The following is a 69,496-nucleotide window of genomic DNA, read 5'->3' as shown; positions in this document are numbered from 1 at the left end:
CTGAGTCGAGCGATGCAGCGACACGGGAGCAGGCTCGCCGCAGCAATCCTTCAGCAACATTTCGGCAGAATGACCAACACAAGAGCTAAAGATACAGACCACGGATGCTGGACTAGGCGAAGAAGCGAGTCCTAGAGGGTTTCTGCTACAACCCTTTCTCGTTTACCCCAAATCGTCGACTTAGGGCTCGATTAAACTCTGCATGGCACTTGCTAAATCGTGCTTCCGGTTGTACAGGGATCATAGAGGGGGGGATGCCGTTTTTGGTAGACGAGGCTGGTAGCGGCTGGCTGGTTTGGGCAATGTTCCTACATACCACGCCCAAAAGGTTGTGCAAATCCCTGCTCAATCATCTCTCTATACATAACTACATCCGGGGTATACTGCTAGCTTCGAAGTTACGCTCGCAGGCTATCCATGTCCATCCAGAGGTCTCTGCATTGACCAGACCTGGAACAAGATCGGAAGTGCCGGGTAAAAGACAGATCCGCCTTGTGTCCGCGCATATGTAAGACTTGAAATTAAACCTTTCGTCACGAAAAGCTTGCTCTGGACATCCGGGAGAGTGGTCCTTCTCGAGCTCTATTAGGCATTCCGCGAAAGTTGACTTGTCCTCCAGCTCGTTATGTAAAGCTAGCTCTGCGCAGCCTTTGAGCCGACTCGTAGGAGATCCGCTTGAGTGTTGCGAACGGGATTAGCGAAAGCGCAGACCTCGTGCAAACGACTGTCGAATTTTGCTCACATGCAGGATATGCGGTCTCGACAACAATTAAGCGACAACTCGGCTCGAGAGCAGCATCGCGAAATAAACACTCTGTCTGGATCCGATCTCATACGCACCGCGGTATTTTCCCAGCAGCGCAACGACCATATAAGTGTACGGACCGCAGAGCTGAAGCAGCGCCGATCTCGATAGAAGTGGATTGACAAGTTAGAGCACAAAATGCGCAAACAGTATCGTCGTTGGAGATCAGAGCATTCCAGTCTTGTAGATAGGAAAATGTTAGTATTTCGAGATGCTGCGCTCATGTACAGGTTCAGCAGCCTCGAGAACGTGCTCCAATGGATTAGCTCGCCCGATGCATGACTCGCGGTGTGATGACATAGTCGCAGCTATACCCGATCTGATCGGGGCTCACCGGCCATTGCGGTGTAGGCAATCGTCCAGGCTTTGACGATATGTCTTGGCAGCAGCCGTGCTGACATGCTCACCCCTGAAATGCTCACCCCTGAAAGTGCAAAGTACCGTGGGCGAGTCCTACTGAGATAAAGTTCAGCCGACCAGCCTTGCTTAGCGCCACATCGCTGCGCACTTTGAGTGCGATGGAGATGATGGCCATTACCCTGGACTGCAAAACGGAAAATGCTCGTGTCAGGTCAAGCAGCGAAGAATAGACTTCTGCGCTGCAGCTACGGCGAACAGGAGAGCCAGAGATAATGAAAGTGAACGGGATGGGATTGCACGGCAATATTCTCGCCAATGCTACATTTGCAACACTATCGCACATAATCTGATCGAGGAATACCATCGAAGGATGTGTGTGCTCAAGTCTACATCCCGCCACATAGGGATTCCGTCAGGCGGGGACTGGGGCTACAGGATCCCTAGAGTATGCTGTACACCTTATAAGACTAGGAAACGCTGCTAATTTCGTGGTCTAATAGTAAGTAATAATCCAGAACGAGCCAGATGTCCGGTTTTGCCACGGAAGTCAAATAATTACCAATGCTTCAGAATTAACCACGTGTCCTTAGATGTCAACGCAATGGGTCGCGCCTGCTAACGATCTGACGAACTTTGATTTCAATTGAAGTGTTCATTCACGTTTCTTGCACCGATACAATCCCCTTTCAGGCGTATGTGAAATAGTCCATCTAGTGTACGAAGGGAAAACCGTGGCCTGCGACCGGGTGAAAAAGTCTCTTATCTGTATTGTTCGTCTCCCATAGCAGCGAACCACTCGAATCGTAAGCTCTTTCTCCTGCAGCCTGGGCAGCATCAGCCAGCGACGCCGCGCCCCTTGCGCCTCCCTGGCCTGCCTCTACGCTCGTAAGCTTCGTACCATTTATAGTATAAGCACGATCCGAGTCTATTCAGCCATGCTGCTCGTCCATCCCGGCGGACTCAGCGTCCTTATAAATTAAAACAAACATCTGCGTTGTGCTGTTCTCTATTGGGAAGTCTATGCGGTGTGGAAGAGCTCGATCCAGACGGCAATATTTGGGATGACGCCGATATAATGACGCGATACTCGTCTCAAATTGAGGAGCCGAGGCGCAGACGTGCCGTGGATTCTGCCGCCTGCCAGTCACTGCCTTGTTGGAAATATGAGAGGATCTTCATTGCGCGCTCCAGCTTAATCTGCCCGTCCACCAGATTATACTAGTTGCTAGCGCTTCGTAATGCCCGCTTTAACGTCGTCATCGCACGCCAATGCCCCTTCGTTACGGCGATTACACATCGGACGCTCACCTGAGCACTAGAATGGTGTGGCCGTATTACTCAACCGACAATTCTCACTAGGGATAATGAGTTTGCGAACCTTGACTTTTGTCCGTCTGCAAATGATACAGGCATTAGTGACTTGAGCTCAGCATTTGCGTGGTCCAGCCTTTATGCTTAATTTCATGTTGCGGCTATTGATAGCTTATGTTCGCGGACCGAATATCGGCCTCAAGAGTTGAATGACCCCTTCCCTGTTCACGAGTGACATGGCCTACGGAGTCGCTGCGGTTCCTCGACGTCTGCCATACTCTGCGACTGCCCTTGCCGCAGCTCTTCAATCTCCGCGCTCCGCTGTTCCACGATCTGGGACAGCGCTCGAGCTTCTACGGCGCCTCTTCGCAATCCTTCCAGAGGCGGGAGCTTACGGAGCTTGACCTCCGTCCTGGGCCTGCCCTTGGAGTCGTTGGATCTGCTATAAGGTGTATTGAACTCTATCCAGGCCACGTTTCCCCGCTTTACCTTACATGGTTACAATTGGACCAACTCATTGTACGTAGACCACTTCGATCTCGCAGGTTTCCTGGCTCGATATACTGGACAAAGGAGCTGTCGTTGTGTCATACCACCCTCCAATGAGATATAAGGTATGCGGCAGCTTCATCTGTCGAGTGTACACATCCTCCAACGACCCATAATCACAGAAGGGCTATCCTGTCTATCCCGCTCAAACGCCAAGTCTGTCGATCGACTATTTGTCCATCCAATGCATCTATCATCCTACCTCTCTGTTGCCCTAGTTGCCCTCAGCGCAGGAGCAGCTACAGGGAACGCCATCGAAGCGCGCCATAATGCATTTCAGAGGCTTATTTGCGGAGGGAAGAAGAATATAGGCAACTTCGGCTGCAACTTTATTGTGCGCCCAGGATACGCCCTGCCATGTCGCCTTCTGGTGGCAGCTGCGTATCAGGTCTGTTTACGCAGAGCGTCCGACGATATCCCTACTGGCATCCTAGAGGATCCTGAGCCGAAGTGTCCTGATCAATGTCAACCACAGCTCAACGCGTGTCTTAAGCCCTGCGTAAGTTTTGGATCCACTTGCTTGATACCACTCTTGATCTACGTCCTAACGCATACAATCAGTCCGAGCAGGCGGGCAGCCCAGATCTAGCAAAGCCTTGCTATCAGCAATGTGTAAGCTACACGCTATAACGTATCCTAATATGTCGACTAACCAAAATCTATAACTAGCTCGACGCTCTAGACAAATGTTGTCCCTCATGAGCCTCCTTCAGGGAGTGACAAGTAGACTCGGGACTTAGGAGTAAGGAGTTGGGGGTTTTATAAAACAAAACATCAAAAAAAATTTGCTTTTACTTACTTGTTCCTATCTCTTTCAGACGTAAGGTACTCTATATATAATAATAGATGCAAGAGTAATCCTCCTAGAATGTGGACAGCTAGGAACATGTAGTAGACGCCCGAGAAAGCAGTACGTCTCGCCCTTAGAGGAGATAGATTAGCAAGCAGCATCTCTAGTTTCTTAACTCTCCCCGGAGCAAAGCGCTACCCCGAAGAAAACTCGAAACGCAGTTCGATCTATGCTCTGGGAGTAGTACTAGCGGAACGAGATATAGAAGTAGGAGGAGTCTAGATAATAAGGTACTATCCTACTCGTATTTCGAATCGCGTAGGACACCGACACGAGAAATCTGTACTAGGGGTTAAGGAAGGCCCAAGTAGCTATCGTATTCTAGATACGGTTAGAAACTATCGGCCTCCCGCACTTTTTATATAAGGTCGGGTTCCTGTTACAAGCGGAGGTCGCTAGTAAGGTAGGTGATGTTACAATAGATACAGAGTGCTACGAACAGGCTATACAGACACTGCGCTACTATATAGGTAGCCCTCTTGACAGGACGTAGCTCGAAGAGGAGAAGGGAGAGACTTCTCTCCTCGATTTGATTTGATTTGATTGATTCCTACACGGTTGCAGCCGCCACGAAGGCAGCTATGTCCGGAAGCAAAGGTGCGGCGGTCTGTCGACGCCATCCCAAATAGAAATAGCCCCACTTCGCCAATGTCACCGCAGTAAACAAAGACCAGCCGACCCCTTCACCCTCACTCTGCTCCTCAACCACCACCTGTCTCTGCCGCCAAGCTGTTCCAGGTGGTGGTGATCTCTCTACTGATTACTACATATTAGACTCCTCGAGGCTGCGCCTCGTCTTTTGCCGTCCGCGTACCTACTGTCTCCGCCCAGTGCTCGACGTCGTCTATTCCTCCCCGATCCCATTCTGCCCCAGGATCTGCGCCTGTTCTATAAGATGGATGGTCTTTGTGGCTAGCTTGTGGCTATTCAGGATACTCCGGAGGTTGGTGCGGCCGGGAAGTCCGCCGAGGTGCTCCTTGCGCAGGTTGCGCAGTCGGCGACACGTTAGGACCACGTGTCGGACAGTCTGTCGTCCTTCGCGACAGTGGCACAGAGGGTCCCGGACCCTGGGGACGTTGCGGTTGAAGAGGAAGTCCTGGAGTCTGACTTTCTCGGTGCGGAGCTGAATAAGCAACGCGCTTTCCCGCTTGGACAAGCCGCTGTGGAGTTGGAGGATTCTCCTGCTCGGGATTGGAGTGTACCTGAATGAGGATCTCCCTGTCGTTCCCGTGCGCCACGTAACCTGCCACTTCTTCTCAGCTTCTTCTCGACTCTTTCGCTTTAGCGTAGATAGGACGGCATAGAGTTCCTCGGGCTGGGCGGCTCTGTCGGCCGCTTCGCTGCCATCTTGCCCTTCTCTCCAGCCTGTGGTTTCTTTAGCTGCAATACCAGCGGCCTCATTTCCTTCAATGCCCTCGTGGGAGGGGATCCACCGGACTGTGACGATATGACCTTTGTCCTGTAGCGTGTCTGTTCGGCAGGCGATTTGCTTCAGGATATACGCTCCGGTTCGTCCTTCGGCGCGGACGAGCGAGCGTATGGCTGTTTGGTTATCGGTCCAGATAGCGACCTGCCTCGGACTGGAGGTGTTCTCCAAGGTGTTTTGGGCGATCTGCAATGCGAGGTTGATGCCTTGCAGCTCTGCAGCTTACACGGTTGACGTTGCGTCCGTCCCCATATACGTCCTCTCTATCCTGTTCGCGGTTAGGCACACGGCTGCCGCTCCTATGTAGCCTCCAATGCCGCTGCCATCGGTATAAATACAGATATTCTCTGCCTTTTTGCTCTCGATATCATGCCTGCTGCGTGCTTCTTCCGTATTGTCGATGTAGATGGTCGGGCCTGTCCGCTAGGGCGCGCCGACGAATGGCGGTATGTGCTCCAATGTGCGTGGGTTGATTGCTGCATAGGCTGCGACGGAGCGTCGTACCCTTTCGAAAGGACTGGCGTGTCTGTTCTGCCGGGCACTGATCGCACGTGTCTGCACGGTACCCGGGTCCTTGCTCGCAAGCATTCGCACCACTGCGTCGGCGTTATGTTTTTCGATTTGTTGCTCGACTGGGAGGAGGAGGGTCTCGATGTTCAGCGCGGCCGCCAATGTCGCCCGGTACGCGCCACATATCGTTCTCGCAGCTCTAGCCTGAAGCATTTGGAGTGTCTGCAGCGTCTTTTTCGTGTATCCACAGCCGCTGGTCCGGCCCAGCGACCAGACTGAGCACGCGTACATCATTTGTGGGATGGCCACTCCTCGGTAAAGTTTCCGCATCTCAAGCATCTTGACCCCCCAGGTAGAGCTCCCCAGCGAGTGGAGGGCGCCAATAGTGTTGGAGACTTTCCGCTGTACCGCTTCAATATGTGGCTTCCAGTGTAGCTTGGTGTCCATGATGACGCGGAGGTACTTGCACGTTGCGTTCGGCGCGATCTCGCACCAAGGGGTCTCGATGCCTTTCTCGAGGTCAAACCGTGTGCGGGAGCGCGTGAAGTGGGGGAGCTGGAATTTCTCGGGAGCGAACTTCGACGGGTGCGTGCGTGCCCAGTGCTGGGCCTTTTCTAGCATTTGTTCGAGCTTGGAGCACGTGTCTTCTGTAGAGTCACCCCAAGCGAGAAGTGCGGCGTCATCGATATATCCCGTAACAGTTGTGGTGCTCTCCGGGTCGCTATCTGTGTTGCTTGGCTGAATAAGGCTAGAGTTATAGTAGATATACAGGATGGGCGACAACGGGGATCCTTGCGGGATACCTGTAGATACGGTGTATGGTGGGGATTGGAAGCCGTCAAGTACAACGTCTGTCGATCGATTGCTCAGGAAACTCGCTATCCATCGGACTAGTCTCTCGTCCACCCTGCGTGCCCTTAGGTCATGTGATAATCGCTCGTGCGAAACATTATCGAACGCTCCTGAGACATCGAGTAGCAGCAGGCTCGCGACTTGTCCCTGACCTGTGTTCCACGCTTGATATATCCTGTCTATTATGTTGTGGAGGGCATGTTCTGTCGATTTCTGTCTCCGACCGCCGATATGTGCGCGAGGGAGGAGGCTGTGAGTCTCGGCTATGTAGCTCAGCCTCCTTGCCAGGATGGCATCTATTGTCTTTCCGATAGTGTTTAAGAGGGCGATGGGTCGGTATGCCTTTGGCGTCGTGTAATTGTCCTTGCCTGGCTTCCGTAACACCACCGTCGTAGATCGGCGGAAGTGCGCTGCGCAGTATGCGAGGTCGATGCTGCTGTTGAAGATATTGCTCAAGTGGCTTACGAGGGCTGATTTGCCCGCTTGCAGCGCTTTGTTCGTGATCTGGTCGGGTCCAGGTGCTTTGAATGCCTTGCTAGATGTAATCGCCTCGATGACTTCCTTTTCTGTGATTCTGGGTAGCGGGATTGGCTCCGGGTACTGCGCTGACGCGATATCGTTAAGATCTGCATGGGGAGGCTCAGGGAAAAAGGTATTTCTGAAGAGTGCTGCTTTCCCGCTAGCCTCTGCGACTTCTGTCCCTGTCTCTAGGTCTACGATCGCAGGAGTGATGCTTGGCAGCTGGCTGTGGCGATTTCTCGCCCACTTTGCGAGTTTCCATAGCGCTTGAGGCGACTGTGATGCTTCTTCGACCCGGTCGCGATGGGCCTGTTTCAACGCCTTTCGAATAACTCTGGTCTTTTTGTTTCTTGCTTTTCGGTAGGCTTCACAGTCGTCCTCCGTACGCTCTCGACTGAATCTCCGTTTCAGACGTTTTGCCTCTGCGAGGACCTTAGAGCATTGCTCATTCCATCCTTGCCTCATTCTGCTCGACGGCGTCGTCTTGGGTAGAGCCCAATCGACAGCCTCGTTAATCGTCGTAATAATTTGCTCGACATATCTATCTAGAGCTACCTTTGTTCTCGGGTGTTGTAGCGAAGGGAGCGTCTTCTCGAGTGCCTCACGGTACTGCTTCTCGTTGAGCCTCTTCCAGTTCCTCCGTGCTGTTTCTGTGCGACGCGGGAGCTGTAGGTCGATAGTCGTAGCGATCGGAAGATGGTCTGAATCGTGGTCCAGTTCGTGGTCCACCTGGCTGCGCACCACCCTGTCCATGAGGCCTATTGTGGCGAGACATAAGTCGATCGTGGTTCGAGAGCTGCCTTCCTCATAAGTGATGGTTCCCGATGGAAATGTGTTCTGTAGTGTGTTCTGCTCCATGAGTTCAAACAGTTCTATAGCTTCAGCGTCTGGCCGCACGATATGCTCCCCGCCCCAGAGGGAATGGAGGAGGTTTAAGTTCCCAATCACCATTCGCTCGTTGGCGGTAGATCTCTCGAGCAGTCGCCTCAGGAAAGGCAGAACGCTCGTCCGATGTTCTGTGCTTCGGGGCGGGTTATAGGTGTTGAATATCTCGAGGCTCCTCGGTGTTTCCTCGTCTCCAAACTGGAACGTGAGCGAGCAGATGTCTTCGCTATGCCAATCAAACCGCCACTGGGCATGATCGAGTTGCTTGTGGACGAAGAAGCATACTCGTGTCGGCTTTCCCTCCGCGCTGATGGAAGCATAGCAGAGGTGGAAGAGGTTTTTCGCCGGGTGGTGTGTCGTGTCTGTGAAGGGGTTGTTCCACAGTTCTTGTATGGCGAGGACATCGAAGTCGCCTATCTTGGGATCGCGCAGTAGCGTGGCCATGACCGTGTCCCGTGACTTCCGGACGTTGTACTGTAATATGCTGAATGTAGGGTTCCTCCTCATGAGTCGCTCTCTACGTCAATGTCCATTTGCTGGCTACTGTTGCGTCCCATCCCATTGACGTGCGGAGACTCTAGCGCTTTCCTAGTGGGATGGTATGTTCGCTGCGGCCTCTGACTGCCAGGTCCAGTCGGAGGCTCGTTCTCCTTGTCCAACGAGCCAAGACCGCTGCCAGTACCGGCGTAGCACTGTCCCGTTGCTGCCAGGTGGGGTTACAGACATCGCGGATGCCGAGACTGGGTAGAATGGCGCTCTTGTGGCATATGCTGCCTTGGCGCGGGCCATTTCTTCTTGTCGTGTCGGGCACTGTTGGCTCCATGCCTCATGCTCCCCGTGGCACGCCGCGCACTTCCTGGGTCCGTCGCGCTCCCTCTTCGATGGACAGTCCCGGGATTGGTGCTCCTGAGCACAGTAGCCACATCTCATTGTTGTCTTGCACTGGGTTCCTATGTGGCCGTATTTCTGACAATTGAAGCACTGCTTGACCCGACACTGTCGGTCGTACCTCTCGCACTGGCAAAGCTCGCCGTGCCACACGAGGCCCTCGCTGATGATTTTGTTGGCATCTTCAGGTCGCGCGAACTCGATGATGACAGAGGTCGTCGACTTCTTCGCACCGCTTCGCGTAAGCCATTCTATGTATTTGATTTCCGCTCGAGGGATGAAAGGCCGGTTCTCGTGCAGGATCTCATCTCGATTTTCCGTGAATTTGTCCATGTCGATAGAGTGCGTGCGGATGCTGTGAACAATGACGCCGTATGTCGGGACGCGAACAGAGGCCCCCTCCCCGACGCAACGAGCCCACTCCTCGCTGTGTTGTTGTAGTGTCTGTGTCTCGCTGATGCTTGCCATCCTAACGACGAGGTCTCCACTCTTGAGCTGATTAGCGGACATGATTTTGATCTCTGCTATTTGTTCGTTCGCGCTCTGTTCAAGGGCGCGGTCAATGTGGGATTTGAGATGCTGCGGGTTCATTGCGCGCAAGCGTTCAATGGTTACAGGGTTTCTGATGTTTACGATGATTTCACGCTGGCTCTGGGTAGATGCGGTCTGTGTGTGGTGAGGGTTGTGCGTACTGCTGGCTAGTGTACCGCTCGCTACTGCTGCTGCATAGCTCATTGGCGCGCTCTTATGATTCTGTAGGTTGTTGTTTTTGACGTCCCTCATGATTGCGACTCCTACCTTGCCCACTTCCCCTGCCTCTTTTGCTGCTCCCTTCGTCTCCTCGCCGACCACGGCGATCCTCTCTATTTGTGTATTTGTACCTCGTAGCTCTTCCCTCGGTGCTTCTAGTCTCTGCGACGCCTCCTCTGTCATTGCCTTCGCGTCTCCACGCATCTCATGCAGCGCGCCTTGGATAGGGGTCATGTCGGGGATGTTCTGTGCTTTTGCAACGAACGTCGTCGCGCATTGGATCATCATCGTTGCGACCTCCGTTGGCACGACCCGGCTTCCATTGCGGTCGATACAGCTGCGGATTTCCAGCAGGTACTTCATGAGTTTGAGGGCATGCTCTCTGTATTCTGTGGGCCACATCACCACCTCTGGCCATAGCTCCGCCATCGCAGCAGGCGCGGTGGGCAACGCGTCTGACCGCGTAGCGTTGCAGTGCCTTCTTGGATGGATATTTTGCACGGTGTTACGACTGAATTCCGAAAAGTGAGATTCTTGCTATGTTCGTGTTTTGCCTTCTCTCCTCGAGCGTACAAGTGTGCAGGCGCTCCCGTGCTTCCCGCGCACGTGAGCCGGAGCCGGCGTCACTATATTCCGCCGGCTTCCAGGCAGTTGTCACGGTTTAGCGAGAAGCGACCACAGCCATTCGCTTACGCTCTGCGGAGCGGGCAAGGCTTGGCAAGAAGGGCTGCTCCGTCACGTGACGGAAAGCTGCTCAGACGGAGTAGAGGGAGCATGTTAGGTTTATCTGCGGGAGGCTGATGACCTAAGATCTCACTAAGCAGAAGCTTGGGCTCGATCGGGGTTTGAGCTTGTCGGGTAGTCTAGAGGAAGGCAACGAAGTAGGAAGGTTCACTTGATTCCAATCAGTGAGGTAGAACAGTGAGTTGTACGCGATGGCTATCTAGAGAGGCGATACTCATCGCTCGATATATACAAAAGGATTCTGCTCATGCTTCTGAGCATACTGATCGCGCTGATCAAGGTCCTGATCATTCTGCTCAGTGTGATCAGTGTGATCAGGATGGTGTTGGTCTGAGCGCCTCTGATCATTGGACCCTTGGCGTATGCCTCAGGCCCCAGCGTCCGCTCGGGCTGAGCCTCTTGTCACATGGACCGTAACACCATCCCCCTTTTAGCCTAGCTTCGTCCCGAAGCTTACTCATAAGCTCGTCACATTCCCGCTTTCTGGATTTATGGCCTTCTTCCGCGATGCCTCGTGTCCCCTCTGAATCCTCCACCTCGCGTCGTCACCGTCTTGCGGATTTTCTGGATCTTCAGGGTACCATCATGGTTCGTGCTTGTTCGACTTGCGCAAAACACAAGCGCGTGTGCAAGGTCCATACTCGCTCGGGAAAGTGTAATGAATGTGTGCGTCGCGGTCAGCGATGTGATATCAAGGTCACCAAGTCGGAGTTTGACCGTCTCCGTACTGAGAAAGAGAAGCTCCTGAAGGGGATAGAGGATGCGAGGCGTGCACAGGAGGACGCCCGCCGTGCTCTTGAAGCCGCCCACGAGGCTTCCCGGGTTGCTTTTGCTCGGGAAATGAGGCTTCGGCAACAGATGGACTTGGTAGATCGTCGCGCGGACGATGCTATCGCGGTGGAGATTGCAAACATCGAGGAGTTGGAGGCTGAGGAGCGGGCGGAGGCTGAGACTCTGACCTTTCCCGAGTCGGCCTCTGGTTTCTCGTTGCATTTGTCTCCAGGTACCTGGGGTGCTATCGAGGGTCTCTCGAGCGATTACTGGGATCTTGGTTCCCTTGCCGACCCCGGTGGGACCGTACTGGAGGCTGGCGGCAGTTCGTAAGGTTGGTTCGTCTTACGCCTTCCAGAGAAAGTCGCTGATGAGCTTTTGGCAGTTCGTGAGGTTCCTTCGAGGTTCCCAGGTGCTTTCGGACTCGTCGTATCCTTTCCACTTGACTAGGAACTTCTGGCCCCTTTGGTCTAGGATTTTTTCGACTTCGAACTCGTCTTCCTCTTCTGGCTGGAAGTGGAATGTTTTTTGGCATGGAGTTTCGGCGTCAGCGGGTTCCAATAACGATACGTGGAACACCGGGTGGATCTTTGCATCCTTTGGTAGCTTGAGTCGGTAGTTGACTGGTCCTCTGGCTTCGTCAATTAAAAATGGTCCGACCTTGACGTGATCCAATTTCTTGGTCTTCTTTCTTGTCTTCAGATTTTTGGTAAGAAGGTAGACCTTATCCCCCTTTTTAAGCTGAGGTGCCATTTTTCTCTTGTCTTTTCGGGATTTGGCGATTGCCTTTTGTGAGTCTTGGATGCGGTTTTCTAATTTTTTGTGAATGGTCTTCATATCTTGTGCCGCAACCATCGCTCTTTCAGCTTGGGGGTGACTATGCGGGTTTCCGAAAAGATTTGGATTTCGTCCATAATTCGCAAAGAATGGCGTAGCCTGCGTAGTTTCTGACTTGTGGTTGTTGAGTGCTATTTGTGCCATGGGGAGCAGTGTAACCCAGTTATCTTGTGCGTGATTGATGTAGTGTCGCAAATATTGTTCCAGGGTCTGGTTTGTCCTTTCCGTTTGCCCATCTGTTTCTGGATGGTAGGCTGTAGATAGTTTGTGTTTGATTCCGATCGTTCCGACTAGTGTTTTCCAGTAGTTTGACGTGAATAGTTTGTCTCTGTCGGTAATAAAGACTTGCGGGAATCCGTGGTATCGTACCAGTCTGTCCATCACGAGGTATCCGAGTTGTTCTGCTGTGTATTTTTCGCTTGCAGGTATGAAGTGTGCATATTTGGTGAGCCTGTCGACCATGACCATGATCATGTCGAATGTGTTTTCAGTGACCTTGTCTTTCGAGGGCGGAAGTTTGGTAATAAAGTCCATTGTAACTTCGTCCCAAGGTTGTTGTGGCGGAGTCCTGAACTGTATATGTCCGTATTTCGCGTGTCGTTCGGCCTTGTTTCTTTGGCAATGTTCGCAGCGCTTGATGTATCTGAGCACTTTTTGTCGCATTTGTGGAAAGCTGAAACTTCTCTGGATGAGCTCTACCGTCTTGGTTGCTCCTGGGTGTCCTCTCGAGGGATCGTCGTGATGTTGTCGTATGCATTCTTCTTCTCGGTCCTTCGGTACCTGGTATTTTCCCTGTAGTATTGGAAACTGTTCCTCTGTGTCGTTGAGGATTCGCACTATGTTGTTGAATTCTTGTGTGTTGGCACTAAGGCTTCCGTCCGGGTTGGCCTTGAGAACTCGTTGTTGTACGGGTTCTTTTCCTTCCATGTAGTCGACCCTTCGACTCAAGGCATCTGCTCTACCATTCTCTTTCCCTGGAGTATAGCGGATTTCGAACTTGTACTGTCCGAGCAGTTCCGACCAGCGGGCCTGTCTTCGGGTCAGTACTTTAGTCGTAGTGAAGTAGGTCAGATTCTTGTGATCAGAAAGAATCGTTAGTCCTGGTGCTCCTTCCGCGTAGTAGTTCCAGTGTTGCAGTGCTGCAACGATGGCTAGCAGTTCCTTGTCATGGACATCGTAGTTTTGTTCCGCGGGTGACATTTTCCGTGAATAGTAAGCCACTGGGTGTCGTTTCCCATCATGCATCTGTGTGAGGCATGCTCCTATGGCTAGATCCGATGCGTCAGTCTCGATGAAGACTGGCTTCTTGGTGTCGAACATCATTAGTACTGGTGCTTTGCAACACATCTGTACTAGCCTGTTAAATGCTTCCTGATGTTGTTGTTCCCATTTCCATTTGAGGTCCTTCTTTGTAAGGTCTGACAGTGGTGTGGCGATCTTAGAATAGTCTCTGATGAACTTCCGATTGTAGTTGGCTAGTCCAAGGAATGACTGTACATCCTTGACTGTTTTCGGAGTCGGCCATGTTTTGATAGATTCGATCTTTTCCGGGTCGATTGCGATTCCTCTTGTATTGATGATAAAGCCAAGGAATTTGACTTCCTTCTTGTGGAATTCGCATTTCTCGGGTGCGGTCCGGAATCCTACTCGGGAGAGTCTCTCGAATACGCCTTGTACTTGTCGTTTGTGTTTCTCGAGAGATCCTTTAGTGTAGACGAGGATGTCGTCCATGTATGCGATGACGCATATGTCGAGCAGGTCCCTGAGAATATCGTTTACCATCTCCTGACAGGAGGCTGGAGCGTTGGTTAATCCCATGGGCATAACCGTGAACTCGTACAGTCCATAGCGTGTTCGAAACGCTGTTTTCCATTCCTCGCCTTCCGCCATGCGGATAGCATAGAATGCGTCTCGTAGGTCGATCTTCGTATACCAGTCTGATCCGGTGAGTCTGTCCTGTGATTCCTCAATGTTGGGTAGTGGATATCGGTTCTTGATTGTGATGTCGTTGAGTTTCCTGTAGTCAACGACGATTCGTGTCTTCCCGTTGGGCTTTGGAACGCCGAAGATAGGTGCGCCTGCACTGGACCTGGATTTTCGTATCCAGCCCTTGGCTAGCATCTTGCGTAGCCACTTATCCTCTTCTTGGAGCGCGTGTTCGGATTTCTTGAATAGTGGCACGAATGGGGGCTCCGTTCCGGGTTTCAGGTTGATCCGGTGATCCCATGTCTGGTGTTTAGGTAAAGCGGTGATGTCTTCTACCTCTTCAAAGAGTTTCGCCCATTTTTGATACTCTTTGGGGATAGCGGGTTCCGAAACCGTATCCTTCGATGGTGCGTTACTTCCATCAGTTCTCGTGACTTGCTTGTCCTTCTTGCCATCGAGAGTGACTGTCCGAGTTGGGCTCGACTGTTTCGTAGCTCCGGGCGGCTGGAGTGTCATTTCGTTGATCTGTCTCCTAGCCTCATCTATCAGTGAACTCTGTCGCTGCATAGGGTCAATGCCGATAACGCAATCGCATTGTTCAAACCTGAGTACTCCTCGTCTCCAATCGATAATTGGATTGTGCTTTCTCAACCAAGGTATGCCTAGTACGACGTCATGACTGGCCATGTCAGTGATGTCTAGGACAATTTCCTCGTGGTGCTGTTGGATAGCGAGTGGTAACGGAATGGTTTCTCGTTCCACGCTTGGTAACGATGATCCGTCGACTGCGATCAATTCGTACCCTTCGTCCTTCGATTGGGTAGCTATCCCATATCGCTTCACAAATGATTTGGAGGCAAAGTTCCCGCTCGCTCCAGAATCAATCATGGCTTGGACCTTGTGTCCGTTGACGGTAATGTTGGTGCGAAAGACTGATGTTGATGCTTGAGCGCTTTCCGTGTTGCAGAACTCTCTTTGGACGCTCATTCCTTGAGAGTCGATCCTTTTCCCGACTGGGTCTCGATGGTAGGTGTTCTATACCATTCTCGGATCTGATGTGACGTGTATCTGATTGTTTCGTGTATTGTCTTCTCCTCCGGTGTTTCGATGCAAGCGTACATCGATTGACATTGTTGTATCTTGGCATATTGTTCGGAGATTCGGCGTATGTTTTCTCGTGCTGAGTTCGGCACGATTTCTTCGCTCGGTGTGACATATCCGAATGGTGTGATCGTGCTCCCGATAGGAACGAGTTCCTGTACCAGTGACCTGAAGTCGTACTGTACAGAGACTCTCGGCTGGTTCCGGAGTTTGATACGAAGTTCCTTGAGTGCGCGATCGAACTTGGTGGGGTGTAGGTATCGTTTCCCACCAATTCTCGGGAATATGTCTTCTTGTCGCATAGCCAGGAATAGCATAACCTTGCGCATCATTCCTGCCTGGGTACACGTGAATGTCGTGATTTCGTCATCCGGGTCTGATTCTTCATCGGATGATTCCTCCGACACGTCTTCTTCGTCTGCGGACGAGTCTTGCCCTTCCTCCTCGGAGTCAATTTCAGGAGGGATATTCTCTTGGTTTTCATGGCAAGATTCGTCGTTATTTTCTTCCTCGGCGAGTCTGAGGTGTGGTGCTAACTCTTGCAGCTCCTCTGGAACAGGCAAGGGCCTACTTCCGTCATCATATCGCCGGATTGGAGGATCTTCTTCTCGGATTGGTTCGATCGGGAAGAAGTTGTTCTCCCTCTTGGAAGAGATGTGGGTTTGGCATGCGTCATCGTAACAGAATCGCCAGTGAAGGCTTCCGTGTCCGTGACGTTCTTCCCAGCGGATCTGTGTTGGGATGCTTCGTCGTTGCATCATTCCAAACGTCCGTTTTGTCGTAGGTTCTTCGACCATTGCGTCCCTTAGAACTTCGAGTTCGTTGGTTATCCTGCTATACTGTCGAATCAGTTCCCTGAATCGCTTGTATTCCTGGTCCGTCCACAGCCCGGTCTTCGAGGTGAGGGGATGCATTTCGTTCTCGATCTCGCTTATTTGTCGGTTGAGCCGATCGAGTAGTATAAGTTGGTCGTCTTCTTCGGTAGTCGCCTTGTTCTCTCTCTTCCGAGATATCATACCGAAGGTCCTTACGTCTCTCTGGGTGTTATCGGAAAATTGACTTGCTCGGATCTGTCGATTTATCTCTTGGACAACCTTGTTCCTTTCTCCCACGATTCGATTGTGGAAGTCGCGAAGCTTGTGGGTTGACTCGGTGCGTTCTTGTCCCCGTGCTCTGAGCGAGTCTTCTTTTTCGCGAACCAGGTTGATTAGTCGATCCCATTCTTCAAGTCGTTCATCGAGGTTTATGTAGTCTTGCTCGATGTTCTTTTCTCGCGCAATCCATTCTGGCGGGATTGGCGTTCCTTCCGATTTTCGTTGTATCATGCCTAGAAGTCAGACCTCCTGAGGGGAGTTATTGTCGTTATAACCACCTCGTCCTTCTTCTCTTCGTTGCATCGTGTTGATGGATTGTCGCTGCACCATGTTCTTAGAACGGCAATCCCTCGCAAAGTGGCCTGGTTTGCCACAGTTGTAACAAGTCTTATCGCTACCTTGTTTCTTCTTGGGTTTGCCCTTTGGCTTGCCTCTTCCTTTGATCTTTCGACCTTTCTGGGTAACGTCGAGTTCCATTGGTTGGGGTCCGTAGTATGGTTTGTTGGACTGATTATTTGGCTTGGAATGGTATCCGCGGTTCCTTCCATAGTCTGGGGTGAACCCGGCGGTTCCTCCAACCTTGGAGTCGTACTTGCGTTCCAGCGCTCTCTCGTAGAGCCGGTCGTCGATTTCAATAGCCGCTTCGGTCAAATCCTTCAGGGTGTCAAGTGTTCCTCCGTGGTTCATTAACTGGTCCTTGACCGAGTCTTTGAGTCCACGTCTGAACATCGTCATTAACGCCTGTTGGTCCCATCCAGTCACCTGAGAGTGTTCCTCGAACTTGGCTGCATATTCGGATGCTGAGGTACGTTGCTTGAGGTGCTGGATAACCCTGATCGCTTGGGTTACCTCATTGGAAGATCCGAAGATCTCCTTGAGTTTGATCTTGAAAGTCGTGTAGTCTCTGAACATGCCGGTAGGGTCCTGTCGTCCCTCGCTGTCCAGATAGACCTTGAGGTGGGGTTTGATCCAGTTCTGTGCACTACCTCTGAGGTACGTGCTGGCAAAGACAGTCTTGAGATTTCCTTCGACGGGGTTGAACATGAGGAACATGTCCATCTGGTTGACCCAATCGTCGAACTTGTTCCGACCTCCATAGAAGTGGTCAGGCTTCGCTGGTTTGAAGCTTCTCGGTCTTGGGCCACTATCTTCGTCGTCGGAGTCATCTGGTGGAGTCGGTCTTGGAGGTTGGACTGGCTTGCTGCGGCTGGATCCTGCTTCGCTGGGGGCGGGATTCCCCCTGGAGCTTCCTGTGGTAGACATCCTTAAGGGCGTACAAAGCTGTTAGGTTATGAGCGGGATGCTGATGACCTAAGATCTCACTAAGCAGAAGCTTGAGCTCGATCGGGATTTGAGCTTGTCGGGTAGTCTAGAGGAAGGTAACGAAGTAGGAAGATTCACTTGATTCCAATCAGTGAGATAGAACAGTGAGTTGCACGCGATCACTATCTAGAGAGGCGATATTCATCGCTCGCTATATACAAAGGAGAATCCCATATGTTCCTCCGGGTCTGTTGTGTACGTGAGAGACCCGGTCCGCTGCTCTGTCGAGAGAGCGAGAGATCCGTTCCTTCATATGCAGGAGGATCTCTCAGGGTATGAGAGATCCTTCCTTGTCCCGTGACCGGGCGCAGCCGTGTGTCCACGAAAGATGACTGGGCAGGGGGAGTCGTGACGGTCAGAACCGTAACACGTGATCAGTGATCGCTGATCGCTCTGCTGCTCAGTGATCACTCACGTGACCCTCAGACTGATCGCAGCCACTCTGCTTGATCAGTTCTTGGCTGTGTCGTCCAATCAAACCGTAACAGGAGGCTACTTCGTTAATAATATTATATATAAGTATTATCTACCTAAGAAGGTAGGTATAGTACATAAGTAAGCAATATAGGTCTAGTAGGTACCTGCTAGATCGAGCAAGACTACTCCTATAGTAACACTCATTTTACTAACATTATAGAAATTATATACTATTGTAACAACTAGCGATATCCTGGCCATTGTTGTGTCCAGTAACATATCTGGTCTACTTCTTGATCACGCACACGCTGAACTTCATCGTCCAATTCCGCGTTACGAGTATACATCTCACTATGATGCCAACCTGTTTTGATCAAGTGCACGACAACATCCGATTCAGGGTCGCTCTGCAGCGGCCCACCAGGGCGTAGTCTCGCCGAAACCGACATCTCTCGCCATACGTCCATCTCGCCGGCACTGTAGATGATGCGCCGTGCATCCGTCGGAAACCAACCACCTGTATATCTGTTGAAGGCCTCGGCGGTGCGATGGCCTGATGCTGTGTCTTCGAGCTCTGCGCTCGATTCTGGCGAATGGACCATCGCGCACCTCGTCTGGAAGTAGTCGTAGGTAAGGAAGCGACTCACCAGCGGAGTTGATAAAGCCCCCAAAGGTGCCCCAGTCACATATCCACCCATCATATCGTTGCATAGAAGCCACTCATACATCTGCCCGTTCAGGGGCTCGCTTAGTCGCGCGTAGGACTCGTCCAAACATGTTCCGTTGATACACAAGTTCGGGGCAATATATTTTCGAAAGCCTGCAGAGTAGGTTTGAAGAGCTCGAATGGTTTGCTCGGACGATGTAGCCCAGTCTGCCTGGACTTCTATTGACTTGTCGAGTTCCAGGAACATGTCATCCAATTCCAGGTCGGGGTCTGAGCCTTCAACCCAACCGCAGTAGGCCTCGATTGCCGTGTCATTCTGACCGATGTCAATGATACTCCAGTCACCCCAGATTTCGCTTAGACTGTATAGAAAGTCTGGCGTCTTCATCTCAGCAAGTCCAAAGAGTGTCTTGATTGCCTGCAGATTCTTCTCGTCCCCGGCTTCGATGATATCGTCTATAAATCGGGTGACGCTGCTCAACAATCTTACACAGCCCTCTGGTCCATGCTCCATTAGAGGCAAAAGGTAAGCCCAGTAAGAAGGAATTGCCTGAAGAATAGGCGAGGCCGAAATATATGCCCAGAACGTGCCTGGGAACATGTTCGCGATCCAGCCGGTCTGTGCTGCTGAATAGCTTCCACCTAAAAACAATCAATCTGGGCTCAAAATTAACATTGAGAATCTACATACCAATCAAAATCCATGGTACGTCCTTTGCGGTGCTTGGACCGTCAGTCCACGGAGCGATGAAATTCTGAGCGAACCGCACCACGTCCCTTAGTGCATTGTCCACAGTCAGATACTGCAAATTTGCCTTGGTAAAGTTACTGTATGGAAGGCTTGAGCCGTAATAGCGATGCTCGAGGATGATGGTCGCAGCACCAAGGTTTTCGGCAATGACGCCTACTGTTGAAACGTCGGGCCGGTTGAAGATCCAATACCCGTCGATAGGAGACTCTCCAGGTAGGAAAACAACGATAGGGGCGCCGGGTCTCCAGAAACTACTGTTCCACAGGTAGGTCTGAGAGAAGAGCCCTAATCCAGGGTCGGTATGATGGATGAGCTGAGCGAAATCTCCTCGGCCATGAAAAGGTATAGATTTGTGAGATGGTGCTGGCCCCAATGGCAGATCGCAAGCATTAGGAAGTCTGTGATTTTCTGCAAAAGGCACATCGTACGGGATGGGAGTACTCCGTGCTCCTAGGATGTGTAGAAGCGAGACGGTGAAGTACGTGAGCATCGTGGCGAGGATCGTGCTTTTGACTCTCATATAATATTCAGACCACGCACGTTAGTAACGGTGAGATTTTCCATCAGAAGGATTCTATATATATATTGGATGCGACAACGATCATTGTCCACCCTTGGAGGAGTGCTAGGAAGCCTTGGCTTTGAAACATTGACCAACCGTTCCGACTAACTCAATCCCAGGGATCAGCTCCTCTAGCTCAGAGCTTATTAGCGGATGACCAAATTTTGTACTTGCCACAATAGGGGCGTGTAGATTGCTGCGAAATACCACGATAAACTACGGTCATTGTTTCGTAATATAGTATAACAGCAATATTAGTTATATACTCGGGGAGTTCAAAATCGGAGATTGCGTAGAGAGAGGTAAACCTCTTTGTGTATATGACTAGGATGGTGCGTGCATTCATAGGTTGTGATCCATCTATTCACAGCAAGCTTTCGCTAGAGCTTGGATCTCGCACTATTGCCCAGATGCGATTACAGCCGCAGCTCAGAGCTGCAATTCTTTATTGAACTCGGGCTCTTAGACTCCAGTCAGGGCCAGGGTTGGGTTGATACCGACAGGGCGGCTACGCTAAAACTTCAAATATCACAAAGTTTTATTGCTTCCTTCCACTGGTGCGCCAAGGAAGCGTAACGCTGGTCCTCATGTTGCCCTCTTCTAATTTCAGGTAAAGGATCAAACAGAGGTGCATAGCAGGGTAGCGCTCTTATTGCTCCGTCCAAGGTTGGTGATCACTAATTCATGCATAGCAGCGTAAGGTTTGGTTGTGTGTATCGGTCGGTTCTCAGGCCAGGAGGATCGGGGGCACTCTAACGCTCAGCAGAGTAGAAAGACATATAGTAGATTGAACGAGGGGACTGCTCGTCGTATTTGTACATACAAAAAGGAAACACTTGTCGCGAGAAGCGCTTCTACGTGCCTGCGGAAATAAATAGAAGCATGCAACAGCAACGTTCAGACTCACAGTCCCGTTCCATCTGCCATTTCCACTCCTCTGACTCCCCTATTCATCATCGCAGATCCACCGTAATGCCGGGGCTCACATTCGGAGTAGCGCCCACGTTCGCGTTTGCAGCAGCCAGACTAGTGCTATTATTGTTGCCTCCGCCGCATGCGTTGCCATTCGAGTCAAAGCCACCTGCACAATCACCCGTATTATCACCTTTACTATTGTTGTTGCTATTATTATTGCCGCAAGAGTTCCCAAGTGAATCCAAGCCGTTGACACAGTAGTCCCCACCGCCGCCGTTGCCGTTGTCATTGTTGTTCGTGCATGCATTGCCGGATTGATCAATGCCATTAACACAATTTTTGCTGTTGTCGTCGTCGTTCTTATCGCCGCTGAACTGGCCATTGAGGCTTGGATTGCCCACTGCCGCAAAAGGTTGATTAAAGGGCGATTTGGGTCCATACTTCCAAGTGAAAAAGGAAGACGTCTCTTCGAGGGAATGTGCGCCTCCGTCAATCTTCGTCGTCTTCTGGGACCCGCCACCATTGCACTCCACGGTCCAGCTGACGCTGTTGGGATCGGCACACGGATTGTACGATGACTTTGGCGTTACATATGGAGGATTCGGACCCAGGTCTTCTCGGATTGGTGGATTTATAGGTTGAGGATAATAATACGTACTATAAGCATCGTTGGGATAGTAGGGGTCGTAGTAGTAAGAGGTTGGGTATGAGTATGGCCATCCGGTCGAATTGAGGTACAAAGGATAATAACCTGTCCATGCTTGCTGTCGCTTTGCAAGTCGCTTGCCTAACGTCGTACTCTGCCCCCGTGCCGCAGTTTCGACGTCCGGATGAATGGGAGACTCATATCGTGGCAGGGCGGTAACTAGCAGTAGACTGGAAATCCAGAGCCAGAGCATACTAAACAGCCTGGTAGCGACAGTTATAAATCGAAGATGACCGCCGTCCCTCCGCGCTTATAATCTGGTACAGATTCGTAGGCTGACGTCCTAAGTAGAAAAGCGACATCAAAGTTCCGTGCGCGTAGTGCTGCTCATTTACTTCCTGCCCAAGATGCGCAGGCAACGCGGAGTCCGAGTTTCCAGGTGCAGCGATTCTGTGTATGAAATGCTCGATTGCACCTCTGATCCGTAATAGCCGTGCTCATAATCAGCAAGATCCTGGAGCATGGTGTCGAAAGCATAATGCATGGTCTCTAGTCACCAGTGCAGGTCTTGCATTGAACGCAAATAATTCATGCAGAGGTAGAGTTTGGGCTAGTTAATCCTGAATGGCACCCCTTGTCGAACTTCATGTGCTGGGAACAGCAAGGCAGGAAAGACCTACTACGAGATTCGGCTTCCACCCCGTTCGGTACCACCGTATCAACAAGATCGTCAGTGTTATACTTCCGAAGCATAACGCGTCAGAAAGTTCCAAGCCAGAGCAAATAAACGGACGGCACAACTGTGCATTGTGCGACTGAGAACTCTGAGATAGGGTGTTGGTCTACGGACCGGACAGAGTAAATGGGCAAAGGAGCAGAACAATCGGATAGCTGCTCAGGATCAAGCGCACCTCCATAAGCTCCAACGACTCCAAGGGCAGGCCCAGGACGGAGGTCAAGCTCCGTAAGCTCCCGCCTCTGGAAGGATTGCGAAGAGGCGCCGTAGAAGCTCGAGCGCTGTCCCAGATCGTGGAACAGCGGAGCGCGGAGATTGAAGAGCTGCGGCAAGGGCAGTCGCAGAGTATGGCAGACGTCGAGGAACCGCAGCGACTCCGTAGGCCATGTCACTCGTGAACAGGGAAGGGGTCATTCAACTCTTGAGGCCGATATTCGGTCCGCGAACATAAGCTATCAATAGCCGCAACATGAAATTAAGCATAAAGGCTGGACCACGCAAATGCTGAGCTCAAGTCACTAATGCCTGTATCATTTGCAGACGGACAAAAGTCAAGGTTCGCAAACTCATTATCCCTAGTGAGAATTGTCGGTTGAGTAATACGGCCACACCATTCTAGTGCTCAGGTGAGCGTCCGATGTGTAATCGCCGTAACGAAGGGGCATTGGCGTGCGATGACGACGTTAAAGCGGGCATTACGAAGCGCTAGCAACTAGTATAATCTGGTGGACGGGCAGATTAAGCTGGAGCGCGCAATGAAGATCCTCTCATATTTCCAACAAGGCAGTGACTGGCAGGCGGCAGAATCCACGGCACGTCTGCGCCTCGGCTCCTCAATTTGAGACGAGTATCGCGTCATTATATCGGCGTCATCCCAAATATTGCCGTCTGGATCGAGCTCTTCCACACCGCATAGACTTCCCAATAGAGAACAGCACAACGCAGATGTTTGTTTTAATTTATAAGGACGCTGAGTCCGCCGGGATGGACGAGCAGCATGGCTGAATAGACTCGGATCGTGCTTATACTATAAATGGTACGAAGCTTACGAGCGTAGAGGCAGGCCAGGGAGGCGCAAGGGGCGCGGCGTCGCTGGCTGATGCTGCCCAGGCTGCAGGAGAAAGAGCTTACGATTCGAGTGGTTCGCTGCTATGGGAGACGAACAATACAGATAAGAGACTTTTTCACCCGGTCGCAGGCCACGGTTTTCCCTTCGTACACTAGATGGACTATTTCACATACGCCTGAAAGGGGATTGTATCGGTGCAAGAAACGTGAATGAACACTTCAATTGAAATCAAAGTTCGTCAGATCGTTAGCAGGCGCGACCCATTGCGTTGACATCTAAGGACACGTGGTTAATTCTGAAGCATTGGTAATTATTTGACTTCCGTGGCAAAACCGGACATCTGGCTCGTTCTGGATTATTACTTACTATTAGACCACGAAATTAGCAGCGTTTCCTAGTCTTATAAGGTGTACAGCATACTCTAGGGATCCTGTAGCCCCAGTCCCCGCCTGACGGAATCCCTATGTGGCGGGATGTAGACTTGAGCACACACATCCTTCGATGGTATTCCTCGATCAGATTATGTGCGATAGTGTTGCAAATGTAGCATTGGCGAGAATATTGCCGTGCAATCCCATCCCGTTCACTTTCATTATCTCTGGCTCTCCTGTTCGCCGTAGCTGCAGCGCAGAAGTCTATTCTTCGCTGCTTGACCTGACACGAGCATTTTCCGTTTTGCAGTCCAGGGTAATGGCCATCATCTCCATCGCACTCAAAGTGCGCAGCGATGTGGCGCTAAGCAAGGCTGGTCGGCTGAACTTTATCTCAGTAGGACTCGCCCACGGTACTTTGCACTTTCAGGGGTGAGCATTTCAGGGGTGAGCATGTCAGCACGGCTGCTGCCAAGACATATCGTCAAAGCCTGGACGATTGCCTACACCGCAATGGCCGGTGAGCCCCGATCAGATCGGGTATAGCTGCGACTATGTCATCACACCGCGAGTCATGCATCGGGCGAGCTAATCCATTGGAGCACGTTCTCGAGGCTGCTGAACCTGTACATGAGCGCAGCATCTCGAAATACTAACATTTTCCTATCTACAAGACTGGAATGCTCTGATCTCCAACGACGATACTGTTTGCGCATTTTGTGCTCTAACTTGTCAATCCACTTCTATCGAGATCGGCGCTGCTTCAGCTCTGCGGTCCGTACACTTATATGGTCGTTGCGCTGCTGGGAAAATACCGCGGTGCGTATGAGATCGGATCCAGACAGAGTGTTTATTTCGCGATGCTGCTCTCGAGCCGAGTTGTCGCTTAATTGTTGTCGAGACCGCATATCCTGCATGTGAGCAAAATTCGACAGTCGTTTGCACGAGGTCTGCGCTTTCGCTAATCCCGTTCGCAACACTCAAGCGGATCTCCTACGAGTCGGCTCAAAGGCTGCGCAGAGCTAGCTTTACATAACGAGCTGGAGGACAAGTCAACTTTCGCGGAATGCCTAATAGAGCTCGAGAAGGACCACTCTCCCGGATGTCCAGAGCAAGCTTTTCGTGACGAAAGGTTTAATTTCAAGTCTTACATATGCGCGGACACAAGGCGGATCTGTCTTTTACCCGGCACTTCCGATCTTGTTCCAGGTCTGGTCAATGCAGAGACCTCTGGATGGACATGGATAGCCTGCGAGCGTAACTTCGAAGCTAGCAGTATACCCCGGATGTAGTTATGTATAGAGAGATGATTGAGCAGGGATTTGCACAACCTTTTGGGCGTGGTATGTAGGAACATTGCCCAAACCAGCCAGCCGCTACCAGCCTCGTCTACCAAAAACGGCATCCCCCCCTCTATGATCCCTGTACAACCGGAAGCACGATTTAGCAAGTGCCATGCAGAGTTTAATCGAGCCCTAAGTCGACGATTTGGGGTAAACGAGAAAGGGTTGTAGCAGAAACCCTCTAGGACTCGCTTCTTCGCCTAGTCCAGCATCCGTGGTCTGTATCTTTAGCTCTTGTGTTGGTCATTCTGCCGAAATGTTGCTGAAGGATTGCTGCGGCGAGCCTGCTCCCGTGTCGCTGCATCGCTCGACTCAGAGATCAGGCCACGGAATCGCCTCCTCGAGGCTATGGTGCTTGTTGGACATTCCGCTAGATCTTTGATTCATCCGGGTTCTTTCTTCGTAGGCCACGGAGCTCCAGATTTCGTCCCCTGCTTGCGGCCAGCCGAGATCAGTGCGTTGAAAAGGAAACGTCTATTTACGTTGTGCCAATATGAGCCCTGCTTCGAATCGATAGAAGTACTATCACGCAACTGAGATGCTTCTCGCAACGATCGCGACTAGTGCTGCTACTGTGCTTAGCCTTCTTTTAAATTCTGTAAAGGCAATTCATTCGCACAATCTAGCTTAGCATGTTGTATGCTCGAAGGACGCTTATCTGGCGGTGGGCTCGACGGCTTCAACTTCCACGTTACATTACTACATCCAAATTCGACAGCCATGCCATTCGGGAACTACCCAGACCGTGGAAATCATCTCAGTGGCGATGAGTCCGCGCGCTCAGAATCACTACTCTCGCTCACTACAGGGGCTGTACGGAGGACAAGGACGAAGACCGCGTGCGATCTCTGTAGGCTGCGAAAAGTCTACAGCACATTCCCAGCCATGCCGGCCAGAGACCTTTCATACTCGGCGATGCTTTCTCAAGATACCTCTACAACCGACCCCTCCGCATCAACGATGGCTGCGGGCCCTTCGACGCCGTCCACGTGCCACGAGATGTAGACAGCCAACTCAACGTAAAGAGATGGTTCATGTTTGATTTTGGCGTGACGAGACCCATCGTGGGTGCTGAATTGAATGGAACACCTCTCAGAGCATTTACGGCACAGTATGACCCAGAGCACGATAAATGGTAAGCGGGCTGCTCGCGAATTTGTCATCGTTTGCTGAGCCGATGCAGGACTTTCAAACCACGTGCGATCAACTTGGAAGCGTGGGCACGTTACTGTGCTATGTTTCAGTGGGGCGCAGGCGAGGAGATCAAGGGCGCAAGTTAATGGATGTACATTCGCCTCAGCAAGCTGTGCAAGGATTCCGATATTGTATCGTCTCTATGGCCATGGTATATAGGCGACCACGTCGAACTCCATTCCTCGTCCTCTCACCACCTTACTCTGTGGAAAACCCACTTCAACATTGTTCTCACCACCCAGTACCGGCTCTACGGTCCAACCCAAAAGTAGGCGACTTCCCCGCTTGCACATGAATTCTCGCTGACCGAGCAGATGTGCACCAATGTCTACGCATACTTTGGCTGCCGGCAGAGACACGAGGCACGCGATGAGGATGGACTCAGACTCAAATACATTGCTATGTGTGCGACAGCACGCAATGCTACACCGAGAGTCATTTGCAGACAGAGGACGATGAACATGTGATGAACGAAGATGAGGACGATCAGGACTGTCCGGAGTGCAAGGGCGACACGCCGCCAGAAACACCTTGAGATGATTTCGTCGAACATGCATTGAGAATGTGCAAGCAAGCAGATCAACACCCTCTGGCGTTTCTCATGTGTCGCCCTGTAGGGGCCTTTACGTATAAAATCCTTTACAGTCCTGAAGTGACGTTGATCTGGTAGCCGTGCAAACATTCGAAAGCTAGTCAAGACAGCAGATTGTCGTCTTTCGTTTTGATATATGCGTGGCATATGTATCCACAATCCCTGAATCGTTCCAGCACAACACGTTCTCCCACGTTCTTGCATACCGAGTCAATGCACTGGAGTGATCCTGAGGAGTCAGGATATGTGTACACGAGGAGCGGGCAAGGCACAGACTTGCGAAAGGTTGTGATCCCAAACCATTCCCGGTGAGGCTCGAGGGACTCGGGCATTGTGTTCTTGGTCAGGAATCCTGATGTTCACATTTGTGCTGAAGATACAAGAGCACAGTCCAGTCGAAGACACCATCGTCGTCCCAGCCCCTACTCCAGGCTCCAGACCGGAACAGCGCTCTTATTCTAGCATAATCTGGCATCTCGCCATACCCAAGCTGGCGAACGTACTCCATGTATTTCACGAATTCTTCGGGCAAGCTCGCACACAGATCTCCAACCTCTATACTCCTCTTTTTCTCCAGTATCAACGCTTCCTTTTCCTTGCGTCGTCCCTTCAGGCCCTGCCACGGGAGTTTGCCTCGTGCAAAATAGATCATGGTGTAAGCCAGCGATTCAAGGTCATCTCGGAAGGATTGCGTTACGGAACGCGTCAGTAAGACACTTCAGGGCAAGCAGGACCTGCCTTGCTCACTTATTCCTTCGTGGCCTCGGATGCTGGCATAACGGGCTGTTCCAACCAACCACGGCCTCGTGGATGTAGTTCCAGAAGGATCATCTTTAGCATCGGCATCCTCGGCGAGACCCAAGTCAGTGATGTAAACGACGTTGCCATTCCCGCCTGTTCCCATCAAGCAGTTTTGAGGTTTAATGTCGCGATGGACGATACCTCTCGAGTGCATGCTTTCGAGTCGTTGGAGAAGCTGATCCATCAGCATGGTCAGTAACACTTTCTTGCATATATCTTCAGCTTGCTGTCGGACGCTCAGAATCTTCTGTACATCTTACGATGCAAGTCCGACATACCTTGATCTACATGCTCCTCGTAGCCTTTCCAACGATCCAGGCATGCACCTATTGCCAGTGTCTTTTCGATAACGGTGGGCACTGCTGTCTATACTCAGTAAGTCTCGCGCCGCTCTCCAAAGGCAATGGTGTTCAGAGCTAAAAGCAGCGTAGAACGATCAAGTCGGCGAGCTGGACTGTGAAGCTGTCTGTGCGACTGCTCATCGAGCCAACGGCACTGCCGGCAATGTCCCCGGAACAGCTTGCAATGCTGGTGGCAGTTATGAATGCGTCAGCGCATTCCATGCTGAGTTCTGCACACCATGTTACAACTTCTAGCTGGATCTCAGCAGAACTCGTCACTATAAGAGCCTGCTATTGCGAGAGTGGGGATGGCATGAATGATCAAATGAGATCATGTTACAGCTCGCTATCGAGGCTCGTAATCAGGCAAACGGTGCAAGCGAAAGAGTATTGAACCAGGACCACAGCGGCGACGAATGAGGGGCTTTGTGGCGTAATCTTCCTAGCCATGAGCCACTGAAAAAGTATCAGCTTCATTCCGGCAAGATTTCTCTTCATGGGTGTTAATAGCATGGAGTCCCTCCTGGAAACGAGTGTCGTTGCGCAGATAGTCGAGTTATGTCTATAGTGACTGTGCTGTGCGGCTCATGGTTTGTCCTTGTACTGATGGTGAGTTCTACAGCGTGTCCTCGCTTTCGGAAAATCAGTACCTCGTGCCTTGGTCAAGAACGATCTTTGAGTCCACCAAAGAGTGCCATGCTTGATGTATTACACTGCTGTGTCCTGGGAGTACTGTCACTTCTTGGGCTCTCTGGTCCTGGAATACGGAGGTGCTCCGCTTGACGCTTCCTCCCTTGTCGTCAAATTAGTATCGTGCTTTCGAAATCTATGCAGATTATTGGCTACGACACCACACAATAAGATGTGTGAAAGCCCAAGATAGTATCATCTTCGGTAGCTCTAGCATTCTTCAGCTCGCCAGATATCTTACACGCATAGAAGCTTTCCCCGCTTAGCCATTCGAACGAGCGTGTTGTATCTGAGGCATGGTTAGCGTGTGAAGCAGGTGTATCCCGGACAATAGTCAACACTCACAGTTTACCAACCGCGCCCAAATCCGTCAGCTTGAGTGCCTCCTCACCTTCTCTTAATCGTGGTCACGATCTTGCACGAGGATCTTGTCCCTGTAGAGCCACCGCAAGTAGACACGATAGTGAAAGTGAGTACAACAAGAAACGCGAACCTGAACATATTCACCCGTACATAATGCGATCACAATATTCAGTGGGAATCTGTGCCAGGATTACATATTCGTGCTCCCGAAGCTCCAGATCAAGACTAAATGCAGCAATAATACTGTCTCGTCTCCATACCATCACAGCCGGATCATCCACGAGCGCTTTACCATCTATCTCCCATAATGTGACACCGTGTTTCTGCTCACGAAAATATTGCTGGCAGAGTCGTCGTGCAAAATTTTTGTCTGACGTCAAAGAGAGAAAAAGACTGAGGTCTCGGTTGCCCCACGCAAAGTGTTTATTCACCCGGATCTGAAAGTTTGCAGTGGTCGTAGGTATTGCCCAGCCAAGACCTACGGGTATAGTTGGATCCTGCTCGAACATCAAACCACGGGCACGTAAGCCGCTCAAGTTGTGGCCGGCGTGGGCTGCTCTCCACAGCTTTCGAGGCGCGCTCTCTCTTGTGAGATGTGTAAGGCTTGTACTTCCCAGACACGCTCGTCCCATGTCTCTCCTATGCGCTACAGGTCAGAAATGATCGTAATCCGGGCTGCTTCCTTCTTTGGCGAGTTGTGCTAGCAGAGACGTTTCAGTTACAGCAGGCACCATAGTAGGGTCGGAGAATGAAGGCGGGCAAATGCCGTCATCGTGCATTGTTTGCGTCTCCTGGGACCAGAGGTAATATTAAGTTAGCGAAGGTAGCGTTTATACGTAGGTATATAGAGCGATAGAACGAGGCGCCGGCGAGCCCATCTTGTAATAGATGTGTGTGTCAGATGGATTGCACCTCTGCTCTTGTGGTAACGATGATATGGGGTAATAACGCCAGGCCCCGCTAACCCAGCGAATAGTTTCGTTTCGTTTCGTTTCGTTATTCAATCTAGCTATGCACGGATCGAGCCCGTATGAGCTGTCCCTAAACGTTATATGTCTGCCATTCGTACTCTCATCAGCCGCCTTGACTCAAAACGTCCCCAAGTCGGTTTTGTTACGAGTGTGACGGGAGGAAGCCACTCGGCGAGAGTACCATCAGCGGCGGTCTGCGCCTATGACCTGGCTCGAAAATCTTCCCGTACTCTTGAGAAACGCGATCGTCGCTCGCACCACGACCAAGTCCGGTCGCCACTGGTCTCCATCTACGTACTGCCCGGTCCTCGGGTCTCTCCTACGACTCTTCCCGCCTAGTAAGTAGGAGACGTCTCCCCATCGATCTCCGGCCACTTCTTTCAGTCGCGTTCTCTCTGCTGTCCAATTGGGACAGTGGAGGATTCCGTGTTTCACCGTCTCTCCGCCCTGTCCACACATGCACATTGGACTTTCGATTTGTCTGATTCGGGCCATGTATTCATTCAGGTGCGCGTGACCCGTGCGAGCCTGCGCAAGAATGCCTGCGTCCTCGTGCGACAGTGGCCCATATAGTTGTAATGTGTGTTTACCGGGGAGGGCGCTGTCGATAGCATACGTGTATTTTCCCCATTTGCCCTGCACGTGAAATCTGTCCGCGTCCATTGCCTTGCGGAGTAGTTTCTGTACTTCACCTTGTTCTCGAATTCGTTGTTCCGGTTTCACCATAGCCATGTGCTTCTCGGCCGTGGTCGTCTGGGCCGCCACATGCGCGCGCTCGTTTCCCGGTATTCCCTTATGTCCAGGAACCCACAAGAACTTAACTTCCTGGCCTTGATCTTTGATGCTCTGCACTTCGCGCAGCGTCGCTGAAACAAGGGCTTCCAGTTTCCTGGATCTTGCGCCGTTTTCGATCTGGTGTAGCGCCTCTTGACTATCGGTGACAATCCATCCTGACTCTCGGGCCCTGCCTAGCCGCTCTAGCGCCGTCTTGATGGCCCAGACCTCGGCGGCCGTAGCCGTGCACGTCTTCTCTCGCCCGATCGTTTCTCGGCAGACGACTTTAAACCCAGGGTGTCCACAGCTCGGATCGTACCTCACAACCGCAACTCCTGCCCATCCGTTCCGGACCGATGCGTCAGTATAGTAGACAATGTTCTTGGCTATAGAGGCAGATATTTCCCGGTGGAAGCGCATCGCCTCTGCAGCCTCATGAACAAACACCATCTGCTGGTGATCATGCCAGGGCGCCAGCGCATATAGCGGTCGTGCGGTGATTGCTGCTCCTTTGGTTCCCTGGAGTGCTTTATGATACCGGGACCATGTTTCGAATAGTGGACTCGCGTGCCGGTTGGATCGCCGTTCCATCCCATTCATGATTGTGCACAGAGGATGACCCCGGGGTAGAGCCCGGACCTCCAATGCGTGCTTGGCCACTCGTTTCGCCAATCGCATGGCGACCGGTTCGAGACCGGCTTCGTCCTGCAGGACGGCAGACGACACCGTTCGGAAAGCGCCAATGACGGCTTGCGCGCCCATGCGCTGCACTCGTCCTAGACGGGCGACGTGCTCCTGCGTTCCTCGGCGTCCTTCCGCATACCACGTAGATGCAGCGTAATCCGTTGTGGCGGTGACCGCCACTTGGTACATCTGGCGGACCTGCCTCGGCCGGATTCCGCGCAGCCTTCCCATCGCCAGGCATCTCTTCGTAGCCCTCTCCACAATCTTGTCAATATGATCGGTCATCTGCAGTTTGCTGTCAAGGATAACGCCCAAAACCTTGATGCGGTCTTGCGGTTCGATCCCCTGTCCCAAGAAGCGTAGGGAAGTCTTTCGGCACGGCTCGACCCTGGGACGCTCAAAGTGAATGAGGCTGGTCTTCGCCGCTTCGAATGTCGCTCCACTCTCCCGTGCCCACCGTGCCGCCGGAAGGAGCACCTGCAAGCGTAACTTCCGCATCGTCTCATCACAGTCAGCACCGGTCCGCCATGCCGTGTAGTTATCGATGAACCCCAGCGAGCCGCCCTCGGCATCGATCCTGCTTTCCACGAGATTCGCGTTGTAAAAGACATACAAGATCGGAGAGAGGGGAGATCCTTGCGGAATGCCGGCGTGTGCGATGCGCACACATTCGGAAACGTGCCGCCCCATCACCACCGTCCCTGTACGGTCCTCACAGAAACTGCGGATCCATCGTACTATCTTGCTGGGCACACCGCGCTCGCCCAACCGCCGTTCTAATATGGCTGGATGGACCCCGTTAAAAGCCCCTTGCACATCGAGTGTGACCAATGACAACACCCGATTTCCTCTCCATGCTTCCGAGATCTTCTCAACCAGAATATCTAAGGCCTGCTCACTCGATCGCTGCTTTCGAGCCCCAAAATGGTTGTCCGGGAGCAGAGAGTAACGTTCGGCCAAGTATGACAACCTCGTCGCCACAATACACTCCAAGCCCTTGCTGATCGTGGGCAGCAGGGATATGGGTCGGTAGGCCTTGGGCACGGTGTAGTCCGCTTTCCCGGGCTTCCGCAGCGCAATGATCTTGGCATGGCGCCACGAACGGGGTACGTATGCCAGGTCCAGAGACGTCTGGTATATCCATTGGATCCACGGGCGGACTGACGGCAGGAGTTGTCTCCACATTTCGAAGCTGATCTCGTCTGCACCAGGTGCTTTTCTCGGGTTATACCGGAAGATGGCTTGGTCGATTTCCTCTGTTGTGATTGCGGGTAGATCGCGAGGCACCCGTCCTCGGCGACGTTCTCTTGCCTGTTGGTGTCCTGTATTGCTCTCTGGCTCTGGCGGAGCGGGAAAGAAATTCGCCATAAGCAGAGCCGCTTTTGCTTCTTCCGTTTCTGCCACTGCGTCTTCGTACCTCAGAGTGGGAATATGGGACAACCCACTAGCGATGCTGGTGTACTGGTTGGCTCTCCACAGATTGTTGGGCTCAGCAAGGAATTCCTTCCAGTGCTGACTCTTTTGGCGCTCGATACGCCGGAAGTACTCTTGACGGGCGACGCGATATCTCTCCCGAGCTTCAAATGCATCTTCACCTCTTCTCCTTAGGGTAGTAACGAGATTGCGCGCTGAGGATAGCGGGGTACGCAGCAACGTCAGGTCTGGCGTCCACCACCGCTTCGCGTATGGCGATGGTCGCGCTCGCGGCACGCTGGCGTGGACTGTCTGCACCACTGCCTCCATAAAGCCTTCGGCTATTGCATCCAGGTGCACAGTATTGGGATTTTCCGGCCGAGGCACGTGTCTAAGTCGTTCCAACACCTCGTTCCCAATCTGCAGCCAATCCGCCTTCTCTGGTATAAACCGAGTGAGCTTTGTGGGCACTTGTTGGGGTCGAAGTCGAAACTCGATGGCCACCGGTCGATGATCCGATCCATGGTCGTGCTCGTGAATGTGACAACGGACGAGCTGAGGCACAAGTGCTCGACTCGCCATAATAACATCCACCGTGGATGACTGCTCTCGACCGGGATGTTGCCACGTGATGGTTCCAGTGGGCAGCATCGACTGCAGGTCGAATTCGTGCGCCAAATGGACGAGCGGCCTCCCTTCGTCCCTCCGCGCTCTCCTCACTCCATCTCGCCCACCCCACAGGCAGTCGTAACGGTTTAGGTCCGAACACATCACCACCTCGATCTCGCCTCCAATTCGAGCCCGGGTGTCATCGATGGCCTTGCGGATTCGAGTCAATTTCTCGTACAGATCGGGATCCTGTGCGCGGAACCGGCTTCGGTCGTTCGGGTCGTATGCAGAGATCACGAGCACTGTTGCTTCGGCGGTCTGGAGCGTCGCTGCCACGAGGTCGCACGAGTCGATCGGTACCTGCACTGCTTCTACCGCTGCATTTACCCACAGTATCGCTCGATATGCAAACTGCGTGGACGTGTGCTCCCGCTGTACCGTCGGGATCACTGGCCGCCATCGCTCGTGGAACCCACAGTAACCTTCTCCGGTATCCGGGCGGCGGAACAGATATGGCTCCACCAGCGCCAACACGGTAAACTTCGAGTATGCTGCATTATTGAGCACACTCCACTGCACCTGTTTCTGTCGTCCCACGTTATAGTGAAGTACCTGGAAAGCGGCACTCATGGACTGACTGCGTTATTTCCCATCTCAGTGTCCTGGTTTGCAGACGCTTGCCGCTGGTTGGTGTTCTGGCTCGCTTGCGTATCCAAATATCTCTTATGATTAGGGTGTCTCTTGCACTGCCAGTCCGAGACGCGATGCGGGACGGCGCACACTGCGCATTTTGGTGGTCCCTCGCTCTGGCAGTCCCGAGTCTGGTGCGACCCCGTGCACTTTCCACACTTCGTGGGCTTCCGACATGCGCTCTGCAGATGGCCGTACGTGTTGCAGTTGAAGCACAGCTTGTCTGCAGTGCTTGTCTCGCACCGTGAGCAGAACGCACCGCACGCCCCACCCCCGAACAGTGCCTCGCCGCGTTTCAACAAATGTTCTGCCGCCAGTCGATTCTTGAGCCAGATGACCAGCGAGCCTGTTTTCTTCCACGGATCGACTCTGCTGAGCCAATTCGCCTTCATCGCCGTGAAGTCCAAGTTTTCTCCCCGATTGTCTGCTGCAAACTCCATGCACACTTCCTTTCGCAGTGATCTTCCTCCACCGGCGGTGGCATCGAGCACCGCACTTTGGCTACCATGTCGCATTTAACCGGGTACCACGTCTCGCTCTTGACGCTGGCGTGAGGCATGCTTGTGACGAGCCATGCGGTGCTCGCCTTCGCTTTCACCGCTTCCGCCTCAGTATGGAAGACCACGTTGATCCTCTCGCCCGACAACTGGCGGATGCAGCGGATCTGCACGCCTCCTAGCTCTTGACATCCATCGAGGCCCTGCTGGAGCATCGTCTTGACCCGGACCAGGTCCGTCTTCTCTCCCGAGAATCGCGAGGTGTTGACGGTGATCCCACATTTGTCGTCCTCTACTCGCATTCCCTGCGGCTGATCTTGACTGCTAGACCTCCTCGATAGGTTGCCATCATGCGCCTGGCCCGTGTTGCCGATCGCCGCTGCTGCTGCATATGTCGGCTTGCCTCGATTGCCTATCTGAATGAGCTTTTCAGCTCTAGCAGTTCTGCTTTCAGCTCTTTGACCTCTTGAACTTCCCTGCGCATCTCCCGGATCTCCTGCATCCTCTCTTCTTCTTTCTTAAGTAGGCTCCGGACCATCGCCTTCAGACTGTGGATTTGATCCCCCAGTTTCGTCTCTCGAGAGGCATTCTCGGGCTGCTCCTCTGCCCTCCTCTTCTTCGAAGCTTCGGTCGGCTGGCTGAATTGGAAGGCTACTGGAGCCTCGCGGCCCGTGCTGCCAGCTGCATGATTTGTCTTCCTTCCTCGAGCCCTGGTCACCACCTGGTAGCCCTCCTCGTCCACCGCCCTCCCCATCCTCTCCGGGCTTGGCACCCCCGCAACAGCGTCGTCGAGCCCGGTTGCGTACGGGACCGGCGCGACGCGCCCAGCGACCACACCTTCTCCCACCCGAACACATTCATCACTTTCTTTGGCACTATTGTTGTTCATGTCGAAGGTTTTTACGCATGCTTCACCGTGACACGAGCTACCCTATATGACGAGCCACAATCTGAACTTCCGACTCGCTCGCCATGGACAAGGAGTTTATGTGCTGCGAAGTCATTCGGCACTGATCTGTAAGGCCTTCTTCCTCTCCTGTCTTAAGCATTACAAAAAATGCATGGCAATAGTCGTACTATTGATCACTATGCAAACGCTGCAAAACCACTCTTCCATACTCGGCCCCTGCTACATTGTGCTCGCAGATTTGCATCAAGCTTTCGGAGGGCAGACATTGCAGTCTATATAGCAAAGGACATCTCTATTGCATTAGTAGATGTCGGAGCAAGGTGTCGTGCATTCCGAGAGTTTCTCCGTTCATCAATGCAGATCCGTAGATCGCTCAACGATATAAGACGAGTAATCGTGCTGACCTCATGCTGTAACACACAAAAGGCTGTTTCAGCGCTATGCTGTCTCCAGACATGCTGTGTATGGTGGAGTGTGGCGCACGGTCGCAGACTGCTGCAGCTACGTGGGCTCGGCGCTTCTGCCTGCTGTCCGCTTTCGGACCAGTTTTCGGGTACCTGCAGATCCCCCAGAAACTCTAGTTCCTTCTTTCCCATTCCTCCACACTACTTTCATAGAGTAGTACGGAGCATATGGACGAGGCTAGCCTGGCGCTGGCCGAAGATGTGTGCTCTGGCGTAAAGAGGTCTATTCGCGCTCATCGCTTCACACTAGCATCATTCGTGCCACGCTAGTATCGATTGAAGCACGTGTTCGCAGCACATCGATGAGCCTAGGGGCGCAAAACGATACAGCAAGACGTGGGGATCAGGTGTAACACAGATAATACTGGACATCAGGAGATTTTAGATTCTGCAAAATACACTATGGAACACATCCCGGAGAGTGGAATACCACCAGCTATGAGAGCGAATCGCACCATCCGACATGCTATCTATCCGAAAGCCTCAAGACAAGTGCAAAGTTACGGTCCTCGATGATTCTGAGAGCTCACCATACATCATTCCATTCACAAAGCACTCGCCGTAGAGGGTCACCTTCCCTGCTTCCTCGCCAACAATAATCGGCGTTGCAACTCCATGGATGAGGTATATGGAAGCCCCAGGGAATATGCGAACCGGTCCGATTCCCATCCTTCCCTTTTCTGTAATGAAAAAACGTCGGTTGCGGTTCACCTCCTCCGCCACACTGCCGTATTGAGTGGATTTCTCAACGCCTGACCAGTCTTCCTGCATAGTATCTTGAGCCGCTTCATGCTGGTCTACAGCTTTAGCATAGGAAAGGCCATGAACGTGAGCGAGCCAATGTTCGAACAGGTCGTGTATCTCACATGGTAGTATTTCCATATCCACACAGTCTATAGCTTTAACGCAACCGTCCATAATTAGTGTCGAGCCAAAGGCGGGCTCTATATCCGAAGGTGGAAGCTGGCTTCTAGCCAAGTCTAACCAGCCTGCGAACACTTGGTAAGGAGAGAAACCAAGTTCGTTGCACACTGGGAGACAATAGGGCATTTCACAAGCGCCGATTGTATCAACCTTGACCGCACGCACGCAGAGTTGTTCGCCTCTAAAGGAATACCAGGTGGGCATTGCACTTGCAGAGAATTGAGCTCCCCCAATATCATTGCTGTGTAGTCGTAGAGGCTTGCCCGGAATTCTCCAGTCCGGTGTCCAAGACGGAATGTCACTCTGAGCCGTATCAAACGAGATGCGTAGCTCATCCGGGCTCCGCAGCAGCCCCACGTTGCACGGGTACCCATAGCCTGCATACTGCAATATATTTAGACTCTCACTGGCTTCAATGCGTCGTTTAGCAAAGTTCTAATACATATCCCGACATGAGACTTCAACTGTAGGCTTGAACCAGGAAGTCGCAGGGTCTTCGTAGTCTACAAGCCCCCACAGAGCATTCAAGCGGTCCTGCTCAGTCTGACATTGCCACGCACTTAGCATATAAGCAAGATCATTGAAGCGCTTGTGCTTCCCCCGTGATAATTCCCTACGCAGCTGAGCAAGCCTGTGAGCATTCCAATATGGGCTCTGGAATTGCGTCAAAGGAGGATCAGCAATTATTGAGCACAATTTTTCTACCGCAACCAAGAAGGTGTCACCTGAGATGGATGAACTGCCACAACGGAGTTCTAGTCTTTTAGCCAGGACGACTTCCTGCACTATCCATCGGCGCGAGAACCAGGGTCGCTGCAAGAGAGACCGTGCTGCTACCATTGTGTTTGCGTCGGGATTCAACAAATCTTGAACATTCCGTCTGTCGCCTTGCTGGAACAACCTCGCAAGGGCGAGTTCGAAATCCGTGCTCGTGTGTCCACTGTCGTATGTGTTGCCGTTGAGAACTTGGAAAAAATCGAACGCAATATCGCTGCCGCATTCGCTTCTTCATAGCCACCCAATGACCTTTTCTGCTTGCCGAAATATACTGGCCATGATGCGAATTTGACTCTGCCTTTCGACATCGTTTTCTTGGTCGATAGAAATTTGATCGATCCAGAGCCTTCGTCGCTGGGAACAGGATGAAAGTGCAGCCAAAGCGTCGTGCAGAGAAGCCGTGACAGTGAATGAGCTACCATCCAATAGAATGGTTCTGATCGAAGACTTTTTGCTGCCCCATACGTAAGACAAAGTGTAATAGGACGGATTTGTTTGCAGCCTAGTGTGCGTCAGACGACCTCTGATGTGTCCTTCGGAAACGCTAGAACAGTCCAGCTCGAGAAGACGGATGCTGTCTGAGTGTTGGAGCGGCGCATGTTTGTAAGTCATCGTATTTTTCGCCTGGCAAGAAATGGAACGATGAGACTGTGCGTAAGTGGAAGATTGAAAGTTTTGTTGCTACACTCAGCAAGGGCCAGAAAGCATGGCGCTAGTGCATGGCTGCGCCTTGCAGCTGAGATACCACAGGTCCCCGCAATCTAGACTAAGCTGCGCATTTGGGAGGAGGCAAAGCTCCTGCATGACAGCGCATCCACAGCCCCGATCCACAATAGACGAGCAGCTTATTACGCGAGAATAGTTGCAACTCATTGCGGAAGACCAGTATGCTTACCGCACATCAACTGTTATGCGATGTATGCAGTATCGCCAGCCCTATTGGCAAGACAGCCCGCATTCTCGAAATGTCACCCTCAAAAAGAGAAACAAAACCGCCCCATAGGAACCATACATAGTCCCGGCATGGACGAACACTCTTGTGCCTCCGATGTCGACCCGCAACGCTTCTGCATTACTACAGTCTTGGGCATCACTATCTAGTGCAAGTTTTCCGCATTGACGTCCGGCTTTTCTCACATCCTTCGCTTCTGGCCCGGTCCTAGCGCTGCCAGCCTTACTGGCCTCTTTCTCGGCTTTCTTTGCCTCCTTCCCAGCCTCTTTCAGAGCACGATCCTTTCGTACTTTCGCCAATCTTCATAGTTCATCACCCTTGCCGTTCCAATAATCTCTGTCTTGGTAAACCGACGGGCTTTGGCTTCGTTATTAATCTTCGCTAAAAATTGATTTTGCTCACGAAGGAGGGTGCGTTCGGCGAACGACAGTTGTGTTGCATTAGTGAGCTTCTCGAGGTTATTTTGAAAACGTTGCCGGCGGGTCACGTCGAGCATGTCGGTATCGAGCTTGATCAGATTGTGCAGAGCGTGGACTGCTTCCGCCGATACGGGAGTTACGGGAGCCTTGGGTGTTACTGGAGTGTGCGGCAACGGATCATGGGAGACTGGATCTTGCCGTACAATGCCAGTCGCCAGTCCTGCTGGTTCGATAGTAGCTGGAGGTAAATCCTTGATCACTTTGGCCGGATCGAACGGGAAGAGGCCTGCTTTGGCCCAGCCCGATCGTACATTCCGTAACGTGAAAGCACGCTTACGTGCAGGGCTGTACAGGTACGTAAAGTGCTCCTTTCCGATCGTTCCCACGCCTCCACGTTCCAGACGTTCCACCTAATCCCGGTAGGCTGCTTTGAGCGGACCGAACACAGAGATGTCACAGGGTTGCAACTTATGGGACGTGTAAGAAGGGAGGCGACACAGCGTGATGTTGTTCTCAAAACAGAACTCCAACACTTCGAGCGTTTCATGCGTCCCGAACCCATTACAGATCAGTACTCGCGGCTTCTGTCCTGCACGATCTTTGGTCTGAGGGTCGAACACCAGCTTCAGCCACTGCAAGCTAAGGAATGAGTCCGTGTACCCGCTGTCCGAGAAGGCGTAGTGCCATCCGGGGGTAGGCCACGTACTCCAGTTGGATCGGTGAGTGGCAGCGGGCCAGATGATCATGGGATGCAGATACCTACCATCCGCACTCACGCACTCGATGGCCGTGATCGTGACGCGCTGGATACGGGCACCTCTGTAGTTGTGCGAATTCTCCTTACTTACCAGAACCTTGACGGAGCCCAGCTGAGAAAGCATGATGCCCGTCTCGTCCATATTGTAGACGTTCTCTCGCAACACGTTCGGATCCTGCAAGACCTGTCCGATCACATCGAACCAGTGCATCACTTTATCGTGGATCTCATATCGCTTCCAATCGAGCGCCTTGATCGTGCTAGCTGTCAGCTCTGGATGTCGCTTATAGAAGTGCTGCGGCCAGTTTTTGCCCGGCGGTTTGCTGGGCCTCTTCGAAGGCGCCCGCTGGCGAGCGAGACTGAACGCAATCGAACCTACATACTTGATTCGCACTGGCCGACCAAGAGCGTCTTGCTGGACGAGAAAGGCGGCCAGCGCCTTCTCTTCCCATGGATCAAGGTACTGCTGGCTTTGCGCCTTTGCCTTGAGCGACGGTCGTCCGCGCGCGCGATGCTGGAGCGTGGTGCGGGGAATACTAGTGTGTTGTGACCGAGCGCGAAAAGATCTCTCGACGCCAGAGCACGCATCTTCGGCCAGCGCCAGGCTGGCCTTGTCCATACGCTCCGTACTACTGTATGGAAGTAATGTGGAGGGATGGGAAGACCGAAGCAGAGGTTCTGCCTTCTGGGGGATCTGCAGGTACCCGAGAACTGGTCCGAAAGAGGACAGCAGGCAGAAGCGCTGACCCCACGTGGCTTCAGAATCATCGAGAAGCGCGCGACTGTGCAGCATGCGCCACACTGCACCATACAGCATATCTGGAGACAGCATAGCGCTGTAACAGGGTCACATGTTCGATGATCTGAGGTCAGCACGATTACAGGTCTCATATTCACCGACAGACTGTAGATCTGGCTTGACGAACGGAGAAACTCTCGGTTCGCTCATACATTAGGTGAAATCATTCCTGGAGCAGAACGTGTATTGTTTGCCTGATGGCTTCAGTACTCACCCCCTGAAAGTCTGCCGCAACACTGCAGGCACACTTTAGCAGGGGCAATCCGTCGGAGAGTCAATTTGTAGCGTTTGCGAAATGATCGACGAAGGGACCACGACGATGTATTTCTGGTAACGCTTCAGGTGATAGAGAGAGAAACCGCGCAGGTAATCGCCGAATGGATGGCGGAACTGCGAACCCCTAGTTGACAGCAAGCGAGTCGAATGTTGGTGTATTGGCTCGTTACGCAGGGTGGCTCGTCTCGCAGTGAAGGATGTTAGATCACATGCTGTGCCGTTCCGGGATGTGAACGACGCCAGCTTGTCATCACGGAGCGGCTGTCGGGTACCGGATACGAATTGTGTATCACTCGTGGCGGGAAGACAGATGCACGCTTCTCGAGTGCAGTCGGCGTCACAAGGTAGCACTGCGACTGTCGAAACAGTCGAACATCGGCCGCGACTTCTACAGGGCTCACAATTGCAAGAACGAGAGATGTGATGCTGGATATGATTGCGTGTGCCTTTCTCTTGCAGCTGAAGTACTATGCTCACACCTCAATACTGATCCTCTCCTTCCACGTCCCCTCCCCGTGTGCCAGCAGCCCATGGCAACTCACGTGGACATCTCGGAAACTGTGTCCAGCACGAGGAGCAACTGCACGATCGCAGCCTGAGTATTTTGCAACATCCATCGAGGAGGGATCTCGCAGGCGACCGCGTATGTGTGTTGACCTGCGATCTCGTCACTGCTTGCGCTGATACGTGGCAGAGCAGCCACAGCTTCTCCCTACAGTCAGATGAGCGCGGGGAAGCCTCATCGCATGTTCCATGTACGCTGGAAGCTGACTGCGTGCCACATCCGGTCCACACGATCGGTGAGGCCGTATTACCCGGATCGGGAGGGGCGATGACAGGTACTGCTGCGCGAGCCGCGATTGCGGCCATGTTCCTGGTTGACCGTCTCTCTCCTGCAGAAAGAGCTTGTCCGTCATTCATGCTCCAAGTAGGTGAGCTCGAGTGATCGACGTCTGTTGAGAGCCCAGTGCTTGTCAATTCTTGGTCGCGAGGATGTTCAGAGCCCGGGAGAACAAACCCCAAGAATGGCGGTGCCGGTGCCAGTAGGGGCAGGAGTGAAGTTTCATCTTGCGTTGCACGGCTCTGGGAAGAGGCAGAGCGCTGAAGTCTTCTGCTATCCGTAGCACAAGAGCTTTCTCCAACACATGTTGGGCCACACGAGAAGCACGTCTTCTTACATTAGTCATCAATGAAGCGTGAGAGCACATGCTGGGGTCACTCACTCGAACCACGCGCCCTTTCTCCCTCGACGTGTCTTGCTGCGATCTCAGCATAGATGATGCGGTTGTTACTACACCACACGGGTCCACAGTCTGTCGAAGAGAAAGTTGGCGAGGCACTCTGCAGTCAGGATGTTGCGATGCAGACCACGTCGCGGATGGTGCACATGAGGATGGCACACTAATGCATGATATGCCTCAGCGAAATCCCTCTGCGCTGACGCTATTTCGTGGGTGGTCGCGCAGTCCGTGCAACGCGTCCGCACGCCGACCTCCTCCAGGTGTGGCACGCGGAGATGATTTGCTTTGAGTCTTGGCGGATCTGCCAAGACCATTCTGCCTTGGATGTAGCGGAGGCAGATAGGTCTTGGCCAGCCGGAAGAATCGACGAGCCACCCTTCCACACCCTAGAAATGCCATTTCCGAGCGCAGATTCGTCGATCTGTGAGTTGCAATCAGGACACGCCCATGATTCGTATCGAAACCGATGAGGCTCCCACTCCGCCGATTCTCATCGCCTCGTCGCAGTGGCCCCCACGGTCGAGTGCCTGCTCGTTTGTGAGACGCGACCGCAAAGACAGCAAGTTGCTGCTTGAGTGTAATGACATATCCCCGCCACACAATGTGCAGTAGTGATAGTGGAAGATGTGTATCCCAAGCGCGTTGCCGAAACGATCACGTGATCTGCGTGATGCATGATGCTGGGCGTCCTATAGCAATGAGGAGTGATCCGCCGTCGAGCAAAATTCTCAGAGCTCGCATCGCGACGGGGATTCGGCTTTGCTGAGGAATATTGTTGCAATTTCCCACTCTACGATCCGCGACGACCTGCTGTGACGGAATGAGGGCCGATGTTCTGGATCTTGGGCACCAAGTGCCTGTTACTGCAGCTCCAATTCCACTGCTAAATTCGAGAGAAGAAGGACCATTCTCCTTCTCGTTGCGACACAGTCATGCGCACAGTGTCTTGCCAAGAGATATTTGCTCGCTCTTGCAGATCCGCCCCACCATCGCAGCCCGAGACACTCAATGTCGGACGCTACACGCGGAGGGTGAGGAGATACGGGCTGGTGAGAGTAAGCTCTGCACCTGATGCCGCCTGAACATCGGACGGGACGGCACGCTCAGTGAACCAATCCCCACATCAACTCCACATTCCAGTGCACAAGCGGAGACCCCGTCTTCGTGGCACTGGCAGGCCCAGCCTTCAACATGGAGATCATCGGTGGAGTCACTGGTGAAGCCACTGCTGGAGGCTGGAGGATTGGAGGATACGATCCAAGTACAGTCATATTCAGGATATGCTGGAGCATACAATTGTACCAATGGTCGTCCTGCCGCGGAACGGGTTCACTCTCTTAGATCCACCGGTTTTCGAGATCGAGCGACCAGCTCCATTGCTTTCGACACCAGAAGCTCTCTCCACCCACGTGATCGTCCGGTATGGTGGTCCACTCATCGGCCGTGGATCCTAGTAGAGAGCACTGCATAAGCTTTCCACAGCTCTGCAAAGGAACCGTCGGAGCCACGGTCCCACCATACCCGCGTGCACGTGGAGCACCAAGTGTGCATATAATCTGCAGTGGTATGCTATCATAGCTTCAATCCCGACAAAGCGACTCCCACGATGTCCCTACGCTTTGATGGTATCGCGGGACTCCCGTACGAGGAACAACTCCAGCAGGTACGACAGTTCTACGGTGAACAGATGGTCTACCAGTGCTGCCGTCAGCTCTTCGAGAGCAACAAGGGAAAGACGTGGCGGCCGAAGGCGATACGAGGGCTGATAACAAGAAACGGCATCTTAAGGGACCCTCGCTTATCCCGACTCGGTGTAGAAGATGTCCTCCGCATCGTGGCAAAACTTCTGCGACAAGCAGCCTTCCCTGGACATGGTATGAAAGAACGGTCGAATGGTCGACGGAACAGGAGTACGCGGCGACGAGGTGAGTGGAGAACGGGGTTGGACGTATGCGCGCGAGAGTCATACTGACCGTAAGGTGAAGCTGCCATCGTGCCAGCGGGCCGTCTGCCCGCTTCGGATAGCTTCTTCCTGCAGTACAGTGATCAACACGAGTTACTTGCCGGTCTGCAGTCGAGCCTGGAAGAGTGCTGTTACGAATTTGTCCAGCGCGAGGGCCAGGACTTCTTCCCTGACTTCCGTCAGGATTGTGCGTCGGCGTTGCGTTCGTCAAAGTGGCTCTCTACGATCAGAAAACACCCTATAGTGCTTACTTCGGACGAGGGTCACGAGTTGCACGGTGTGATGACAGATCTCCGAAAGCTGGAGCGTACTGTGATTTCGAGGACTCCCGTACGAGCGTCGAGACTGCTCGCCTTCTGCTCGTCCGCCACTAGGCTGGCGCATGTCCTCGATCCTGATCATGAGCAGTCCAAGACGCAGAAACTCTGTGACTCCGCCCAAACAGCACTGGAACGCGTGATTGCCCAACGAGAGGAGAGTCGGCGAGCCGTGCAGGACGGACTGAGCTATATGGAGGCGCTGCAGGCCGAATTGTCCCAGGAGGCCACAGCCTTGATCGAGGAGTTCTCAGTCATGTGCTTATCTCCCCCACGTCTCGACGCACTGATCGTCTCTGACAGGCAACCTACCCCGATCTGTCCGGACCCGATGACGCCGACGGACTGGATCGTGCACGAATGCACTCCATGATGGAGGGTGCGAGTCATGCAGATAATGGGGCCCAAAAACGATCCCACCTGCCCTCGGCGGCTCCTGACAAGATTGGAGGTTCAGCGGTGGCGATGAACTTGCTTCTGCGACGCAATCGCCTGACGTGGGACTCCTTCATATGAGAGCCGATGTGGAAATAACGAGACTGTGGAAAGACAGGAGGCAATGAAGTGCTGCTCGACGACCAATGCAGCGAGAACTCGTGATATCCAGAGAATTATGAGAGTCAGAGCCTATCCATACCTACAGCCCGGTGAGTTCGCGAGTGAGTGCGACCCGTTTTTCCAATGTCACGTGTCATAAAAACAATCGGAGTTCTTCGCACACAATCACTCAGTCTGGAAAGGAGTCCGGACCTCTGTTTCCGTGAACATATATGCCGATATGGAAACAGCATTTTCAGTTGTATGGTGATGGTGCGAGGACATAAGCTTCTGGTGAACAGTACGCGGCATGAATTGAGATCTATCGCTGTTACACTTGCAGTGTGGTCGGGACATGATGATGTACCGGCTCAGATAAAGGCACCGCGCATTCGACTGCCACACGCGTGGGACCGGGAAAACCGCATGGGAAGGGCACCCCAACTTCCGACTTCGACCTTTCGTATGGCGGCATCTTCGCTACTAGAGGCGGGAAGAGTATTTTGTCTGGTAACAATCTCGACCCTGATAGTTCCAGCCGCGACCACCGTTTCTACCGTCGGTACTTGGCACAATCCCATCGAACATGCCGATCTTGTCCCTCCGCGCCAACTCCGAGTCTGTCTCCGCACGGTTCTAGAACGAGAGGACTAGCTCCAATTCAAACCCTTAAGAGCCGGCGTTCCTCGTAAAGACAGCTTCTGCATCGTAACCCCTGCAGCATCACAGGAAGGGAGATACTCCTCGCTCGACTGGACCCTTGTGGACGACGCGATGTATTACATCAGCCACCAACGACAACGGACCGTGGCGAACAACATATCAACGGTCCCTCGCGCCTGCCACGTGGTGGGTAGGGTCGGTTGTCTGGACGAACATCGTACGAATAGGCTGGAAGCTCGAGCCGCGGGAGCCGTGGTGGCGGGAATCGCTCTTGCTCTGATGCTGAGCATTTCTGGCTGGTGGTTCTTGCACAAATGGAGAGCACGATGTGGAAGAGCGATAGTGGCCTTGCAGGAGCAGCATGAGCACCACAAATGCCAGCAGGATACCGTCTCTAGTGAGTATGCGCCAAATCGGGGCTTATGGCATCATTGCAAATGGAAAACTGAAACGAGGCATAGTCGATGCTCCAATGGAGTCACCCGCCGGAGCGTAGCATGCCGAATCGTCGAGACGGGACATGCTCTTGCTCACAATCTCTGGAAGAGAGCCTTGGAGGGAAGCGGTCGTATTTGAGCGGTTATAGATGTGGTGAATGACGAGACTTACTATGGGCGCAAGGTATTCACGGGGCGCAACCAGTCCAGACCGCGATCCCCATGCACACGCGGGCATGCGGCAGGCATACTAATATCATCACTGTGCTGTGAAAGCCGACGCCTCATGATTCCCACAGTTTGTAAAAGATCATAACACCACCTGAACACCACCTCATACGCGAAACTGTCACGATCTACCAGCCACATGGGCGTTCCGCTTCATGACACCCTTTTCCACCCACAGAACACACTTCTTGCAACATCGAAGACTTCACTCTTCCATAGATCCGTCCTACCACCTCCCACGGCTCTTTTTCTTCGAGGACGAGAGAGTGCTGAGGCTGCAGTGGAGGAGTGGATTGGGGATCATGATATGTCATCGAGTGAAGATTCGAGCATCCACGAACCGACAGACGATCCGTCCATAAAGAGCCAACAGAGTGCACTTCGGCAACCGCTGCGGGCTGCGTAGCTTGCGAAGGATATTTTGAGCCTGCGTGTAGACCGCCCTCTCGCTTGCATCGTCCACGGCAATGATGACGGGGGACCGGACCGAAGGAGCCAATTGCACTGCTGCCTCCGGAAATTTGTGGGACAACAGAGGACGGAGACACTCGAAGGGGTAGATTGTGCGACCAAGCTGCTCCAAGCTCACAATACTTTTGATCGGAATGCCCTGCAGGAATTGCGCCCATCCCGATACATGTTCCAACTTCGCAAGTACTTCTGCAGCTTCTGTCTCGACTCCAAGCTGATGGTTTTCCGTGACGATGTTCCCGATGGTCTCGCACGTGGACGTCAAACACATCTGAACGGACTGCGCGGACGCTTTACGCTCACGGAGCTCATGCTCCAGCGCTGCTCGGAAAAGCAGCCACAGTCTGCGACGCCTCTGGTTGATGGCCCGGATCCAACAGAGCGCACCCGCTCGAGTGCAGAAGTTTTGTTTCCATGCTCGAATGATAGGCAGGTAGTATTGGAAAGACGGGATATCCACAGAGATCAAGATAGGTGCTCCAGACTCGGACTGTACAGCCGGCGCACAAGCGACATCTGCAACCAAAGCGGTCATTCGACAAATTTTGTCCAGCTCATAAATCGTGAAGGGAGCGCTTATGAGCAGATCTGAGTCGTCCATACCGCTCAAGATATGCGCATAGGCTCTGTCGAGTGTGCGCTCGTCGAACAAACACATGCCGGTGACGATATACAGACAATCCACGCCATAGCCCTGAGCAAGCTCAGCTACAGAGGAAGAAGGCCGCACACATTGCGTAGGCACCAGGTGGGTGTATCGAAACTGCACTTCCGCGAAGCCATCGCGCATATCGGTGCGTCCAGGTGCTCTTTCGCTGCTCCCTCTGTCCGGCCCAGCCACGATCTCTTTGAGCTTACCGATCTGTTGACTTGTGCCGCGACTGTTCAGAATGGTGGCAAGTGCGGCGGCGGCGGCGCTGACATTCGGAGACGGCTCCTTCATCTCCCCATTTGGTACCTGCTTCGCCGTCACACTGTACTGGACAGCGAGATGTTGTGTCTTGTGCATGGTCAATTCGGCTTGCAGAACATCGGTACCGCTGTCTCGTGCCCCAGTCATCGTCACGGCTCCAAATTTCTGCAGATAGAGAGGCATACGAGCAAAGACGGTAATTTCTATGATCAGTGGTGACGTTGCTTTATCATCTCACTGCAATGCAAATCGTGCACGTACGTCAACAGATCGCTACACCGGTCTCCTCGATGGTCGACGGTACGCTGCACCGCGACCGATTGGTGCAGCATGTGGAAATTCTAGCTTCGGTCCTCAGGATCAGTGTACATGATCGACTGGGCAAGTAATGGAGCTGCTCGACGACACTAGCAATCATCGATCTGGGCCTGGTCCAACAAGCGTTCGGAGAGAATGAGCGTTAGCTCTGAGTTCACTCCATGCTTCTGAACTTTCCAGAGTTCGAGAGACATGATTCCGTATGGGAAAAGACACCGGCGGTAGCCGAGATACCTTACGTTCATGATAGAGAGACCCTGCGCCACTACGGTTGGGCCGATGTCACACGAGTGCACTGGAGGACATCAACAACCATCACGCAAGCGGAATGGAAAGTTGGAGCACGAGCGGCTGTAGTGACACCGCGAAGCGATACGCAAGCCTCGAACCCACACAGCAAAATCCACGGACAGCGAGATATCGTGAGATGGTGTCCCGCACATTTTCGGTATAGCAGAAGATGAGTTGGGTCTCGAAGTAGGCATCTTCACCAATTTTACAGCGCAGAATGTATCTACAACAAATCCTTCTCGCAAGCATCGCACTTGGACGGCAGAGTCACAAGACAACTCGGCCGAGATACACTGATGGATCAGAATGGACAAGATTCCAACTACTGCGGACCCGTCTCTGATTATTCGAAAGCTGTTCTGGAGCGGATGCAAGCAGATTTCGAGCGAGATCGATTGGAGAAGCGATTACATCCACATCAGGTGGATCCTTTCAAGAACAAGGCGCGAGAGGTACGACGGGAGTTGCTTTTGAGGACTATCGTGAAGACGTGGGAGGAGGCGAAGCGGAGCGGAATGGAGAAGATGTGACACGGAGCGAGGATATGGGGGCACAGATCGAGAGCGAGCGCGCCTGTCAGATAAGTGGTTGAAAAGGACACGCCACAGTATCATAGGGAGAGAATGACACGTCCGGAGCAGCCCGGTGGAGCTCACCAGCAGCCATCGTGACTGACGGCGAGCTGTGACCATGCGATATGTCGACACAATAGAACAATGCAGATTCGATTGCACTGAAGGCTGATGCACCGGTCCATAGTCCCATTCCTCTTCGGGCCGGTGGCGGTGATGTGAACACAAGTGAGCTCGAGGGGAAGCATGGTGAGACCGACAGAGAGAAGCTCCGTATGACCGAGTCTCTGTGGCGCGCTGAGCACGTCAATGGCGAGCTCGAATATGAGATTCTGTGTCAAAGCGCTTGACACGCAGGGACCGTGCGGGGCCCTGGTCTCGGCACATAGTTCAGAATATATAAGTAGGGGGTGTATGGGTCGCTCGTAGCTTGCTGGAGCGCGGTGATGCGCACCCCGTGGCAACATGATCTCAGCAATTACTCTCGCGGTCTCCATAACCATCATCGGGTTTGGTTTCAAGGCTGCGACGTGCGTAGCTCGCAGCCTCGAGACCGACGACTTTCAGACCGTCCATGGCTGCCACGGGCCCAAAAATGTGTCTGGGACCGGCCTCGCTTCAATCTGGGACGGGATCCGGAGGATCATCCGTATCATTAGTATCGACCGATCGGGAGAAGACATCCTGGATGACTTCTTCGCACCGTCGTTCCAGGGTGCTCATACGATACAGGAGACGTCGTTCGATGGGTCGATCGTCCTCTCGACATCGGAGCCGGAAAACATGCAGACCATCTTGGCGACGCGATTTCAGGTCTGTGTGGCCGTGGATTGGCACGAACGCTCCGTACTGATGTGCAGCAAGGACTTTGAGATTGGACGCACGAGGATCAATCAGTTCTATCCGCTCTTGGGCACGTCCATATTCTCCAGTGACGGCAGGTTCGGAGCAACCAGATCCATTCGCGCATCCCTTCCTGCTGACTGCGTTCCCAGCGCCTGGAAAGAAGCACGAAAGATGTTCCGCCCCCATTTCACCCGATCCAACTTGAACGACCTCGAAAGCACCGCACGTGCTACCACTTAACTCATGGAGGCAATCGGTGCGGTCACAAGCGATGGCTGGACGGATCCGGTGAAGCTACAGCCACTGTTCTATCGATTGACGCTCGATACCGCGACAGAATTCCTCTTCGGCGAGTCCATCGAGTCTCAGTCTTTGCCCGCACCACTTTCGCACATGGATAGGAGACATCGCCTGACGATGGCACAGGCGAGGTCGCAGCAGTTTCTCGACGATTTCGAGTTGGTCAACTTGTACCTCATCAAACGCATTCGCTACCAAATGCTCTACTGGCTGGCTGATGATTGGCACTTCCGCAGAGCAACGTCGCGGCTCCACGCTTTCACGGAGCATTTCGTGCAAAAGGCGATCGCTCAGCGACAAGGCGAGGACCACCATGCAGAATGTGGTCTGCTGTCCGCTCTCGCTTTCGGAACGCCGGACCGAGCTCAGCTCCGCAACCAGACCATGGCCATCCTCGCCGCAGCCCGCGATACCACAGCAGGCTTTTTGGGCTGGTGCTTCGTTCGACTGGCGCTACACCAAGACATCTTCCACGAACTCCGCAATGCGGTACGGAGCACGTTCGGAGAACCAGAGCACCTCGACTTCGACCGCCTCCACCGCTGCGCCCCACTGCAGAGATTCCTCAAAGAGGTACTTCGCCTCCACCCTCCTGTCCCCGTGAACAATCGTCGCGCGAAGGTGGACACCCAGCTTCCTACCGGAGGTGGAGCGCATGGCGACGCTCCGGTGGCAGTGCGAAAGGGTCAAGTCGTCATCTACTCGGTATACCTGATGCATAGAAGAGTGGATTTGTGGGGAGAGGATGCGGTCGACTTTCGACCGGGGCGTTGGGTGCACGATTTCCCTGCGTGGCAGTATCTGCCCTTCAGCGGCGGCCCCCGGGCCTGCTTGGGCCAGCAGTTTGCGCTGGCAGAAGCCAGCTACGTGGTGGCTCGGCTCGCCATGGAATGTGACGCGATCCGTCCCGTGAACACTCTCTATATGTCCCAGCTGCGGAAGGGGCTAGGACTGACGATGTGGCCGGCCGATGGCGTACCGGTGCGGCTCCATAAAGCATGATGGGACGGTATCGTGGGGGGTGAGTACTCTGGGGATACGCCTGTGGGGACAATGCGGAGTTGCTCTTCGCCTGCGAGGCATGACGTAGCTTCATATCTCGAATGGAAGTCCCTTCTGAGGGCAAATATCGGGATGGATAGTGGCCCTTGAGAAATATTTCAAACATATATCATCAATGGGCATCCTCGGAGAGATTCACAGAGACTCAGTCATTCGCCATAAGGGAACATGTCGTACCCAGGCTTCCAAACACGCTGGGGAGAGGCGGTGCAATCGCGCAGTCGCCAGCATGAAAAGGTACATAGATGCCTCGACGTTCGGCGTCCCAACCTCTGAGCTCCGGCATCAGTCCACAGCCGAGCAAGCTGTGTGAAGAAAGGCATCGCCGCCACCGACTCTCTCGACGTCTGCACTGAAAATCTACGCAAAAGCGGTGGCAGGAGAGACCTTTCAATATGGCCCTACCCTTCGGAGTGCTCCCACTTCGAACGAGTTGCAGCAGGAAGACTATTCTCCTGGGCACAACGATCCACATGTCCAATCGCAGGTTGAATACCTCGAATGGGATCACGGCGACGAGGGGCCGGCTCTAGAGCAAATGTGATACATCTTACTGATCTACGTTTTGCACCCATCGAGCACATAGACCTCTCTCGCTAGACAACACACCGCACACGCGGCACCCAGATGCGGACGATATGAGCGCGATCCACTGCCGGCCCAAAAGTGGACTTGTCGTTGCGGATCTGCTCACAATGCAACGTGGAACCATCGCAGATGACTCGCCCTGCTAGATCCGCCGTGGTGACGTTGTACCAACACGTGTCGTCTCCCAGACGAAATTGTAATCCGCTGTTTGGCCATGGCGTATCTGCAGGATTCATCGGCCATTGGTCGAGTGCAGGGTCAGTCCATGCCGCAAGGTGAAGGCCGGGAGCCAGTGGCTGATCTGCCAGAAAGCGCCTGCCATCTTCTTGGATCTGTTGATACAGGTCTTCGTGCACGACCTGCCACCTCGCCGATCGGTAGTCCGTTCTCTGATCCACCGTATATAGAGCCACGATGTTCAGTGCACTCATCACCGCAGCATGCGACGAGCGCTCCGGAGAGCCGGAATCTGTAACGGATGGGGATGGACTCATGGTCGAGTGACCAACACACGTGGAGGTCAGGATTCCGTCCGAGGAGAAATAGTTGAGTCCCACGAAAACACCTCCAGCGCAGGCGCAGTAGGTGTGACTCTGATTAGCTGTGACGGCGCATGGAGATATGAAAGGTGCGGGAGTCGTCATCTGCACATGGTCCATACGAACTACAAGCACTCTTCATTAGCTGAAGCCTCTCAGTCGCATCATGGAGGAAATCACACCGGTAGGGGAGCAAGCAGACATGACATCTGTGATGGGAGTCGCGTAGGTCTGCGCGGCGGCGCATAGGATTTCGAGTGCCATCTTGTCGCAGGTTGTGGTTTGTAGGAGACGAGCCAGAGCGTCCTAGACCCAGCCTCTTATACGGAGACGATGGACGTGCCATCATGTGAGGCGGCCTATCTCAGCTCTTTGCAGCCTCCGACCAACGATAGCGAAGCGGTCGTGTTGATGCAGCTACAGACGACCGGACTCTGAACGCGGGCGGAGACGAGTCCTAGCTCAAGCCTCATGGTGTGCGACGACCGCGGCTGGCGAGGCAACTTCCGCTGCATGACAACACAAGTCGCAAACACTGGTCGCACCCCTTCACCAAATGGAGTTCTGAGTTGGATCCTAACAATCAAGAATTCGCCCACCTCTTAGAGCAGCGTGTGTCTATGATTGGACGTGTTGAATGTAGGATCTGTGCGGACCTGAGGAGCGAGCCATGGACTATAACGCATCCCATGTATGGCTGCGACATAGGTCGAAAAGGGCCTGATCAGCAACGATGGGGACGGGGTTGAATCCACGTGACGATATGACCATCTTTCAAGCTGCCGTACAATGATCGCAAATGGGCTGTGTATGGCAGATTTACAATAAAATCAGTGCGCCGTCCAACATGCCGATCACTTCCACATATCCCACGCATCTTGTTTCCGCCATGCTTCAGTTGATGGCTCCTCTGTTTCCCGCGCTAGCCGCTGATCAGGCAACTTCCTACTGCTCATGTGGGCCATTCACAAAGGCCTCCGGCATCCCCTGCGCACAATTGTATGGCACATTGTACGGTGAAAGCGTGGTGTTGTAGCGATCCCTTGCCCCCGGGGGCATTGGGTACGGAGGGCTCTGGAATGGCGTCGAGGAAGACGGCGCTGTGACATTCACACTTCCCGGCGCCTGAATCAATGTTGGCGTCTGGGTATCCGCGAATGGCAGCCCGACGTGGCAAGGAGGGGCCGTCATGGGCTCAAATTTCGTGGCGTTGAATTCGGTTTCCTCCAACACCAGTCGTCCGTACCACATCACATTCCCGGCACGTCCGCAGACCCCAAAGTCCCAGGAGTCGCTCGAGAAGAACGGTACTTCATCCTCACTGGTGGCACCTGCGAAATCTGCGATGGCGTTGCTCAGTTCCACGAGGTCTTCCGGGTAGATATTGGCGGCAGCATCGGCCTGGAAGGCTTGCACCCTGACGCCCGCAAGCGCAGCGTCGCCCGTGAAGTCAAAATACTGGTACCCTGTGGGGAGCAGATGGACTTCTGGCACTGTCCCATCGAGGCTCAGGAATAGCGCAGTCGTCATGTTGCGGGGTCCAGATTGTGCTGCAGCGACGGCATAGCCGATTGGCGCCACCCTCACTTGTCCCAGGAGCAGCGCCAGCAGTTGCGTCACGCAACCATTACGCTCCTCGACCACCGTCCCGTTCAAGTCTTTGAGGCGGCACTGCTCGTACAATCGAGGGATGAGATCATGCTGCTGTCCCAGGGTGGGGTCTGCCTGGAAAGTCGTGTGTTTCCCACGACGAACAAACAGGCTACCCCCGCGGACAACGCCGGCGATGAGTAACAGAGGGAGGAATCGCGGGATCAAATGCATGTTGTATGGAGATTGGGACGTGTGAAGGCGTCTTCGCTGCTCGATTGTGGGAGGACAGCACAAGAGCTGTGCTTCCCCTGCCATAAATACACCCGCGCGGGGCCATGGCCTTCATTGGGAGCCAGGTCCGTTGGGCAGATTCCGCACCGCGGCGTCCTCCACTCTAAAGCAGGGTGGTCAATGGACAGGTCGGCCGGCCACAGCACTGCTGCCGGCCCTGCCGGCCGATTCAGCGGCCGTGTCCGTCCGTCCGGACGAGAGCCTCTCATTGGCCATGCCGTCCACCGGAGCCCTGTCCGCTGTTCGCCTTGCCTAATTAGGAAGGATGTTGAAAAATGAAGCCAGAGGAAGGTGTTGTTAGCCCTCTATTCGCACGTCTGTCTGCTGGCTGTTGCCTTCATATGAGCTTGACATCTCACTGTCCACGTCGCCGCTAAAGTGATCGTCTTGCGCTCTTACCACCTCCTTTGTGTGTCTCTTCAACACAAAGTCGTTCTTGAACCAATTTCGCAGTAGTTGGTGTGATTGTGCGTAGTCTGTCTTCGTCTGCCACCTCTCATTGTCGAGAACGTGGCCAGCTAAGCTAAACTCACGCTCACACGCGCTCGAGCTCGCCGGCGTGGCCAGTAGGTCGAATGCTAGCTTGGACAACAATGGATATCGCTGGCGATTGTCACGCCACCATTGGACGACATTAATAGGCTTGTTGCCAACCATATAAGGTGTCAGAGGCTCGGCAAGATAACGCTGCAGATCGTCTTGCAACACAGTGTCCGTGAGCATTAACGATGCCGTGTAATCGTCGACCTCGCGTTCACGTGTCGCCGGCCTAGTTGTTGGTGCTGGACACCGCATCTTATACTCATTATAGAGCTCTTCAATCGCGTGTCGTGCCTTCACTGTCCATAGCGTGGACGCCTCGATATCGTCTTGATTCTGCTGCTGCGACTGCCGTTGCTTGCACTTCGCTTTCGCCTTATTCTTGCGCTGCGTATTGTCGTCTTTCATACCACCCCAGTGCTGCTCGAACCAGCTCATCTTGAGCGATGGATGTAACGCCACGGCGGCACGGTAGGCAGGCGTGCGATCGCTGAGTCGATAGTACTTGTCGAGCTTCTTCCAACCAAGATTGACTATCGCCTTAAGGTGTGAGTTGGCCGCGTGTTCATGGTCTGACTTCGCCTTCTCAAGTGTAGTTAGCAGTGACTCCAAAGCTGTCAACGACTGCCACAATCCACCGAAGTGTTGGCCATCTGCTTGGACCTTCAGCGACGCCATCTTCAGCGGCTTGAGAAGCTTCAATATCTCCTTCAACTCGGCCCAGTCATCCGCGGTGAGTATGTCTTCACGAAGGTCGTCAATGAACTGTAAGCAATACAGCTCTATTGGATCTTTGAGCTCGAGGCCACGCTCGATCATGTCGTGGTCAGATTGCCACTTAATCCCGCCGTTCAACACTAGCTCGACAAGTCGTGTGTCTGCCTCGCGTTGTTTTGATCGAAAGACGTGTCGTCGTGCCTCGCTATAGTGAGCATGGATCACGATATTATGGAGCTTGCCAACACAGCCCTTCTTTCGCCATGCTGTCTGACGATCGACGGCATTACGTAGAGATAGAGCGCGTTGAAACTCGTATACGATCTCGCTGTCTTCGAGCTCCTCGTCTTCCTTATTCATGTCGTTGCAAGCCTGGTCAATACACTCGATGTCGACGCCGTAGAGCATAGCCTTAACGACTAAGTTGATGAAGTGGCCAGCGCAGCGAAGGCGGCACTTGTGAGGGTGTCGGAGACTTGGTATTTCGCGCCTAATAGCTTCGATCGTCGTGTCGTTGTTAGACGCGTTGTCGGCCATAAAGTAGGTCAGTTTGGACGCGATATCATACTGTCTGATCAGCTTGAGAAGGATGTTTGCCTGCTCTTCACCAGTGTGATTGCCATAGGTTGGTACGAGTCCAATAAGTACTGTCTTCAGCTGATAGTCCTTATCGAAGTAGTGAGCATGAACACCTAAGAAGTCGGTGCCGCCATCGATGTCTGCTAGCCACGCGTCAAACGACAAAGCGATGCCGCTTATCGCCGTAGCCATATCGCTCTTTACTCGAGGCAGTGTCTTCTTACACAAGTCGACGATCCAAGCTCGCGGGGTGTTGTGAGAAGTAGGGAATAGCATCTCGAGAACAGGTTGACGATACGTAGCTAGCCGCTTCAGTCGTTCAGATGCTAGAGCGCGAAGTGAGTGCTCATCTGTTACGGCATACTCGAGGAATAGCGACCTCCACTCGGTACGATCAACAGGAGTCTTCTCGGTCGTCCTTTGACGCTTGATCATACTAGCGATGTTGCCGTCGTCTACCGGACGCCTCTTACACTGCTTGTACGTGCCATCGAGCTCGTAGCCATGCTTGCCTAGGTGTCTGCGTATCGAGTTCGTTCCTCCACCAGTCCGAATGACCTTCACCTTCCTGTGATCCTTATGGCTGCTGTCGAAGCACAGACGACACAGCCAGTAGTTGGTGAAGCTCTGAAGATGCGTAACAGCCTCACCATGCTGCCAGACCCACGCTCTGTGCTCTGCCTTGCCTGGCGGTGTCGGGTAAAAGTCGCGAAGAGCTTTTCCATCGACGAGGAAGCCGGTCCGCGTATAACGCGTCCGGAGGACGGTTCCGAGCTGCGATTCGGCGTGGATTTGTGTCAGGTCGATGCTGTGGGTGGCGCTTATGCTGGAGGTACCGCCTGCCATCGTGGTGTGTGCGTAAATGCCAATGATCAGGTGGGCGATCGAGGGACTTTGGCATGTGAAGGAAACGCGTCCCCAGTCGCGTTCTGAGGAGTCGCGCGTGGGAGGTCGGCGCACGGGCCGGCGTCTCTGCAGGCTGGCATCTGACCAATCAAACACGCTCTTATTCATCAATTGACCCAGACCCTAACAACACCCCTAGGAACGACATTCTCATCAACAAGGTCAATTCACATGCCATGGACACCGGTGATTCACTTACATGTCCGGACGGACGCTAGCATTAATAATGCCGGCCGGCAGATACCCCATTAGCTGTCCATCCGGCCGGACACCGTCCGGACGGCATGGCCACGAAAAATGACCCGTCCATTGACCACCCTGCGAGAAATTCTGCTCTGGGTCCCGAAGCGCGGCGGAGCCGACGGCAAATGTGGCGGAAAGGCATGAGGAGAAAGCCACGGTATATTGCTATTGGCGGCACCGCATGGCCGCTCTCAGAGTTCGTGGCAAGAAGTGGAGCCAGAAGTGTTTGCCATTGGGACTGCGGTCTGCGGTCTGCGATGTCGCACGTGTGGCCACTTAGATAGACGAGGGTTAACGCAGTGCGAAGGATAAGGGTCGAGGACTTTCGGCCGTGGCCAAAGGTATTTGTCTTGCTGCATCTGCCGCTGAAATCAGATGATGTGTATTCTGCCTGTGGAAAACTCGATCATACCCATACTAGTCACTACTGAGTGGAGAGTATGTCTCATTTGCCTTTGACTGCGGCGATCTTTGGACGTTGTTGGTGACGGGCTTCGGTCCATTGCCACCGCGCGCAAATCTTGTTGCAATCTGGGAAACGTCAGTATATGAAGTGTCGCCAGCCCTTTTCGCGGTGAATTCGACCAGCGGTTTCTTTTTGCTAAGTATTCGGTTCCGCCGACTGATCTTTCGCAATGCATTTCTGCAAAGCATAAGTTCAGCTAAACTATGCACGCGACTCCGACGATGCGGCTATGGAAGACCGCAACCTGCGAACTACTAATGGCTCCATATTCCACGGCTTTGCACGATCGGCGCTTAAAATCAGCTCTCTTAAACGCGGCGTTAAGAGTATATGCAGCTCGATGTTCGCGGTGTCCAGTCGGATCGGAGCTTCCAGCAGCGAAGAGACGAAGATGCTCGCACGCGTTCTGGCGGTGTGCATAACGCAGGAAGCCGGAGATGGCTCGAGGCTGCGGACTGGACTTCTCATCGTGCAGGTGAACGTTGCATCTTCCGAGAGGACGTACCGCATGTTGACATCTAAGAAGTTGGTCGGTCTCCAGGGGAATGTGTGCAGCCCACTTCAGCGGCGTGTTATGCTTCTAACGTTCAAACTCTCCCTTGACTTTCAGTCGTTGCCCTGCCATTGGCCATCCTGAGTTCTCGCCGGCAGTCAGAGTTCAAAACTGCATCACATATGGACTCCGAGGTGGCAAAGACCGGAGTGCCTGGCAATGGGAACCGTGGAATGGTGCGGCAGTCTGGCTTCTATTTCACCTCGGCAAAGAGGTACCTAATGCGTCAAATATGATGTACATTAGCCAAGAATATGGAGAACAGAGCAGCACGACGCCCACACTCCAGCTGCTCGGCATGTCAGCTGGTGAGAAGAGGCATGCGAGCTCACGGAGATTGGAATCCTGTAACGACAGATCCTTGGGGCGTACGAAAAAGAACCTCGGGTCGTAGGTACTGCATATTATTGTAGAGCGTTTCCTCGCTTGCTAATGAGCCAGGCGTGCGAAGAGTGTCGGAAACGCAGGCAAAAGTCCGGTAATAAGCAAATTTCGCAGTCCATATCTGACGTCTATAGTGATCTTTCTCACGTTTGCACACAGGCGGCAATCTGTGTCAGTCGTGCATCGAACAACAGACAGATTGCATGTACCGAGAGGTTCCACCACAACCGTACGTTCATCTCCGAATATCGATGCCCGCTTTTTACTAACAAATGTTCACGCAGGAGAGACGATACGATGGAGAAAATGCTCAAACAAGTGGAGAATCATTGCCAGATCTTGGCACAGCTGAAGAGCGAAATTGATGTCAATTATAACACGCTTCGAACCATCGAGGCTAGACTCAGCCATGCACAGTCTGTGAGATCCGACGTTTGTGATAGTACAAATGTATCTCGGCACCAGTGCGGGCTGGAGCAGTCGTAGAACTCTGCCGAGTCCTGGCGACGGCTGAATGCAGACCACGGCCCCTCTAGCCTGCTGTTTCATTCGGAGTGCGATCCCAGCGAGTGGCTCGCGTGTGTGGATCGTTGAACAAGTGGAACAGAATTGTAATGATGTTCGCATCGCACGATAGAGCAAAGTGCCAGACATCGTTTCCTGACAGTCGTGCCATCGGGAAAGCAGGAGCAATACGTTCATGATTTCGTGTTGCCGATGGGAGAGACTGGCTTCTCCGGACTCGAACTCGTGTCTGCTCGAGTGTGGTGTGACGAAGTTCCGTGAGATGTCGGCCTTCACCCATCCTCGCCTTCGCCATGCACGTTTTCTAAAACACGTGGGACGGAGAGACGCTCGGAATGGATATTTTCATGATAAACCGGAGTCGTGCACAGCTCGTTCTTTACCTATGGAATTGCTACGATATCCGTGTTCGTGTGCCATGCGGGCTGCTCCGAGAAAAATGCTTCGGATCGCCGCACGATGTGCAGGCAGCATCGTCGAACGCGTAAGTGGAATATCCTTAGCTGTTTCATCGAGGATGCTGGACAGCGCGAGTATGGTGATTGGAAGGCGATAGCGGCAACCGGCCCCTTTCGAGAGTGTTACTTCTTGCATCCGCATAGGCGCACTTGAGAAGCACGGGCATGAGCAACGTAAACAACAGATTGGCACAGTGACTCGTGTATACCAGCGATTGGGATGCTACTCGGGAGACAGACATTGGCTGTGCGTCCTCGGTCGCTAGCGGTAGGACGTCGATCTTCCGGTCAACCACAGCACTGACCAGCATATGACGAGAATGTTGACAAGGACGGGATTAAACTTGTGTCATTGCTGGAAGGAGAATAGTGAGTCCGTAACAGGAGACCACGCATGAAAATCTGCAGGAAGTTCAGCCTCGGGTCGGCCCACCGCCGCGGAAGCAGGCGGTCAACGGAATCCATCTGTACGTGGCGACGGCTGCAATTCTGGCACTTGTTGAAGGTGGATCACGTCAAGGCACCTCGGGGCTATCATGTCCAGGGAGTAAATGAATGCATATACCAGTTCAACCCGAAATGGGGGATATAGCGATACACTCTGCCAAGTAAGGGTTGTTGGACTGGGGCACAAATTGCGACCAGCCACGGCTTCAAACCGTCTCCACCATTTGCGGGGACGTGGGTACGACGGACATCCCATGTGTCCCACAACAATGGATAGGCATCGTTGTACGAGATCATACTTCTTGTAGCGCCTTCAAAAGGATCCGCCTGTAGCATCATAATTGGCAACATAATCATACCGGACATGCTTGCAGTCCGGGGTATGAGGAAGTGAGCCCGTCAACCGGTCCGATTGTCATCGATTAGTTGAATCTCATACATGGAAACCCCGATCAGCTTCTTCGTCTCTCGCGCCGTGCATATGCAGAGCTTCTAATGATTCACTAGCACGTGTAAGGCCTTGCAACTCGCGGATCGGGTACAGACACATTTTGTAGACAGGGCACCGAGGCTTATTGCGGACGATGTGGCGGTCTCAACCAGCATTCATCAAGTGAAATTCAGCAATAGCTTCATCCGCGGTCCCTTGCAAACTTTCCGCAGGCTCCCGCGTCGGCTTCCATTTCACTTTGTAGAAAGTTTTGCCGTGCTTGCGTCCGCTGTTGATGATTTCCTCGATGACCCATGTGGGCTCATCCTTGAGACTGTAGGGCGGACTCAAGTGGACTTGGTATTGGACGCCGAAAGCAGCACCTAGGCCTGCGCGTTGGCGAGTTTGCTTTTTACCACCTCTACGCGGCATCCGAGAGTTGGGGTTTGCAGAGTGGTGTGGGTGGGCAACAATAGCGGAATGGACCGCGTGTGGCAAGGCTTTCGAGCGATTGTGGTTATGCCGAGGTTTGCGTTTAGAGTAATGATGTTGACTCTCTTCGCATGAAGACCATCTCGTTAGCAACGCACGCAAGGACAAATGAAACATTTCATGCTCACGCAATCGTCCTTGGCGATATCGTTGCGGGCGGGCCTTGAACGGCCCACCCGCAGGTGGTCGTCGCACGAGCTACCGAGACCGAGGCTCCCATTCATGACGGGCATAGTTGGTGGTTCCGCGTTGTCTGGGGAAACCGGCGGGCACGCCCACCACTCTACATCGGCTGGCGGTCCTGGCCGGAGTGCGTCCAGGAGGTTCGTGGGATTGAATACTCTTTGTGGGTGCGAGGTACCATTCGAAGCGCCGCTCAATCGGCTCTGCCCTCTAGGACTACCGGTGTCTGGAATCCTTGAAGGATGGCTGCCAATCGATCGGCGATGCCTTCGCGGTTTCCACGGTCTTATCTCGTCATCACTGCTATTGACTTCCGCGTGTTTTCCGGAAGCGCTGTGACGATGTTCCAGACTGTGTCCGAGGTCACTTGCCTCATCCCCAAGTCCATCAGGCGAGTCGGCCAATGCGTCATCTTGCCTTTTCAGTGGAGAGCTCCCGGGTTGTACGGGGCCGCGAGATCCGTCACTCACTTCCGCCGCACCTTGTGGGCCGTGAGACCTAATTTGAACTTAGCAGATTGTTACTGGCGGTGAGAAATGACGCTAAGTTCACCCAGCTTGCTTCCTGCGCCTCACAACCTGCATCGCGTCGTCCACGCTACAGAACATCTCCCGTTCACATCTCTTTCGCTCTGTCGGGGTAAGAATGTCAAAGAGATGGGCACCGTGGCCAGTTCGACGTTACATGCGTTGCTTTGAACCCAGCATAAGTGCCCCGCCCTGAGGGGGTGTCTCTAGCGAGCAGGTCCGCCGCCGCTGCCGTGGATTCGTGCTTGCGGTCTTGAGACCCTTCAAGACGCTAGGCATTAGCGACGGGGGAGGATACAGTATTCGACAGTTCTTGCTATACGATTCGTGGGGTCCACCACATGGGATGCATTTTGGAATCAAACCCTCGGTATTGCACTCGGTGTGGCGGTGGCCTTCCTGCGCGCACTTAGCACACCTCTGTGGTTTGCTGCACGTGTGTGCGATGTGGCCCATCTCCTGGCACCTGTAGCACTGCATTGTTCGCCGGCGCGGTTCACAAACCCGGGTGTACGCCGACTCTCCTGCCACGTGGAAGTACTAGTCTTGTAACAGGCGTGCCGCGTCGTTGCCTTTCGTCAGGTAGACCATCATCGACCCCTACACCTTCATACTGTCTTTTCGGCTGATCTATACAATCTTGGCGATTTTGGTATCGTTCTCTTTTTCCAGCATCTCAATCACTCCCAGTCGGAGGTCCCCTGTCTCGGTGATCACGGCCGTGCGGTTAGCGTTGTCGACCTTGATCGGGTAGAGCTGGTCCCGGAGCACGCGGCTTCCTGGTGTCGCGGCCGCGGTCTTCACCATCGCCTCTTTAACCCGTGCCAACTCGCCCTCGTTCCTGCACGCCACGCGGATCCGGTCGGCGTTGCGTAGGTTCTTGGTGACTGCCACACAGCGCCACCGTTCTTGTCCTTCGACTCCTCGCATCTCTCTCTCCACACACTCCCGGACTACGCCGGGGTGGGTCTTCGCTTTCTCGGCCTCATCGGCTCTCGAGATGTCTATCGTGCAATAGAGGGAGTTTGTGAGAGCTGATGGGATTGTGCTCCTAGTGAGGCTGTGGATGTTGCTTGGTTGACTGTCTGGGGGCGTATGTGCTACCTCGGCGTATGAGCGACTTCCATTAGTAGGCACGTCTACGTTAGCTGGTTGTTCCTAGATGCTCGTGGCTACTTGCTGCTGAATGCTTACTGCTACTTGTTCTTGTATCATGGTTGTAATTTGTTCGATTGTTGGTACCTTCGCGACTATCTCCTCCAATTGTTTCAGTTTCTCTTCTGCATGTTCCGCTCGCCTTTCTGCCTGTTTGACTTGTTCTTCTGCTTGGTTCATCTGGGCTAGCAGTTGCCTTTGTGGTGTGTTGTCACCAGTCGCAGCCGTTATTTGTTGTATACTCTCCCTCGGCTCTTCTGCTATATCCACCCTTTTTTCTCCCGCTGCCCTAGACTTTGTCGCATTCAGGGTGTGTGTGCCTCGATGCAGGCTCCGGTAGTTGATGGTGCCCCGCGATGCTACACGTTTCGGGCGCACGGTGATATACTCTTCGTCTCCCGGAGGTTCCGCCATCCTCTGTCCGCGCTTGATTTCGCCATCTGTCGCCAAAGAAAGCGAGAGGTTGGTTGGTTGGTTTTGTCCTACACAGTTGCAGCTGCGCAAGACGCGGCTATGCCCGGGAGCAAGGGCTTGGCTGCCCGCCGACACCTTCCCGATCGGATCGGGACGGCCCCACTTCGCCCACTATCACTACAAACGTAACAATAGACCAGCCGGCCCCTTCACCCTCGCTCTGCTCATCAACCACCGCCTTCCGAAGCTAGCAGGCACAAACAGGCGGTGGTTGTCTCTCTACTGACCTCGTTGTTTGAGGCTCCTCGAGGCTGTGCCTCATCCTTCGCCGACCGCGTATTTACTGTCTCCCCCCGGCGTTCGACCTCGTCTACTCCTCCCCGATCCTATTCTGCCCCAGGATTTGCGCCTGTTCGATGAATTGGATGGCGCTTGTGGCTAGCTCGTGCTTATTCAGGATGGTCCGGAGGTTAATGCGTTTAGGGAATCGGCCGTGGTACTCCTTGCGCAGATCTCGCAGCCTCCGACACGTCAGGAGCACGTGTCGGACGGTGTGTCGTCCTTTCCGGTAGTAGCACAAAGGATTTTGGATACCGGGTACCTTGCGGGTGAAGAGAAAATTCCTTAGGCCGATCTTTCCGGTGCGGAGCTGGACGAGCAGCGCGCTTTGCTGCTTGGTCAGTCCCTCATGGAGTTGGAGGACCTTCTTGCTCGGAGCTGGTGTATATCTGTACTTGGACCTTCCTTTCTTGCCACCGTGCCACAAGGTCTGCCACTTCCGGTCGATCTCCCGTCTACACACCGTCTTTAGTGCGGCCTGGACGACGTATAGTTCTTCTGGCTGTTCCGCTCTGACGTTCTCTGTACCGTCTTGTCGCACCTCTCTCCAGCCTGAGGCTTCCTTAGCAGCGACATCGGCAGCTTCATTTCCCTCGATGCCTTCATGTGACGGTATACAGCGGACTGTTACCGAGTGGCCTTCAAGGTGAATCGTGTCCATTCGGTGGCCAATCTGGCTGAGTATATATGCTCCGGACCGTCCTTCGGCGCGGATTAGCGATCGAATTGCTGCTTGGCTGTCCGTCCATATGGCAACATGTCGTGGGTTGCTGGTTTCAAGGTCGATCTCTTGGGCGATCTTTAAAGCAAGGTTGATACCTTGTAGCTCTGCAGCGTATACGATCGAAACTGTATCCGTGCCCATATATGCACTTTCTGTTCGATCCGCTGACAGGCAGACGGCTGCTGCCCCTACGTTACCTTCAATGCTGCTGCCATCGGTGTATATGCAGATGTTCCTCCAGACTAAATGGGCTATCTGGATTTCAGCAAGTTTTCGGGAAGCATAGGGATTACGTAATATCCGTAGTGAGCCCTTTAGGTGCTTAGCGCCGGGCAGAATGGACTCCATCCATCCATTCATCTATCTATCCACTCTGTAGGAAAGCATACACGGCGGATCGATGCGGCGATACCAGGTCCCCACACACGGAGGTTATATGATGGATTGAACAAGAAACAGGCGAGCGTGCTCGTGCAACTCCGTATAGGAATGTCACGACTCGATAGCTACTTGCACCGGATTGGAGCCGCAGAGTTACACCAATGTGCGCGCAGCCGAGGGGAAGAAACCGTAGATCACTTCCTGTTTCGGTGCCGCTTGTGGGATGCACCCCGTCTCCAAACGCTACAGCATACAGACATACAGAGACTATAAGAGGAAACCTCTACTTCTTTCTAGGAGGGAAAACAACACCAGACAACGACAATTGGACACCTAATATCGATGCCGTCAATGGACCATTTGTTTCGCGATAGCTACAGGCCGTCTTGAAAGTCTTCCGTACTAAGACCTATCGAGCCAAGCGACATCGAGCCAAGCGACACCGGATCAAACGACACCGAGGCCATGAAGCCTATATACTAACACTAGCCCGCACCGAAAACCCCCCACGAACCTTCGTACTAACAGCAAGACAAGCTTCACTCGCTAAAGATAGGACGGTAAATACTTGGAGGAACGACTTTAAGGGATCTTGCAGCCTGCTAACTACCCACGAGAATCCACTAAACAAGACTGCTATATAGGAGGAACAGATTGATCTAGGATGGAATAGATGGACTATTTGGAGTTTATAATTCCATTGTGAGCACCGTGATTTTGTAATATAGCAGAGAGCCCTTTCGGCTCTAGCGCCGAGCGTAATAATCATCATTACTATTATTATCATTAAAAGAACCATGACCGCGCCCCAGCAGGCGACGACGACGACGGCGGGAGGCCTCGAGGCCTCCCAACACGCGACAACACCCCCCGACCGATACCGCGACGCCGCGAGCGGAGGAGGGAGCCCGGGAGGAGGAGGTTGCGTCTCCAACTCCCAGGCGGCCCAAACCCGCCAGCAACCACCTATCTCTGGCCCACCAGGCCAGAGACAAACCACTAACGCTACACAGACACAGACCATAATCAGAAAGAACCTGAAAACACTTACTGAACAGATCCAGAGCCACCTCGACACCCAGTCGACCCTTTCTCCCTCCCCAACTCTCCTCCTCCTCCAACAGGCCCAACAGGCCCTCCTCCACCACGCCCTCCGCCAGGAAGAGTCCCAGACTCTTCAAGCGATCCAGGAAACCCTCCAGAGCCGCCCAACACCCACTGCTACTACCCCCAAAACATGGGCCCAGACAGCCCAAATTGGACACACAATGCCAAGGCCTCAGCCTCAGGCATCCATGACCATCTCAGTGAAGATGGGAAACCAGGAAGAAAGAGAAGCAGCAAGGAAGATGAGCCATGACGAGCTCAGAAGGAAACTTGGAGTCCAGCAATTTAAGGCTGTGCAAAAACTCCCAAGTGGAGACCTTAAAGTTATCCTCCACAGAGAAGGAGAGAAAAGCCGGTTGGAAAAGGACCAATCATGGCTTAGGGCTGCATACCCAGGAGCCCAGGTAGAATCACCTGTCACACAGGTAATTGTACACAGCATCAGGACTTCCTGGAAGCCTGAGGATGCGAACAGCTGGGTACAACTGGACCAGGACAATCTGACCTGGTTCCCAGATGGGCTCAAGATCAAGAAAGCCTTCTGGCTCAAGAACCAGAGGGCAAGGGAAGAGACCAACTTCTCATCAGTCGTGATGGCAGTGCAGGACAAGCAGACTGCAAGAGAGATGTGCAAGAGGGGCATAACTATTGGATCAATGTGGTGTGTAGTAGAACCATACCACCCACAGCAGAGGATAGTACAATGCCTCAAGTGCAACAGTTTTGGGCACATTACCACCCACTGTAGGGCTACAGAAGATATATGTGGAAAATGTGCAGGGAAGCACAGGACAGACAGCTGCAAGGAGAAGAAAGTCAAATGTTGCAACTGCAGGGGAGACCACAAGGCATACTCCCTCCAATGCAGCTACAAAGCTGCTGCAAAGACCAAAGCAAGAGCATTCTCAGAGTGGTTCAAAAAGCAATGGGAGGCAGCCTCAGGCCCAACACAAGGAGGCAATGCTACAGAACCCACAGCCCTCAAGAGGAAAGCCCCACCAGCTGAGCCTCCACAGAGGGATGTTAGGTACAAAGGCAGGCCCCTAGGCACCACAGCAACAGCAATGGCAGGCAGGAGGCAAGCAAGCAAGCTCCACTTCCCTCCTACACAGGAGAAAGAGGACACCCAAGGGGAAACAAGCACCCCCCAGGAAGACATGGACATCGACCCAATTGAGCTCCTCTCCCAAGTATCCCATGAGTAACCAAACTATGACAATCTACCAACACAATGTCAACAGGTCAAGCACCACCCAAACCCTACTGCTAGACAGCCAAGCAGCAAGAGAAGCTACAGTTATTGCACTACAAGAGCCATGGCTCAACATAACAAATGGCAAGACTAAGGCCAAGAAGGGATACCACACAGTCCTCCCACCCCAGCAAAACCCAAGGGTTGCAATGCTGGTGTCGGACAAGATCGGAACTTCTAACTGGAAGCCACTATTCCATAATACAGGAGACCTGGTTACCATCCAACTCCAGACACCTACAGGACCCATCTCTATCCACAACTGCTACAATCCATCAGGACCAACAAGCCACAGGCAAGATGGGACTTTACCTGCACTCCAAGAGGCACTTACGCAACCCCAAGAAGACATATCTGCAAACCACATTGTCCTAGGAGACTTCAACCTCCACCACCCAAGATGGGGGGGAAACACAACCCAGACCCAGCATACTATGGCAGACAAACTTATTGAAACGGTTGCAGAGGCCCATCTACAGCTGGCCCTTGAACCAGGAACAATCACATGGGAAAGACATATGGCCAGCTGCCAAACACTAGACCTGGTCTTTGTTAGCCTCTCCCTCCAGAACCTAATCCAGGAATGCAAAGCCCTCCCAGAGGAAACACACAGCTCTGACCACATCCCTATAAGGACAACCCTCTGTATCAATCTCTATGGGCTACCAAAGCAGGGACAAAGGAAACAATGGAAAGCTGCTAACTGGACCCAGATCCAGAATCTCATTTCCCAGGAAACCAACCAACTCAATCAATTCCCAGTCAACACAAGGGAACACCTGGACACCTTAGCCAAGGGAATACAATCCTCTATCCAGAGGGTAGTAGAAGAGACAGTCCCAACAGCCAGACCATCAAGCTATGCCCAGATGGCCTGGACACAGGAGTGCAGAGATGCCACAAAGCTGGCAAGGAGAATGAGAAGAGAATGGAGGGAAAGCAGGACAGAATGGAGCCATGAACAATACCTTAAGGCCTCCCATACAAGAAGCAAGGTTGTGAGGAGGGAACAGAACCTGGCCTGGAGAAGGCTTATAAGAGAAGTAACAGAGGACCCTAAGAAGATCTGGAAGATGGCCAAATGGGCGAGGGAGGGGCCAAATCAAGGGCACCAGTTGCCACATTTCCCAGACCTTGCTGACCCAGAGCACAATGGAGACACCAACGAGGGGAAAGCAGCAATCCTGGCTAAACACTTCTTCCCAAACCCAAGAGATGCAGACCTGAGTGACATCCAACACACCCAGCTGCCGCCCCAGTTCCAGATGGAAACTGAGGTAAACTCAGAGGAGGTGAAAGGGATCCTCAAGAAACTGCCTAGCAACAAAGCCCCAGGGCCTGACCAGATACCAAACCTACTGCTCAAGGAATGCAGAGACCAACTTGCCCCAATTCTGGCCAAGCTCTTCACTGCATGCCTGAGGATAGCATACCACCCTAAGCCATTCAAGCACTCCACTACAGTGGTGCTCAGGAAGCCACAGAAGCCAGACTACACGAAGCCAGGAGCATACAGACCAATTGCCCTACTCAACACAATAGCAAAGGTCCTGGAGGCGGTAGTTGCAAGGAGGATATCCAAGGAAACTGAAGAAAGAAAGCTCCTCCCAGAAGAACAGATGGGTGCAAGGCCAGGCCGGTCTACAACCTCAGCACTGGACCTCATCACAGAACAAGTTAGGACTATCTGGAAAGCCAAGCCAGGAGCGGTTGCATCAATGCTCTGCCTAGACATTTCTGGTGCATTTGACAAAGTCTCCCACCAGAGGCTGCTCCACAACATCAGAATGAAGGGTTTCCCAGACCACATAGTTAGCTTTGTCCAATCCTTCCTTCAAGACAGGACCACCTGCCTCAGGTTGGGAGAGTTTATGGACCAACCAAGGCCTCAGAACACAGGGATTCCCCAAGGCTCCACCCTGTCCCCAATTCTCTTCCTCTTCTTTGCATCAACCCTGCTCCCAACACTACACGAAGGGAACACCTCAGCAATGGGTTTTGTGGATGACTCCAACATCCTGACATACAGCATATCAACAGAGGAGAACTGCAGGCAACTGGAGAAAGCCCACCAAAAGTGTGAGCAATGGGCAAAAAAACATGGTGCAGAATTTGCACCACAGAAATACCAACTCATCCACTTCACCAGGAGCAGGAAGCACAACCTCAAGGCCACAGTCCAGATCCAAGGATTTGATGGGGAACCACTGCCCTCACTCAGGCTCCTTGGGGTATGGGTAGACACCAAACTCAAGTGGGGCCCACACATCAAGAAAGCAGCAGAGAAGGGGGCCAACCAGATGCAATCACTCCAGAGAATGTGCAAATCCACATGGGGAGCATCCTTCCAGAGAGCAAGGCACCTGTACACAGCAGTTGTCAGACCAGCCATTACATTTGGCTGCCAAGTCTGGTCCAACCCAGAAGGCACACAAGGCTACTGCAGAAACCTCACCAAACCCATTGAGAAGATCCAGAGAGAGGCAATGAAGAACATCACAGGAGCATACAGGTCAGTTGCAACAGCAGTCCTGGAAAAGGAAGCAAACATTGCTCCCCTTCACCTGTACACCCAGGACCTGGCCAGACAGGCAGCCAAGAAACAGGACAACCAGCCTGCATACCAATA

The 69,496-nt window shown here is 53.1% G+C and overlaps 12 protein-coding genes across 12 annotated transcripts; 4 read left to right on the top strand and 8 right to left on the bottom strand.

Annotated features, from left to right (window-relative positions):
- Positions 1-10,956: 10,956 nt before the first annotated feature.
- Positions 10,957-11,553, top strand: CKM354_000785000 (uncharacterized protein; the record flags this gene model as incomplete). Its single annotated transcript, XM_044803211.1, has 1 exon — positions 10,957-11,553. One exon carries the CDS (start codon positions 10,957-10,959, stop codon positions 11,551-11,553), a length of 597 nt encoding a protein of 198 aa, XP_044659146.1.
- A 6,607-nt stretch (positions 11,554-18,160) lies between these two features.
- Positions 18,161-19,826, bottom strand: CKM354_000784900 (uncharacterized protein; the record flags this gene model as incomplete). Its single annotated transcript, XM_044803210.1, has 2 exons — positions 18,161-19,227; positions 19,277-19,826. The coding sequence occupies 2 exons, from the start codon at positions 19,824-19,826 to the stop codon at positions 18,161-18,163; spliced, it is 1,617 nt and encodes a 538-aa protein (XP_044659145.1).
- A 1,025-nt stretch (positions 19,827-20,851) lies between these two features.
- Positions 20,852-21,712, bottom strand: CKM354_000784800 (uncharacterized protein; the record flags this gene model as incomplete). Its single annotated transcript, XM_044803209.1, has 1 exon — positions 20,852-21,712. The coding sequence occupies one exon, from the start codon at positions 21,710-21,712 to the stop codon at positions 20,852-20,854; it is 861 nt and encodes a 286-aa protein (XP_044659144.1).
- A 5,395-nt stretch (positions 21,713-27,107) lies between these two features.
- Positions 27,108-27,755, bottom strand: CKM354_000784700 (uncharacterized protein; the record flags this gene model as incomplete). Its single annotated transcript, XM_044803208.1, has 2 exons — positions 27,108-27,442; positions 27,503-27,755. 2 exons carry the CDS (start codon positions 27,753-27,755, stop codon positions 27,108-27,110), a joined length of 588 nt encoding a protein of 195 aa, XP_044659143.1.
- A 2,358-nt stretch (positions 27,756-30,113) lies between these two features.
- Positions 30,114-34,040, bottom strand: CKM354_000784600 (uncharacterized protein; the record flags this gene model as incomplete). Its single annotated transcript, XM_044803207.1, has 1 exon — positions 30,114-34,040. One exon carries the CDS (start codon positions 34,038-34,040, stop codon positions 30,114-30,116), a length of 3,927 nt encoding a protein of 1,308 aa, XP_044659142.1.
- A 969-nt stretch (positions 34,041-35,009) lies between these two features.
- CKM354_000784500 (uncharacterized protein) lies at positions 35,010-35,486 on the bottom strand (the record flags this gene model as incomplete). Its single annotated transcript, XM_044803206.1, has 1 exon — positions 35,010-35,486. One exon carries the CDS (start codon positions 35,484-35,486, stop codon positions 35,010-35,012), a length of 477 nt encoding a protein of 158 aa, XP_044659141.1.
- An 8,236-nt stretch (positions 35,487-43,722) lies between these two features.
- CKM354_000784400 (uncharacterized protein) lies at positions 43,723-44,769 on the top strand (the record flags this gene model as incomplete). The annotated part of the gene is made up of 2 exons (XM_044803205.1): positions 43,723-44,041; positions 44,102-44,769. 2 exons carry the CDS (start codon positions 43,723-43,725, stop codon positions 44,767-44,769), a joined length of 987 nt encoding a protein of 328 aa, XP_044659140.1.
- A 1,802-nt stretch (positions 44,770-46,571) lies between these two features.
- CKM354_000784300 (uncharacterized protein) lies at positions 46,572-47,792 on the bottom strand (the record flags this gene model as incomplete). The annotated part of the gene is made up of 1 exon (XM_044803204.1): positions 46,572-47,792. The coding sequence occupies one exon, from the start codon at positions 47,790-47,792 to the stop codon at positions 46,572-46,574; it is 1,221 nt and encodes a 406-aa protein (XP_044659139.1).
- A 1,499-nt stretch (positions 47,793-49,291) lies between these two features.
- Positions 49,292-49,912, top strand: CKM354_000784200 (uncharacterized protein; the record flags this gene model as incomplete). Its single annotated transcript, XM_044803203.1, has 3 exons — positions 49,292-49,639; positions 49,691-49,767; positions 49,822-49,912. The coding sequence occupies 3 exons, from the start codon at positions 49,292-49,294 to the stop codon at positions 49,910-49,912; spliced, it is 516 nt and encodes a 171-aa protein (XP_044659138.1).
- Positions 49,913-50,089: 177 nt separating this feature from the next.
- On the top strand, positions 50,090-50,974 carry CKM354_000784100 (uncharacterized protein; the record flags this gene model as incomplete). Its single annotated transcript, XM_044803202.1, has 1 exon — positions 50,090-50,974. The coding sequence occupies one exon, from the start codon at positions 50,090-50,092 to the stop codon at positions 50,972-50,974; it is 885 nt and encodes a 294-aa protein (XP_044659137.1).
- A 2,132-nt stretch (positions 50,975-53,106) lies between these two features.
- Positions 53,107-53,985, bottom strand: CKM354_000784000 (uncharacterized protein; the record flags this gene model as incomplete). The annotated part of the gene is made up of 1 exon (XM_044803201.1): positions 53,107-53,985. The coding sequence occupies one exon, from the start codon at positions 53,983-53,985 to the stop codon at positions 53,107-53,109; it is 879 nt and encodes a 292-aa protein (XP_044659136.1).
- Positions 53,986-60,458: 6,473 nt separating this feature from the next.
- On the bottom strand, positions 60,459-60,725 carry CKM354_000783900 (uncharacterized protein; the record flags this gene model as incomplete). Its single annotated transcript, XM_044803200.1, has 1 exon — positions 60,459-60,725. The coding sequence occupies one exon, from the start codon at positions 60,723-60,725 to the stop codon at positions 60,459-60,461; it is 267 nt and encodes an 88-aa protein (XP_044659135.1).
- Positions 60,726-69,496: the final 8,771 nt, after the last annotated feature.

This window comes from Cercospora kikuchii, assembly GCF_019650295.1.
Source record: "Cercospora kikuchii DNA, contig_00005, whole genome shotgun sequence".
Lineage (NCBI taxonomy): Eukaryota > Fungi > Ascomycota > Dothideomycetes > Mycosphaerellales > Mycosphaerellaceae > Cercospora > Cercospora kikuchii.
This window is presented reverse-complemented; position numbering and strand designations above follow the sequence as displayed.